This window comes from Clinocottus analis, unplaced genomic scaffold, assembly GCF_023055335.1.
Source record: "Clinocottus analis isolate CAN_PGR_092001 unplaced genomic scaffold, fCliAna1.0.p SCAF_10, whole genome shotgun sequence".
Taxonomy (NCBI): domain Eukaryota; kingdom Metazoa; phylum Chordata; class Actinopteri; order Perciformes; family Cottidae; genus Clinocottus; species Clinocottus analis.
In genome coordinates this window covers 18,918,131-18,979,750 of record NW_027175821.1, presented here as the reverse complement: position 1 = coordinate 18,979,750, position 61,620 = coordinate 18,918,131, and the positions used below count along the sequence as shown (strand labels likewise).

At 42.8% G+C, this 61,620-nt stretch overlaps 2 protein-coding genes across 4 annotated transcripts; one reads left to right on the top strand and one right to left on the bottom strand.

The window, feature by feature from the left end:
- The first annotated feature begins 22,090 nt into the window (after window positions 1-22,090).
- Window positions 22,091-28,733, top strand: pcgf1 (polycomb group ring finger 1). 3 transcript variants are annotated; one of them, XM_068591249.1, is made up of 9 exons: window positions 22,091-22,178; window positions 23,227-23,329; window positions 23,439-23,591; window positions 23,837-23,908; window positions 24,736-24,841; window positions 24,991-25,033; window positions 27,156-27,239; window positions 28,180-28,260; window positions 28,553-28,733. In XM_068591249.1, the coding sequence occupies exons 1-9, from the start codon at window positions 22,092-22,094 to the stop codon at window positions 28,601-28,603; spliced, it is 780 nt and encodes a 259-aa protein (XP_068447350.1). In that variant the 5' UTR covers window position 22,091; the 3' UTR covers window positions 28,604-28,733. The 3 variants fall into 3 exon arrangements, with proteins under 3 accessions (XP_068447350.1, XP_068447340.1, XP_068447333.1); XM_068591239.1 differs by having other exon boundaries at window positions 27,153-27,239; XM_068591232.1 differs by having other exon boundaries at window positions 22,092-22,178; window positions 23,224-23,329; window positions 27,153-27,239.
- A 5,175-nt stretch (window positions 28,734-33,908) lies between these two features.
- lbx2 (ladybird homeobox 2) lies at window positions 33,909-35,484 on the bottom strand. Its single transcript, XM_068593993.1, has 2 exons — window positions 35,120-35,484; window positions 33,909-34,433 (listed from the first exon to the last, which is right to left on the bottom strand). The coding sequence occupies exons 1-2, from the start codon at window positions 35,442-35,444 to the stop codon at window positions 33,967-33,969; spliced, it is 792 nt and encodes a 263-aa protein (XP_068450094.1). The 5' UTR covers window positions 35,445-35,484; the 3' UTR covers window positions 33,909-33,966.
- Window positions 35,485-61,620: the final 26,136 nt, after the last annotated feature.

Here is a 61,620-nt window from a genome sequence, read left to right as displayed (position 1 = left end):
TGACTGCAATTCCCATCCGATATTGTTAAATTGTGAACTTTCAGATTTCTTTTGGTCTCAAAAAGAGTTACTTTTCACATATGATGCAGGCTTCATGCAAAAAAAATAAATGTAATAAGGAATTATACTTTTTATGATATCTTGAAACCCGCAGTTTGTTGTAAAACTGTGAAAAACTGTAAAAAAAAAAAAAAAATTTAAAAAGTGTCAGGATACAATTCCTGGGCGCCGTGCTGGGCTCTGGGATTGACGCCGATCATGTCATTGTAATAAAGTTATACCTTGACTTTCATTTTGTTAAACCATACTAAAAATAGTCGGATCCATAGTTGTAAGTGAGTATAATTCTGAACATTGTTTTCGTCATGTGACGTATCTCACTTCCCACCGAGTGGCGTCCCTCGGCGTTCCCGTCCATGGCGTCGCCTACGGGCCCGCGTGTTCTATGGGAAGCACTTTGCAGGCCTTTCTGTCATCGAGGTAACTGGTTGGATTCCTCGGCACACTGGCAAACAGTAGCTTTTGTGTTCACTGTGCTGGATCACTGAGCAAGGAGAGGGAGGGAGAAAGTGTATTCTCTCCTCTCCCCAGTTCGTCTCTTTAGCCTGTGTGGCATTCTCCTCGCTACCTCATGTATGGAACCTTTTCAGAGACCGGGCTGCCTTTTGCTTTGGGAAAAGACACAGACTTGTTTTGCATATTGCACAGCTTCCACCAGACACACAGGCTTTTCACTGTCTCTTTGTGCTTTTTGCTGTACGGAAAACACACGGAGGGGTTCAGATTTCTAGGAGATTTCCATAAAAACTTTCATCTCAGGTCACTATCGCTATAAAGAAAGACAAGTTGTAATCCTCAAACAAACCTTTGAAGAGGAAGGGGCCAGCTGGAGTATCTTCACTGTGGTTTACACCCAAATCCTTCCTTTCAAAGTAAAACACAGACATGCATGCAGTGCAAAATGTAAACAGTTTGTTAAACTATGGAGTGACTCTGTGTACCAGGTGTTTTTATAACAGTACTGGTTGTATTTATATATTGAGACCAGTGCAGAGCCTCACCTCCAGGGGTTAGGGTGTCTGTTTATCACAGAAAGTAGGGCCGAAACATCTCGATTGCCCCTTAGTGGCTGGATGCAGTATAGGTCATTAGCCCCGCCCCCTCCATATTAGCGGATAGGACAACAAGAAAAAAAATCAAAGTATACGTAAAATCAATTAACTTAAATTCTGATTCTGATTTTTGTATATTTTCTGTTAAATTGTTTTCATCAGTTATGTGGTGCTATAATAGAGGGTTTGTGACGTCATTATTGACAGCTGTGGTGGTCTCACGCGAACAAGCTACGCACACATTCTGGTTGATTCGTGTCTTTTTGTCTCTCTCGTACGTTTCTATATCCTTGTGTCTCCCTGCAGTAAAGTTGTGTCTCTTTGTTGTCATTTTGTTTGTTCTTGTCGTTCTTTTGTCTCTTCTGTAGTCATGTTGTGTCTCTTTGTTTTGTGTTTCTTCGTGGTCATTTTGAGTCTCCTCCTGGTTGGTACTTGTCTCTTTGAGTGATATTTTATAGGTGAATGCCACAGGGTGCCCTGACACTTTTGAACCTCTGGCCTCTGCAAACCTGTTGCGTCATCCATCTATAGCTCTAACGTCAAACGTGCAAGATGGCCGCCTCTGCATCCGGGACATTTTGGCTTCATTTCTGTACAGTGGGAAGTGAAGTGAAGTCTATTTTCCCACAGAATCAAGCCGTGGATGTCAGTTTCACTGCTCCTCAGCATCACTTTGAAGTTGAGTGTGTTTCTGAAATACACTTTAAGCTTTTAGCCAGTATGTAACTTCCATTTTAAGGTGGATGTTTCATTTCTCTGTGTGTCCAGTACAGCTCGGGTCCCCCGAGTGACTCCTCCACTAATCTTGTTGGTCACGGATTAAAACAGGCTTCAGATTCTTGATTCCAGCTTTAGTTCATTTGGTGACCTTATCACTGCATGCTGTTATTCACCGTGTCTCCAAGCAGGGCAGTTCCTGATTAGCTGAGTATGTGTGGAGCCCGGCGGTGAACGCCCTTTCGTCCGCCTCCCTCCTCTGTTTAGATGGAGCATGATCCGATGGCAAAGTGGAGCACATGTGCCGGCCGTCGGCGATGTCTAAATGTGCGTATGTGCAGTGTCACTGTCAAAGAGTCAGGAGCTGTCCAGCACCTCAATGCCTCCGTGCTGCAAAACACACTCGCAGAGGACCAGTTCTTCTTCAAACGGAAAAGGTTTGACGTGTAACCGTTTGTTTCACCGGGAGCGGTTTGCCAGAAAGTTAGTCTTTTTAGGAGTGATATAAATTTACGCCTGACTGATACTGCCTGGAGAAAACTATATAGGTCACACCTTTAAACTTCATCTGGGCAGCCACTGCACTTAAAGCTCGATAATCTACCGCCAGGCATCCCTAAGTTAGTGACGCTTCCCTGCCGATCACATGGTCCAGCTTTTCAAAAAAGAAATGTGGAGGAAGAAATATCTCAAGCGCATGCACCCGTACTTATGTTTCTAAAGGGCCTTTCCCACTGGACAAAGAAACCCACCTACACCCAGTAACATCTGGTTTTTGTCTTCAGTGGGAAAAGTTGCAATCTGTATTCATCCACAGGACAAATGATTCTGCAGAAGTCCACTGTAATTATTGGCTCCATCGCCGATGTGCAGTGTTGAAAACACGTTTGTCCCTTTTCTGGTGCGATGCCATGCGGCAGGGATTTGGGCAATCACACAGTAAATATGCTCTCCTCAAAGTCAAGAGACTCCGCTGACAGAAGCAAGTCTTTTTACTCGCTGATCGTTGTAAAACACGCTGTAGTCCATGCCCAGACAGGAAGTGAAACCCATTGGCGCAGCATCATCTTCAGTTACAGAGCATCTTTCTCTGACACAGTAAAGCCTCCTGCAAATGCAACTTATATAATATCCATGTATTACATTGGAGAAGCACCACCACACACAGGCAGACTGCTGCTCTCTGCAAACCTCCAGCCGCGGTGGTCACTGGCATTATCGTTGAAAGAAGCTTTACATGGCTGTGTTAAAGTCAGTGTAACATGTAGTTTGGTGGATGCTTTAACCCAGAACAGACTAACTTGTGGCTGCATGTTTTAATATGGGTGGCCACAGAGGGAGTTACACTCTTAACCTTGGCAGTGTTCTGCTCCATCTCACTGATTTATATGTGGCACAGAGCTAAAGATAACTTCTTAAGGTGTGCGGATGTACTGTTTAGTTCTTCGACTGGTTATCTGGCGTAAAAATATGTATTCATCCTTCATGGCTACGCCCCAAATAGCATTTATTTTAGGCAACTTGAGGAGCAATACATTTGTTTGTAAAATTCTGTAAACATTAACGTGACTGACCATTTACTCTGCATTAGATAAGCTGTTATAAATACCACCTTACAGTAACAGACAGTACGGCTCACGCACAGAAGAGACGGACTCTCGCAGCCTCTCTTCCCTCCGTCTCCCTGGAGCGCGCTGACCATGATTGATTGTTGGGAAACAGTGGTAATGTTGCGGCGCTGGAATGCCCATTACGGCCCAGATTCTCGCACCCCTACGAAATTCCACCCCGCCGGTGAGTCGAGGCGTCACAGACGGACTTAAAATACGCCTGGAATCTACATCAATTCAGGTTTAAAAGCACAGGGAGGACTCGCCGCTCACTGTTTAGAGAAAGATCTTCCACGAAACCGTAGCATCGGCTTTGCTCCATTTCTCTTCCTTCATTTCTTCGTCTCTCCGCCGCTCTGCTCCGAGTCCATTTAAAGGCAGCAAAGCAAACATTGTCTCTTTCATGTGTAAGCTTTTAGGCCTCTGTTCTGGGCCCGTCCGTCTCATAAAAGGTTGACGACGCTTCACGGGCCGCTGGGTCACATGAGAGAGGAGCCTGCAGTGTAATCAGCTCTGGAGACTGTGGCAGGGGATGCTGGGACGTAGCAGACGCTGAAGTTTACCCACCTTTTTTATTTGATAATTTATACATCCCATGGGGTTTTCTTTCCTCCTAATTTGCACAATCTGTTATTATTCTCTCTTCTAACATCTGCAAATAAACAAAGTAAGCTGCTCAGTGATGGATGGTAATGCCCTGAGCCTTGTCCATGATCCCTCTGTCTGGTGTTAATTAGCACTCAGGGGCTGAGGTTGACCATGACGTGATACTGGCTCTGATGTCATGGAGTCCAGCGACCTCGCAGGTCAGACGCCACATTGCGCAGCGCGGCTTTGATGCTCAGAAACACTGAGTCATTCGTTGCAGGCCTTGGGTGGCATTGGAAATCATCTCCTGGAACGACAATGGGAGACGTTGGACCGTTGGTTTTGGCTTTGCCAGTTTGCAGGAGTGTGATTCCTAAACTGAACTGACTTTTTCCCATCTGAGCGTGGAGAACAACAGGGCGGCTGTAGTCACAACAGAGCTGGGAAACAGTTCTTCATTGTCCTGTAGCGTTTAATTGCGAGACAGAATTTACAATGACATTGTTGGGGCGGTTGCTTAATTTGTATAACACACAAAGCTACACACAGCTGAGAAATAAAAGAATAGTACGTTTGCCCGAATTAACAAATGAAAGACTTAATCACATCCAAAAGGATGCATTTCAAAGGGTTATGCAGAACTCAGTCGCTCGTAAACAATGTTGACATTGTACATTTCTGCAAACGTTGAATGTTTCTGAACCTAAAATCTGTTTCATGACTACGTTTCATATCAGCCTCCTCTCACATTAAAAGAAACGCACATTACCACGAGGTTAACGTTGTGAAACGGTTGGTTTGGTTTTGGCAACAAAACTTGGTTATGGTTGTGTTTTTATAATAACAACGTGATGTGACAACATAACAAGCGTGAAGACGTGCTAACTGCTCGTAGCGGAGTTTCTTACACAATGTTACGCAACGAGTGTGACAACTTTACGTTTACGTTTGGTTTCACACGGGACACGAACAACAGTCACCTGGGGGAAAGTCCTGTGTTTGTTTGACTCGCTCACATGTTACACACATTCCTATACCGCATAACTTTTTATAATTTAACTCCTTTTTTTTTTTACATAATTTGCACAAACCGAAAGCGAAATTGTCAAGATTCAACGTATCCGTGCCAAATCGCACAATGCCAATATGTTTCCTGAATACTGGGTAGGTAGTGTTTAAAAATGCAGCATAATTTATTGTTTTTATCATTTTTGTTCACGAGATCTCCTCAGCTGCTTCCGCATCACCTCGTGCTTGTAATTCCCCGTCCTGCCTTTTGCATCGCACCTTTGGCTCTCCCTCCGTCTCCACGCTCGCTGGATTCAGTTCCCTCTTGTTGAACCACAAAAGCCCCGCGACGGAGCCGACGAGCCAGCACATATCTGCTCGCAAACTATTTGCAACATTTTTTTGAATCAGGTGTCTGCAGTGACAGCACCGCCGTCTCCGCTGGCAAGTCGGCCTCGACGTGTGTCAGGAAACAAGCAGGAGCATGTGCAAAGGCACCCGATCGGCGTGCCAGTCGACTGATGTGTCAGCCGTACAGAAAAAGATGAAAACAATTTGAAAGAACACAAACTGTGGTGTCGGCTTGCCACGTAGGAGCGAGGTTACACGTCGGGTGGAGATGATTGACTGAAACATGGCATATGCATTTGACTATGACAACTCATTTGGACATTTGTATTGTTTGTCTCAGAGACCATTTGTACTGTCAAAAAGCAATGCAGGAACAGAAAACTTGCTGAGAGTTGTCCAACATTTGCCAGGATACGTTTGGTAGCAGCCAGGTATGTTTCACCGAGGAGAGGTGCTTACAAAAACACAGTGACTAACAGGAGTTCAGGGCCTCAGACATACACTATAAATACTTTTGTCTATCTTTTAATCCATTTGTACGTGCCATGAAATAGCGGTGAGATCATAATTATCATTTGTAGTTGTGTTTCTGCATGAAATCCTGGCTGCATATTGGGGTGTGACTTGACTTTTGGTGAGACCTGGTTTGAAAGGTCTGTTTTAGGATGGACAAAAGCTGCAAACTGACAATCAGACAATGAGGATCTCCATCTCCCTTATTATCAACTAGATGTTTTCATGTTGGAGACATGAAAAACATGTTGACGATTTTGTTGCTAACTTTCAAATGCAACCATGTGACGCATATCGAGACTGCTGGGGAGAATGTTACTTCATAATAATATAGTTTAAGTTTTACATGAAGGAAATGATTCATTAAAATGCTCCAAGTTCATCAGGTTTATCTGAATGTGTGCAAAATGAATCATTTATCATAAAACACTAACACTTTGACACTACTTTTTTATATATATATTTTTTTATCCATACTATACTGGACTGCAGATGTATAGATGAAAACCTGAATAAAATAAAAACAATTAAACTGGGATTTGATTTTGAAAGTCGTTGTTTCCCTGTATGCAAAATATGATCTAATGTAAGAACTATGTAAAATGCATGAGCATGGTGCCAAACTATGCTGCGTAATTACATAAAAATACCACGTAGGCATTAACACATCAACAGTATTCAAATGCAACTGCAGAGTTGATAGGGAATGGGTTGTTTCATTATTACCAGCTGTAGCATGTAGCTGATAATGATTGTTTTTTTAAGTCTGGATGTGAGTCACCAGAGCAAAAACTACCACAGGAGCAGTTTTGGGTAGTTTGCCAGGTGTTTATATACCTGTCTGTCTGTCTGTGGACGGATCGTGTCGACCAGTCACAAACCGTACAGGTGTGTGGTTGAGATCTAAATGAAAGGCCAGTTTGAGGATGGGTGTGGTCCTGGCGGGGGCGGTGGAAGTAGGGGTTGCAGGAAGTGGAGTCGGCGCTTGGCCCCATTTGGCGACGCGACTGGTGTGATCTCATAGCGAGCTGGTCTCCAGTAACCCCTGCTGTCAAACCTCATTTACACACAGAATTATACATGTAAGTCATCTGATGGTGGCTAGCATGCCAGCTAGTTAGCTCTTAGTTTGGGATGATTAACTCCAGGGAGTCTTCTCAAGCTCCAACTCGGGTGTTTCGGAGTGGAGAGTGGAGCTAAAGTTGAGAGTTTACTGTGCGTATCACCTGCCAGTTGCTGGTTTAATTCATGCAGCGTGCAGTCCCTTCATGTAACAGCTCAACTGACCAAAGGGTTGTCAAAATCCGCGTCTGCCTTTTGTAACGCTCGACAGATCATTTCTGTGTGGACAGCTTCTCCGACATGTTTTGTCCTTCAGGTACAGTTCAGGTATGGGCTGCATTAGCTGTCTCCACACGCTAACACAATCCTTGGACATCAAAGAGCGCCGCGAGGACACCAGCTTCAACGTCATCCAAACAAGCCCAGAGTTTCTATTTTCCCCTGATGAGCGTGGCAGCCAGCGCGAGATCACTACGGAAATATGTTAATATTTTCTTTAGCAAAGGTCAAATATTTAATCCGTCCCCACCCATTTTTCGATATGACAGTTGAGGTTTTGGTGTCAAGTTTACACAGTGAAGATAAATGAAAGCATGCGGTGTTTGACAGAAATAGATCCAACAATGTAAAAGCCTGTCACAGGACAGTCTTGATACAATGACGCTGTAAGAGACGAACAATGAGGCAGTAATGAGGAGGGCAAAAATATTTTTGAATGTCAAAGCTGTTTTATCAGCGCTTGATGGTGGGTTGCTGCAATGAATCATTCAGAATGATGAGTAAGAGATGAGGCGAATTTGTTGTGGTGGAGAAGAAAAGGAACCAGCTGAAGATCAGGGGAAGAAAGAAGAAGAGTAAAAGAACGAGAAGAACGACACGAGGTGGACAGTTATCAGGTTGAGACACTTCCCTTCTTCAGGCAGACTTTTCTGCTCCCACGCCCCATTGCATCAGTTGCTACTACATCGTCGAGGTATTGATCCATCACCTGCTTCCCGACCGAAAAACACTGCACACGTGGTGGAGTCGGGGATGTTCTGTTCAAATATGGCCCCTCATTCAGTTCAATACAATCGGCTTCTGCGTTTCTGGTCATAGAGCATGTGCAGTACAGTCCTTCTCTGCACCCTGGTGGCCTGAATCACAAAGTCTCCCAGTTTGATTCCTGCAAGGCACCATCGGATGTCGTTCTCTATCCCCCCTCTCTCTCTCTCCCTCTTTAGTCTTTTCCTGTTATCATCTATCTTCGGCTTCTGGCCTCTGGAGTTTTCCTTTCTCACACATGATTGACGCGTTCTCACCTATTGGAAATACTCTGTTAGGTTCAGACGGGGAGCGGCGCCTCGGAGCGTGCAGAGGCATGACGCAACACCGCGGCCACGTAGCCCGTTCATAATTTGATCATTAGCAACGAGTCTCTTGCCGCTACTTCAATTTCCTTTGACGATTTTTAGGGTTGACGTTGACCGACAGGTGTCCCTGAGTTTCATCGTCTCTCCAGTTTGACAGTTTTCGTCGGCGTCTTCGTGCAAATGACCGACGACAACGTTATCAACACACCCGCTCCCTCACTGTATTCGCACATGGGTTCGGTTGGACATTACACAGACCTTGTACTCTGGAGCTGGCAGGGTAACGTCCGTTTAATATCCGGTTTAACTGATTTAGACGTTAACATTCTCACATTTAGCTCCTCGGGGGAATCTATGAATACCTTCAGGGCCGTAGCGCATGTGTGAAAGGGGCTTTAGAAAGGCACAGCATGTCATGAAAATATAAATAGAGGCATTTCATTTTGTTCTGTTGCATTGATGGTGTATGGAAAAGCATTGGTCACCATGACCGAAAAGCTTCGCTGCCCTGTGGTGCACCTGAACGCTTGGTTAGACGGTGAGACTGAGCCGGATGTGTACGGATCCTGTGTGAAAGATTAGTCATCCTTTTTGAGGACGCAAAGAAACCTGCCAGACTGGCTTTTTGCCTTAATACTCTGGTTGGATGAAAACTGATCATTTGTATTGTTGTGTGAAGAAGTGTTTTGTTTTCCTTGCAGTTTTTTTTTTTGCCTGCCTTGTTGGTTTTCTTGCCAGCTTAAAAAATTACAGGGGTGGAGTTTGCAAAGCAAAACTGGTTGTTTATGACCAGCCAAACAATTCTATCCATTGCTTGAGACTTGTTTTGTTTTTATTATTTTAAAGTTTACTCCCTGAATCCGTGTGCACCATCACTACCATAGAGTCAGAATACATAACACATATTATTTGGAGTTGCACATTTGCAGGCTTTGGGTGCATGTTCAAGCCGTGACAATATAATTGTCTTTCCTTCCATCTAAAAAAAATGTTTTGAAGCGGCATAATTCAAGAGAATATTACCTCTAAGAATGTAACTTCAAATGAAGTTAAAATACCAGGAAAACACACAGATGAAAGAGCAAACCCGGGCACTCTGTCAAATAGATATAAAACGGAGAAATTGAAACAAATCATAACGTAATCTCTCGCTACCGCCTCTCCCTTTTGAAGCAACAGGTGATACAACTGCTGATTTAAACCCCCTGACTGTTGCGGCACCAATTAGTTTGGTGTACATTTACATGTGTCCGGGGCTCACGGACACTCGTAGATCACGCTGACTCAAGTGGGAGCTGTTTGGCCTGCAGCAGCACGGATGAATTATCACACTTTCCAGCTCTTGCTGGGAGGGCCCCGTGTTCTTTGTGCTGAATCAAGGTCCTGCATCGCCAAACTGTCCATCTTAGCAAATCACCTCGTAGTCAGCTCTAATATCATGTTTGTTCTGCAAACAAGACAAGGGTGCATTGACCCTCGCTCATTCATTTTGTTTGAGCGCAGCAAAAACAAAGTGATCATCATCATTTAAAGCAGACAACACTGATGAATATTCTAATTAGACGCTCCAAATGTAAGTGATTTTGTGATTGCTCTGCTAATGCCTCCATAAGTAGGCATCACATTCAAACTTTTAGCTAATTACAGCGCAAGAATACAACTTACGGGATCACCAAATATGTAAAATGGTCATCAAATGTCCTGACAATCAGTCCAATGGTTGTAACCCAACACTCAAAATCACCAGCAAGGTACCAATCCACCCGATAAATCCTGAGATATTTCATTGGATAAGTGAAAACTTGTTGGTGGCGCTGAAGCTAAAGGGAAGCGGATCACTGAAGTCATTGGGTTTCATCCTCTGGGCACCATGAATGTCTCTACGATATGTGACAGCAATCACACGGTTGTTATTTCAGTCTGGACAAAGCGCTGGACCCGTTCATAAAGCCTCGCTGCTAGCGCGGCTAAAAGATAATAAACACACGATACCGTAGCTGTCCTGTATCTGACCTCGGTGGTGCCAGGTGCATACTGTCTTTTAAAAGGGTCTGCCTCTGTGATTGTGTTTGTCTTTGTGTGTGAGCGTGGTAAGGAGAAACATGAGCCTCCTAATTGGATGCTTTCGTGGCACGTTTTCAGAGTTGTAGCAGTACGAGTTAACGTTTCCAAAAGTGCCTCATTCTTCAAGGAAAGAAAGAAAGACCCCAAAAATAGCTAACAGCCTCAATGCACTGCTTTAAAAGCTTGACTCTCATGTCTGCAAATGGATTCCTAATGGTGGGTGTTCTTTAAAATGGCATAAATCTTTTTTTTTTTGTTTTGTTTTGTTTGAATCGGTCGATGCATTTGTCAAAAGCTCAAACCGGCTTCTTGTGAGGGACGTGGCACCGTGACCCCTCACTTCACTCCGAGCGGCCTCGCCGTCAGACTCCCAGCACATGATGCAGAACCCCCTTAATCAGACGGCGATGAGGAGCCTCGAGACATGATGCGAGATAGAAAAACGCTCTCTGAACTAAACATCCTGCTTCTCTCAAACCAACTGGTCTTTGTCCCGTTTTTTTCTTTTCTCCTTTTTTTTTTCTCCTCCACACTATTTGCTAATGAGGGCTTGGGGTCAGTGTAATTGTTGCAGGAAACACCGCGCTGATCAGAGGTGCAATTTGAGGGAAAATTAGGTTCTGTCGGATGACCTCATCCCTTTGGTCGGGCAGGCCGAGCCCCGCGGCTTTTCTGATTCGTCTTCTTGGGTCAGCACCACCACTTATGGGGTTGTGTGTGTGTGTGTGTGTGTGTGTGTGTGTCTCGCAGACTCAAGTGAAGTCACCACGGGGTCGGGCAGGGGGGGATGCCAGTGAAGATGAGTCCGGGTGAGGATCTGAGATGATTAGACCACCTACAGATGATTCAGCGCTCGGTCCGTTCCCAGCGGACCCGGAGAGACGATTAGTGAGCTGTGATTGGACAGGAATGCAACATGATTTAAAGTTCAGTTGATAAAGGATGAGTTAATGCATCGTCCTTGTTGTCTGTAAAGACCAGTAATTGAGAATACGACCAACTCCTATACCCCGAGCTATAAATCAGAGACAAACGACACCTAATCACAAGGCAGGAAACCAGGGCACGATGACTTATACCTGCGCCGTCATCAGAAGGTAACTGAGGGAACTCTTTCTCCAAAAGCAGCTCATTTAAGTGAGCGGTTTGCGGGATCACGCGGTGCCCTGCTCACTTTTTAAGAAGCAGAACAGATGTTATGGAGGATGTGTCAATGTTTTCTGATAACATGATAGTCATGTGCACAGCATTTCAGGTAAAGTGGTGGCAAGTCTTATTTATTCCGTTTTCCTCATTTCTTTTTGATTTACGATTTTAAAAAAAGTTCTTTTATGATGCTGGTGGCTTGAAAACAGAGTAAAGTAATTTTTGTGATGTGTTTTATTCTCGCTTTATTATTGACAACAGAAAAGGATTAAGTATATAAAAACTAGAAAGAATGAAGTTAATGAAATGACTAAAATCATTGAGAAAAGCACCGTTTGTCATAAAATCCCTTGTTCCAATATGACCCCGTCCTCAAAGAGGGTGAGTACATACAACAAAACATGTAGGAGGCTCCTGAAAGAACCCTTTGTCCACTTATTCCACATGGCACAGCGTGCTTTAGTTCTCCTTTAATCATATCATATCTTTGATCCACCCACCTTTCAGAAAATTAAAGGCTCTCACTCACAAATTCTCCATTAGCTGGGAAATGTGTGCAGTGGACTGGTTGTCCTCGCCAAACCTCCACCGTTACCAGCTGTGACCAAGCCTCCCAGCGAGGAACACGACCAGACGATAGGTAAACACAGTCTGACTCCAGGTCAGACGCTCGGGTTCAAATCTGCCTCCTTTTGATCTCTTTTACGGACATGCTTTTATATCAAGCAAAGGACAGAGTTTATTTGAGCATTCAAACTGACGCGGATGACATGCATGGAGGATCAGAGGTAGGATCCCAACGCAGGACGCATTTAAAGCAATGTGTTGTGTTTGAGATCCGTGTTGTTGACTTCCTGCCCGGTAGGCAGATAAAATGAATGACTTGTGATAAAGATCCAAATCCCTCCGGGCTTTCAGACTCCTCAACAAGGTAAAGGTAAAAGGTGAGTGTCACTTCTATGAAAGCACACGTTCAACCACCAGGTGAGCTTGCCACCTGACATCTCAGTTACAAAGACACAGTGTGAGAGGGAAGGGACACAGCTGGAGGCCTGTGCAGGATGTGTTCTCCTGTGACGCTGCTCTGGTGAAGGTTTGGTTCGGATCCGGCACTAAAACAACTTGGTGTGGTTTTTAAAAAGTTCATGGTTTCGGGTTTAAATGTAATTCATTACAAAATTAGAGTGAACCATGGTCTTGTGAGACGTAGCCCTGAGGTTTTGTATCAAACGATGACACAGGACTACCTCCCCATGCTTCAGTGGACCAGCTGGCACTTTAACGTCACGCTACTTCCTTCTTCGCTCCAGGCGGACAAGAAGTCTTCGTCACCTGAACGAGAGGTCGCTAATTTGTTCTGTTGCTTTTCCTTTTCTCTGAATTCATGCATCCCAAACTATACAGCAGCAAAATAGAAGCTTTATATCATGGGGCTAAATCAAAGTATTTCAGTAAAATGTGCACAAATCCCAATTTTACTCATATTACAAACAGCGTAAGGCTAACGTCCCAATCAGTGACTCCTCTTTGCACCGAATGGAGGTCGAGCCGTCGGTCCCGCAGCCGGCTGACAGACAGGAACATGTCAGTTTCCACGTCTCAACACTGAACAAACATACAAAACCTGAGAGCCGCCAAAACTCAATCCCCCTTAATCTCTCAGCCTACATCAGAGACCAGGAAGCAGCCAGACAACCCCCGACCCAAAGCCAAGGGCAAGCAAGGGAGCACACCTTCGACTGCGAAGAGCAAACAGGGGAGAGGGGAGATCTATATTTCACAAAGCCGGCCCCGGCACTCAGGCCTCGGCAAAAGTAAACAACAGCACTAGCAGGCCCGTAATTGATGGCACCGTTCTTTTTTATACAGTAAATAGATGTCAAACAGTGGTGGAGCGCAGCGACCACGTTACAAAAGATTTGCAACACCCCAGGATTACAGAAGAATGCCTTCCTTTGATCTTACACCACTTAGCCTCTGATTCCCTGTAATTACTCCAAGCAGCCGCTTTCTTAAGGCACGGCCTGGAAATTGATGTATGGCCCTCTAACAATTTCTTTTAATTTCAGGAGGAATTAGTGACTGGGCTGGTTTGTGCAAATGATGGTGAGCAACAAATAAGGTAAACGATGAGTCCACGCTGGATGCTTTTTAAAAAAGTTAGAAATTACATTTAAAACTATGCAATTAATGAGAATAATATATATGTATTGAATTTGTGGAAATACAGATGTTTTTTTATGTTAAATTCAAATTGTGTGTTGACAATGTGTCCACTTTTTAAAGGTGAATCTGACCCTCGTCTTTTCTTAGCCATGTTAGCAGCACGGCTCAGGAGATGGCTGTCAATCAAATAGTCGATTCATCACTTTAGTCCAGACTGAAATATCTTAATTACATTTGACAGATTGCCAATACATTTTACTTTTTTGCAACTGCATCAAAGCCAGTCTTTAATTAGAAAATATAATATTATTGAAAATAATATGAATGAGTTAATATTGTGTTCGTACTGCTCATATCGACTTCATACAGTTTATAATTTATCATTTCTAATACCAGCAAACTTATGAACATGACTCTGCATTTAGCCAGAAGTACAAAAGCTGTAACCTGCACATCGGTGTCTGAGCATTCTCTCTGTGCAAAGACTTCATTATACTCTTAAACTTCAGCCACGGTGGCTTCACATTTTAGATGCCCAGTAGACTTGCATTGCAAAAGCGGCGCCATGTTATTAAACGTCATCTACATGTGCAGCAACTGCTGTAAGTACCGATGAATCACACATACGTACTCGTCAGCTCCCGCCCCGGTGACGTGTGCAGATAGCTCCGCCTCCTCCGAGAGGTGGCGGCGCGGGCCGCCGGTCTCGGCAGTTGCACGCTACGAAGGAAGATGGCAGAGACAGATGAAAGACTGCCTGCATGTGAGGCTGGAAGAAAAGAAGATGAGAAGTCTCCAAAACAATTCCATTACTGACACAGTAAGTGCAGGCAATAAGGGTCTTCTCTTCTGGGTCCTCATCAAAGTTCTTTACAGGAGGCCAAAAGGGAAACAATGCGCCAGAAAGCTGGAACCAAATCATGCTCAGGCATCAAAGGATTGCCATTATCTCACGCAAACACACACACACACACACACACACACACACACACACACACACACACACACACACACAGGCATCTTGGAGCACCGTCACTCTTTGATGTGCATTTCTCTGGATGTTGCAAACTGGTGTTACAAGGCCGCCATGTTTTAAGCAGTTCAGCGAGTTGCAGGTGGTTGATATCGATCTTTATGGAGACAAAGGAACAACCTTGTGCACAGCATGTCAACGCACAGCATTTTCACAGACTTGGCATGTGGTAGCAGCGATGGTATTGTTTTGCCATTTCACTATTTTTGTATTAAAGCTTCGTTTTGGCCCATGTCCTGGTGGCATCCATGTAAATGCAACGAGAGGGTTTAGGTCCAGTTGGGGACATTTGTTGTATGTCATCTCCGCTTCCCTGAGCTCGTCTCCTGTTCACTCTACACGTCTCCTAAAAGCAACTGTGTCAAATGAAATACTACAGGTTTGAAATATTACAGGTTTGTATTTTTAATCACTTAACCCAATTTAAAATGCCAATCTCACAAATATACAGGGACTTTATTTTTAAAGTTTCTGGAACATTGTGAGACAATGAGTGTCTCCACTCGAACTAGAACTGATGAAACGAGCCGATCTGCATGACCCTGTTGCGGTTTTTGAACAAAAAAAAATGTTTTGAACCATTTGCAAAGTAGTTTTTTAAATATCAAAACAACGTTTTGATGGTCTTATTTTTCCCCTGGCTTTTGCTAGACCATGCTTATGTTTCCATCGCCAACGATGAGTGGGATAGTATTGAACGTGTCACCTACCGGCACAAAACATTGCTCCACAGCACCTCCGGTGGTCAAAAACATAACGGGAACCTTTAAATTATACAGGTTTTTAAACGCTTTTTAGACAAAAAAAACAACATAAAGTTATAGAATACAATATAACTATATAATGTATTGTGATCAAGACAGAATAGTAATAGAACTTTAAAACTTGCAAATACTGTTTGTTGAGGTCCAAAACTGACAAAAAGCTCACAGAGCCTGCATCCTTCAATGGGATTCGGTGACGCTTCCTCTCTGCTGAGTTTGTTCTCCCTTTTACCCGTATTCTCTTAAATGGCCATGAAGATAAGATGGCTGCGTGATAAGTGAGCGTGCACCTCCCTGAAGATACAGCGGATTAAAAGACGAACAAGTGTGCCTTTCCTCTCCGTGTGTCTTAAATATCAAAGAGAGATCAGTATGGGCAGCTCGCATGGCTGGCCCGTAACAATCTGGTCACATCACGTGAGAGATGAGCGATCTCCAAAGTCCGAATTAGATTGCTTATTGTAATTTGTATCCTCACGAAAGCTACTGAAATTCTCCGTTATGCAACATACCCTGATCCATAAATTACATGATGTGCTTCTTGTTATGAGTGGGTGGATTATGAGCACATGCAACAAATCACCTTATCATAGCATGACTCGATCTGTGTGTGTGTGTGTGTGTGTGTGTGTGTGTGTGTGTGTGTGAGAGAGAGAGAGAGAGAGAGAGAGAGAGAGAGAGAGAGAGAGAGAGAGAGAGAGAGAGAGAGAGAGAGAGAGAGAGAGAGAGAGAGAGAGTCTACAACCACCATTTTTAGGGAGGCAGAGAGAATTACTCAATTCAGAGAAATACTGAACTCGTAGATCCCGTGCCTTGCTCAAGGGCCTGTAAGAGTCCACATGCTTTATGGGGAGAACTTATTCGTTTAAACCACTGAAATGTTACCTGTTTGGTCGCAGGATTCACTTAACAATTCCACAAACTCCTAAAATGTGTTTTTTCTTTCTTCTTTTTTCATTATTTCATAATTAAAAGGCTCATGTTTCATGAAACTTGTGGAGAAAAGTCAAAGTCCTTTGATAATCCTGAGATAACCGAGACGCTTGAAAGTTATCACGGATCACTGCATCTTTGTGAGTGCATGTGTGTGTGTGCACTTGACACACACACTGGCCCGAGCACACAGATACACTCTCCACAAAAGCTGCACACGCGCACGTGATTAATGAAAATTCAATATATGACAGACAAAGCTCTATTGTGCCACATTAATAAGATTTAATACGGAGCTTTCTTTTCCCCCCGACACTGGCAGGCCAACTTGTTCTTGCTGGCAAACTCGTCTTATCGCAGCATCTTCCAATAGTGTCATTCATTATTTGGCCTCTAGCTCATCTGAACTGAGGGCTGCTCTGTTCAAGGCATTCTGACTCCCACAGGAAGAGAAATGTGACCTTTGTAGTAAAATGTGATGCATTCGCTTTGCAAGAGGATTCATTGCAACAACACAAAAGAGAGTGGTTGTCAAAGCAGCAGATCTCTGTGTGCTTGAACTGTATTTGCATGTTTACTTCAGTGCAAAAGAGGCATGCCACAACTGCTGATTTCAAAGGTGTGATAGTGATTCAATGTACCTCTGAAGACACAAACAGAAAAAGATTAAAACATGTATATAGACCAACTGAATAGAGCGCCGCAAGGATACAGGGACGCATCCTCACCTGGTTCTCGCGTCAGACAATGGATTATAGATTATTACAGTTAATAAGATCAAACAAACACCAACAATACTTTCACAATTTGTTCAGCAAGATAATGTCTGAAGCCTAAATGCAATCAGCAGAAGTTTATCCCACCAACGTTAGCTTTTTAGCTAACGTTGGTGTGATAAACGTGGTGTGATAAACGCGACATGACTTCACTTCATCACCAAAAAGAAGAAGTCGGACGAATATACGGCGGGATGATGTTTCGTCTCAGTTAGCCACTTGTTAGCGACCGCTTTTTTGGGGTGAAATATTTACTCAATTGTAACTAAAAATATCGGATTAAAAAAAACATTGACTTTGACGAAAAATGCTACAACTAATACACACATTTTGGCAGTGGCGGGCAGTGGATTATCTACATATCATATCACTGTCTGAGTCATAGTCTTATCAGCTGTTAAACGCCGCTCCATACACACACTGGCTAACAGCGAGCGCTAGTTAGCTGCCGAGCTAACAGCGAGCGAGCACAGACCTGCTTTCCATCGCGAGTGGCAAAGCAGGGTGAGATGTTGCTTCTTCTTCTTCTTCTTCTTAAAGAAATGGTGGCTCGCAACCAACTTGACCAGGTACCTGCTGTACCGGAGAAGTCCTGCTGCTGAGGGTCCTTGTCTCTGTGAGGAATCAGACGTACAGAACCCTGCTAGCAGACTTTGCCATGTGGTTCAAGCCGCTGTCTGTTTCATAGAGAAACAGATGTGAATAGGGAAAAATAATTATAATACATGTAGTGTATTTGTGAAAAACAAATGTAATATGTTTTCTTTGTGCTGCTTTGTCACACACCATGTGCGATGTGTCATGCTGATCTGTGGTCATTGTTTCTGTCAAGTAAACTGGCAAATGATAAGAAATGAATAATGATCCAGTTTGCACTCTGTATGGAGTTAATGTGATAACCATTTGCACAGACGCACACCATTATATAGAATGCAGTGTGTGTGTATTTTGTTGATTTACACTATATTTGACTCCTTTATTCTTTGTGCTGTGTGTGTGTCAGTGCATGCTATGCAATTATGTGACTCATCAGTAAATCCTGGCACTATTTTCTCATGGAGACAAATCCCTGTGCATGTGTTTGGTCCAGCATTCGCAGTGCTTCAGGTTGCGATATTGGACGTTTGGGGTTCTTGTGCCAGGCGGAGGCCTAAGGGCTTGCCCTACATCATTCATTATGCCCTCGCCCATCAAGCAGCGCAAGCTGTACTGCTCTCTGGAGTCATTCCAAGAGGGCTCTCGTCATTAGCTTGCCACTTGGCGGCCAATTGGTGGAGCAAAAGAGACAAAAGCTGCAGTCCACCTCTGCATGCTCTGATTGCTCCGAGAGGGAGAGAGAGAGAGGTGGGGGGGAGAAAGAGAGAGAGGGAAGGGGATGTAGGGGCCTCCTTTTTGGCATGGCGGGCCTCATGTTCTTGTAGCAGGGTGGTTGTGTACTTGTTTTGGCACAGGATGTCCAGGACAGAGGTAAATGGGGTCTCTGTCGCCTCAGAGTTTTCAGTGGAATCGAACCCTCGTGGTTTGAAGGACTTTCCTCATGCGTGATTTCATTACGAGGAGTAACAGTCAACATCCAACCGAAGGGCAGACGCAGAGAGGAAGTCTAGAAACCGCCCTCGCATTTTTTTTTACTTCTGTCATTTCCATAATAAAAACATAAACCTCAAATTATTAATAATAGCACCGCCTTTGTAGTCCTGGCAGGTGTTCGATCCAGCAGATAAACGAATCATTCCCAAATAAAAGTGAACGCCGGGAGAAATAACTGGCAGATTTGCAGGCACTTCAAGAAAAAGGGGTTGTATTGTCCATGATTTTGACGTGAAGTAATGACAACAAATGAAAAGCTTGGATCTGTCTTGATCCTCTGCCTTCGCGTCGGCTCTTTTGCTTCTTCCCTCACTCTCTCAATTCTTCTCCCGGCCGTTGGATTTTGCCACGCTGTGATCCTCCCGCGCCTCCAGGCCCTCAGGTTATTTGGATATCGCGTGGAGTCAAAGCCCTGTCAGTCAGATAAGCAGTGACCTCGCGGGCCCAGCAGATAAGACGTTACATGGCAAGAGGAAACGGCAGACAGCAGGGGACAAAAGGCCCGACTATGAAGGTTCACTGAAGCGAGACTGATCACAACGGCTCTTCAAACTAAAAGAAAATGCTGCCAAGAATGAAAATATATTGTGCCTTTTGTTTTGTTTTTCAATTTAGATTGACTGAATCTGATTTGGACTTCATTGGCAAGTGCTTGTCTTATTCATCTGGAGATAGAAAAAAAGAAAATCAAAAGGTGTTCCAAGTTTTCTCTCAAAAAAGGATGAACGCAAAAAGGGAAGTTTTTTTTAAAAATGTGAGCAGTGGTTAAAGTTCGTACCATTTTAAATATTTATCCAAAATGTAAATCTCCGAAGAAAACAACATCAATTATGAGTCTTAGTTATCACGGACAGACACCAATAAACAAACAGTCATGCCAGATTTAACAGTCTCAATAAATGGCTTGCACACTGACCCAGTTCAGCTGCTGCAGACTCACTGAGGTGGTTAGAATAAGACAAACTGGGAAATTACAAAAGGATGAATGAAGGGCGAGTCTTTGTTAGGGACGGCAGCTTTTTGGGTGGTCCACAGGTTGGAAGCCCTCTGGGAGGGATCAGGGAGACCTCCACATAATACCAATACGTCGACCTGTTCAAACAGGGTACAGGCGCTGACTCCCAACTCAGCCACAACCAAGAATACATTTTCTTCCCCATTTGCAGATTAATTTTTCTGCAAAGCTATACTTTTCCTTCTTCTCATGATTAAATAATTAGAAGTAAATTGTGTTGGGGAAAATAAACTGGTCTCAGTAAAAACCTCAGATTACTTTTATATAAGCATGAAGACATCTCACTGCCGCAGAAATAAAAACAAAGAAACCCAGCGCAACACAATACAAACTGTTGATTTAAATAATATTGTCCCAATCACACAAGCCACGTGATTATGTAGGAAAATGTTAGTGGAGCCCACACACTCTTTCATTTCAACACCCTACTTCATATTCACACATATTTAAACGTGAGTCTGGGAAACCGCAGGCCTCCACTGCCGGCCACCGAGCCAATGGTTCAGTTCTTTTTCTCAAGAGCCCCTCGATGGTTGTTGTTCAGGGAGGGAGAGAAGTACTCATTCAACCCCCAAACACTTCAGTCACAAGCTCTCTCCTAAGTGAAAGAGTTACCGCTGCAAAGATTAGATACATATAACCAATTAAACTCAGTTTAGCTTTTGGGGTTTTATGAAGGCAACAAATACATGTTTAACCTAATTTAGCTCATTTGCATTGTGTTTAATACATATGTATATTTACACGTTTTTGTTTTTGGTACATTCTGAAAAACGTACTATATACCTTTTGATTTTTCTTTCGATGCTACATTGCTGATTAGCTTTTTGTGTCATCGGCATCAAGGTGTGTGACGTAACTTAGCAGAGTTAATGGGATTGCGTGCCGTGGTGAAAGCAGGCCACCCTCCATGATGCCTGAGTACCGTACTCAATATGTCAGAGGATTCAGGTTACAAGACCCACCATGTTGTTGCAGGGGATTGTGGTTGAACAGTGTTTTTCCCACATTTTCATCTTTTATCCTGGAACACCTACAGGTATAGAGGCACTATTAGCGCTCATCCTTTTGTGTCATGCGGTTTGAATAACAGCAGTACTACATCATTGTCAACATGATTTCAATCCGGGCCAGCGGCAAAAACGCCTGTGCCTCTTTTTAGCAGGCTTGGATTTGCACCGGTAACAAAAAACTAAAATCAAGTAGGAATATAATGCCATAGTCTATCTACACTGGTTTAAGACTTGGAGGCTTTGTGTGCACATACTCTGTTAAGACAACGTGAAGGCCTGGCCCGCTGAGCAGGCATCTTTTTTCATGAACTAATTCAACCCCTTTAGTGCACAGATGACTGTATGACACTGCTCGACTCGATGATGCCACAGAAGTATCAGCACGAAGTAAAGGCTGCGGCCCAATGGTTGAAGTGTGTGCCTGCAGTGCCCTCTATTGCCAAGAGAGCAGACTAACACGCATACGAGTGAAGCCTGAGTGTATTTACATCCATCCATTATTTTAAATAATGTCTTTTTCATAATATCTTTTTAATAATATCTCCGGACAGGTTGCCAGACTATCACAGGGCTAACACATCAAGCCGGCCCTCCAGCCCATCTATTCACCATATTTAACCAAAGTTAAACTGAGAATACCATGTTTTCCTAATAAAAGCCTGAAAAATCAAAAGACAGATTTCTTCATAAATCTTTTAGTGTAACTAACAAAGCGCCAGTGTGAGCATGTCATATAACTGTATATAGAAGAGTGCATGTTTCAGTGATTCTTTTAAACATAAAGCTGAATAATCAGCCTATAATGTATATACTATCCATAACACTTTGGGGTGACACATTCAATTTGACTAAATAATTAAAGTAACAGGGATTTTCACCCCTTTAAAATACTTTAAAATATGCAGATAATCCATTGAAATCCCCTTATGGTAAGTTTGGCTCATATTAAAAAATGTTTTTGGTGGATTTATATTAAAAGGGTAGGGTATAACTCCCTTTCTTTATTTTGCAATCCCTTGGTGCATTAAATAAATGTGGATCATTTAAGTTGCAATTTGTTTTTTAAAACATAAAGTGAAGGTAATGTGCCTGCATGCAGTGAGCGTGCCACTACATATTTGAGACGTTGTGTTTTGTTTTTTTTCCGGTTTGGTAAAGTGGCTTTTTACTCCACTTTTTTTTATTTTTTTCTCGCATTGATTTCGCAGTTACCCGCCTCCTCCAGATTGTACAAAAGGACACTTCCGGTTTACCCGGAACTACGCATAATTCCCAAAGATGGCGGAGCAAGGTCCGATGGCCATAGCGATGCGGCTACGAAATCAGCTACAGTCCGTCTACAAACTGGACCCGCTGAGGAACGAGGTGAGCGGCCATGTTATTGGAGCGCGTCCGCTGCGGGGAAGGGACGTGCGGGGAGCCGAGCCGCGGGGGAGACCCGCTAAACGCGCGCATTTAGCGGGAGATCGTTGTCGTCTCCGCGGCGCTGATGGAGAGGAGAGGAGAGCGACGCTCAAAGCGCTCGTGCGGGGGGAGCTCCGTGTGAGCATGCGTGGACGCCCGGAGTCCACCGAGTGTTGTTCTGCCTCAGCGGAGCAGCGGCGTGCGGTGAAACCCCCGCCAAGAAACCGTCTGTTTCACACGTTAAGCCGTGCTCGTAAGTTCAGTTTGGGACTTTACTTGTGTTTCGAGCGGCGTGTGTTCGTGTCGGGCCGGTAATGGTCGCCGCTCTCCGCGAGTTCGTTCATCTTTGTAAAAAAAAAACAACAACAAAAAAAACGAAGTAACCGCGGATTGTTTTCTTGCTGCCGCTGGGTTTCGTTGTTTTTTTTTCTTCTTCTTTTAAACGCGTGAGTTTTTGCGCGTGACTTTCGTCTGCATCCGTCGACGAAACTAACGCCTGTTTAGAAACCCCCACGTCCCTTCACATTTGACGTGTGTGCACGTTTCTCACGTGGTACGTCGTTTGTCTGACGCGAAGGTCAAAGGTCAGGGTCCGCCGTTTTGTCCACTCTGGCTGGACAGGACTACGACCTGAGTCACGACCCCCGACTACATGCTGGTTCTGCGTGGAAGTCATTGGAGGGTTAAACGTCATGACGTCATGTGGTGGCGGAGTCCTGTACGCAGTTTTGCAGCGGAGAGGACACTACTTTATTCTCACCTTCTTATGCCATGAAAAAGATGAATGCTGCTTGTCCAGTTTGCATTAAACGTAGCTCCAAAATGTTTAAAAAGCAACCATTAACTCAACATAATTCAAATACTTGCAAAGTTACTGTTTATGGTTCCATTGTATATATTTTCTGTTGAGTTCAAGGCTTGTGTGTGCGCTCCTTCAGCTTTGTTTTGAAGAATACAAAAACATTCAAAAGCAAGTAAAAATAACACCCAAATGCCATCTTGACAGGAGGAAGTGAAGCTGAAGATCAAGGACCTGAACGAACACATCGTCTGCTACCTGTGTGCGGGCTACTTCATCGACGCTACGACAATTACAGAGTGTTTGCACACCTGTGAGTATTTAACAGAGCTGAGACGTAAACGCCTTTTACACGTCATTTAACTCGACGTGGAGACAACGGAGTGAGAATGAAACGTCTCTGCTTTCTTTCTGCTCCACAGTCTGTAAAAGTTGTATCGTGAAATACCTGCAGACAAGCAAGTATTGTCCAATGTGCAACATCAAAATCCATGAAACGCAGCCTTTACTCAACCTCAAACTGGACCGAGTGATGCAGGACATTGTCTTCAAACTGGTGCCTGGACTACAAGAAAGTACGTATGAAAGAGCAACCGCACTACTGTCTGTATCAGCTGTGATCTAAATGATCCGTTCTAGTGAGGGCTAATATTTACAGCTAAGGATAAAACGGTTTTCTCTAAATAAATGTTAAATTACAACTGAACTCATCATTGACAGTGTCAAATATTGTAAACACCTTCTCTTTTGCATATTTGGAAATGAGCATTGTGTCCATGTCTGTCGTGTTTGTCTAATATCAATGTTTGTGTTTTAACAGACGAAGACAAGAGAATAAAGGAGTTTTATCAGTCACGTGGGTTGGAGAGAGTCATCCAGCCAACTGGAGACGGTAAGTCTTCCACTTAGTAACGTCTCAGTCTGCGATTACGTTTGTGTGTTTTTGGATTCAAGAGATCAGTGTGTTTGTTTTTTTTTCTCTCTTTTTTTTTTCTTTTCGCATTTGTGTGACGTATTTGGTGTTCCTGTGATTGCTGTGGTGTTTGTTTCTGAATGGAACTTAAGCAAAGTGGATGTACTGTGACATCATTCATCTTCTACTTATAACAAAAAAAGGCCAAATAAGCTCAAAATGGTCATTTTGCAAAACTTTTTTTTTTTAATGAAGCCCATCTCTTTGACAACATCAGTTTGTTAAAAGGTCTTCAACTTTTTCAGCTCTTCATTTTCTCTCTGAGTAATTTCAGTCATTTTTTGTGTGTGTAATTTAACAACAGTTCAAACACGGCTCAGCTGATCACGGGAGCTGGACACTTAAAAATGCAATAAAACATGCTTTTAAAACACAACACATCCTGTACATCTCACAGCTTTAATCAAGAAACGTAAAAGTTGTTATGAAGTAGCTGCAGGTGGAATAACTTCTGGTTTCACAGAGTTTTAAACTGCTATTTGTATGCATTGGTTTCCCGTAGCTGATGAATGAAACTAACTTGTGCAACGACGGCTATTTAAGACGGACTGAAGTTCTTTAAATTTTTCTGTTACCGGGCAGATATTAGTCTTTGCGTAGAGTAGTACATTGATATTACTGAACAGTTATAACACATCATTTGTATGGTGTTGTGTGCAAGGAGTTGCTCCTCGGTTGCCCAGTCATGCTGATTAATGTGTAATTTGATTTTATGTTTTTTTGTGTGTTTTTTTCCTTCTCACCAGACGCTATACCCGATGCCACAGGTTTACCGTACACAAGCTTTGACCATTCGAAAGCTCACTTTTACAGATACGATGAGCAGGTGTCGCTGTGTTTAGAACGGCTAAGGTGAGCTTTTGTCTTTGGTTGTGTTTCTTCACGTCATGCAGTGAATCACTAACGAGATTCGTCAATAAAATATGCTGCCGAGCGTGTCCGACTTTCAACTGGTCTGATATTTGCGTTTTAAATCCATGGGCTCTGTTTTGTCTTCACAGTTCATCGCTTGCTGGGAAAGACAAGACGAAACTCACTCTTCAGGTAAGTCACATTTTTTCACACACTCAGATTTATACAGCTTATAGCGCTGTATTTCACTGCAGTCTGTGTACTTAGTAAAATTGCCACGCTGGTTATGGATGCTTTCAAAAATGACTCGGCTCTCCGGTTTGCACAACCGTGCAAAAACACGTCTCCAGGGGCACACTTTTGAAGCCCGAGCGAGTAATTTTCTACCCTTAACTGCTAAGCAAATACATGGCACAATGACATCTGCAGCAACGGCAGAATTCAGCACTCGGAGCGGGTAACTCCGGCTGCCTTTAGAGTCGGAGATAAGTGGGACAAGTACACCGGCGAGGCGTATAATCATTCTTTGTTTCCCCTCCAAACTGCGAGTTTCTCAGTAACTGGACATGTTGTAATTGTTTGAGAGGGTTTGTTTGTTTTTGTTGAGGCCCGATGACCGAGATGTCGACTCAGTGTTTACGGTGATTTAGTGCTGACTTGGAGGACTTAAGATTTGTATCAATACAACTTTCACGTTTGTTTTATTTGTATTAACTCGTGTGTCAGAATATCAGACCAGTGTCCTAAAAGAACAACAAAAGCAGGTTTAAAATGTTGACTACAATAAAAACTATATATATATATATATATATATATATATATATATATATATATATATATATATATATATATATATATATATATATATATATATATATATATATATATATATATATATATATATATTTAAGTATCTTTCGACACAATATGAGATTCCAATTATGACATTGGTTCCCGATGTTCATAACAAACGGTGTATATAAGAATGAACGTTCTTAGTTTCCTGATGCCTTTTCGCACAAATCACATCGTGCTACTTGAAATGCAGCTCGTTAAGCAATTGCCAACCCACTAAAGTGAAAAAAGTGCTTACCTTGTCAGGGGTTTCCCTGTGCGGCTGGATGCTCCTGACAGGCCCATTTGTGTGTGTGTGTGTGTGTGTGTGTGTGTGTGTGAGTGTGACAAGGCATTGCAAGTATTATTGTATAATGCTCAGATTGTAGTGAATAAAGACTTGATCAAAGATCAAGGGGGCATCAATTTAACTAAAACACAAATGTGTCAAATTCCAAGGAGCTCATTTATTCCCGCTGCTCTGCAAACATCGTTCCTCGCGCTGCGGAGGCGTTATTTGGCCAGCAGAGGGCACTGCTGCTCCAACATGTACCACTGTGTAGTAACATGGATCAAGAGCTCGTCTTAGTACATGTGTACGTGTTTACTCTCCATCGTACCTTAAAGATTCTTTCATCTTGAATGCTGTGATGTCCAATATTCAAACAGACCTGCATCTTGTTGTTTGGGGTTTTAATCATATTTTAAAGTAGGGCAATATTATCTGGCAGTTGTTTCCCTCTGACCTCCGTATGACCCTTTATAAATAGGATCAACATATTTGAATTGCATTTGACTCAACCTTCTTGTGACACGTTGTCCTCTCTCCCTGCACGTCCATTCATAATCCAATGTTTTTTTACCCGAGGTGGAAATTTAGTTCAAAAAATTTGCGTGTAAAGAAATACTGTCTTTCACTGCATTCAGGCGGAAAAAGGGAAGTGAAGTTCCCCGCCTGAGTGTAATAAGTCATTTGGGAGCGGAAAATGTCCAGCAGTGAGCTGTTTTTTCTTCACTGTAAATCTCAGTGTAACGGGAGAGTTTTCTTTTGGAAAGGTGCTCCGTCACCTTTTTGTTACAGTTTGTGATGGTAAACTTTTGGACAGACGTTATAAAAACTTAAGATATTTGATATCTAGAACGGAAAAACGGCAGCCTGTACTTCTGCTGTTGCAAGTAAAACTAAAGAGACGTTTATAACTGACGCGCTTTTTACAATATGTGTACGACAACCAAAAAACCGTCAGTCTGCAACCAGTGATGCTGTGAAGCACATCCTATCGGACAGTGAGGGATGTTTCCACGGTACAGCTACGTGCTAAATATCAGGGTAAATCAAGCTGGCTTTATAAAGAACCCCCGCCAACTTGCTCCATAGTTGCACGTTCAGCTGGTGTGCACTACTTGTTGGGTTTGCCTCCTTGGTTCTCATATTGTTCCCTTCAGGTTTGTTCATTGTTCGTCTTTGTCTCCGCAGCAGAAGTTCGTTCGCTGTTCGGTCCGAGCGGAGGTGAGACACCTACGGAAAGTGCTCTGTCATCGGCTGAACGTGGAAAAGCACCAGGTCAGTCCCGACTCCTCCTGGTCCCAGTTTAAGAGAAGACATTATGGGTCACGCCGCGTTAATGAGCAATATATGCAGGTGAGGACAAACGTGTCCAATAGCTTCTTTGTTGCCTCACTCTCACTTCTAAAGACGAACGATGTCTGCAGAGTTTAAAAAAACAACATTTTTGATTATAACACTTCACACGTGAACGTCGGCCGTTGCTGAATCAGCGGTTGTCTCGGTTGTTGTCGTCAGTTTGTGAAACATCCAACTGAGGTACCGGCGACATTCAAAGCTCCCTCGTCATTAATTACATATTTTTTGAAGAATTTCCAAGTTCATACGTGAAGGGAGAGTAGGAGTGACTCACACGGTCTGTTTGTAAAACAGGTTTTGATTGGCTAGCAGAAGTTTGGTAAACATGTTTTATGTCTATAATGTCTATAAAGACGGGTAACCTGACAACATGCAAACCATAACTCCTTGTGTGTTTTTTAGATTTTAAATCCTCGTTGTTTAATTAAACAATCACGGCCGTGCAGAAGCAGGAATGCACTCAAACCTGCCGGCTCGTGATCCTCGAGGACTCGTTTGAGCCGTTCCTTGTCTAGATTTCTTCGGCCAATAAAGTTGCCGTGTTTCCCTGGTCACTCGGCTCTGTAGGGATGAATGGGTTTCCTGTGACTTCCTGTCACTGCCGAGGCTCCGCCAAGGCGGTTCTGGGTTAAATCCTCCCATTAATACAGTGTGTGTGTTTTCATAATTGCTACAAAGCCGCGTCGACCAAAAACCTCCATTAGTTTGTCTTGTTGTCCCTCTGCAAAAAGTATTTGTACTTCCTCGTCGCATGTTTTACGAGCATCAAGCGAGTTTTCTCATGTATCAAAAAAAATAATGGCAGATGTTGCTTTCCGTTTCCTCCCCCTTCACATCTGTTTGTGTGGTCTCCCTCCAGGTCCAAATGCTGTTCAATAACGAGTCTCTGCCCGATCACATGACCATGAAGCGGTTATGGCTCTCGCACTGGTTTGGCAAGGTACGGGACACCGGCGGCCGCTGCCAGCAACACATTCCTTCAGTTTGTTCCGTCGAAAGTTTGAGAAGTCGGGATGACGTTAATTTAAATTGAAAAACTATTTTAATCATTGTGTGGCACAACTTAAGATTTTCAAATTTAAAGTAAACGTCTTCAGTCGAGTGGAAGTGGGAAGTGTTGAATTTGACACTTAATAAAAAATATGAAGAAAGTAACTTTTAGTTTGCAGATGTTAATAGTTTCGTGAAGTGTTTCCATCCCACGTACAATGTGAAATCTTTTCTCCCCACAGGCCCAACCGCTAGTTCTTCACTACACCATCAAGGACAAACGGAGCAGATAGGACCTGTTTTCACTCCTGATGACCAGCTGTACATATTTTGGACAATACATATTCTATTTTAATAGTGTTTGTGTACATATGCTTATTTTCCTTGTTTTGTATTTTTGAAAATAAATTTTGAAATGGTAAACCAATGGTGTATATTACTGTTACAGCAGCGTGTTTTCTATATATTAACACAATGTCATGCTGCATGCTTTGACTTGCTGCACCTATTTAATTTCCTGAGTACGTTGTTGTACTTTGGATGTCTTGCACAAGCTTCACAGTAAGTCAAGCCGGCCTGCAGTCCTCCTGGAGAACCTGTTGTGTTGTACGTTGTCGAGGGAAAATGAGTATGAAGCACCAGTGTGTTGCAGTGAAATGGATACGATCACGCCGCTGCTGTAGTTGGGTCACATATTCAACATGCAGTAAAGATAAGTCAACTTACCCTTGCATGTTTTTTTTTTGTTTTTTTTTACCAGCTATGCTTCAACATTTACGTATAATTTTTCAGCAGCTACTCGTAGTGTGCAGGGACTCTGTTCATGTTTTATTGTTTCACAACTTCTCAGCAGACGTTATTCTATTGGTCGCCGCCCGTCACCGGGGGAGGAGCCAGCAGAGGTCCCAGCAGCCCTCAGCGGGGGCTCACGTCGTGTCGGGTCGCCGCAGTCTGGCTCGTGGTCGCCTTGAATCCGTTCATGTGCAGCTTTTGTTTTGAGGCCACTGCCTTTAGCTCGAGAATACATTTCCTCTCAAGTTGCGGTTCTTCCTGCAGACTGCAGCAGGTGTTTGCGTTGCCCGGCCTCCGTTGCAGAGACGTCGCTGCTCCGTGATCCCTGAGTGTGTGTGAGTGTGTGTGAGTGTCTGGTGAACACGCGGCGGAGTGATACGATGACGCAAAGCTGTCACTTTGTGTCAGTCTCCGCCCTCTGGCCGACGCACTCGCTGCGTCGTGAGTCAGGGCCGTAAAGCTGCAGCGGGTGAAGCAGTAGTTTTCTGTCATCTCCCGGGTGTCACGCGCAGATCTCCGTCCCTCGGCCTGCTCTTACATTTACAGCCGCGCTCGCTCCATGTTCATAATTGACTTCACTGATATCTGAGCGATGTTATCGTGTCCCTCCGCCCCGATCCGTGGTTTTCAGGACATGTGTGACGGATCTGTTTATGATTTTATATGTAGGTGCATTTTTTTGTTGGGGGTTATTACATATTTACTTATTTAAACGTATTGTGTAACTTCTAAGAGGTGTGATTTAAAAACTAGTCAAAGGGTGTTTTCTTAACTCAAAACACTGATGTAATAATTGAAGAGGAATCTTTGTTATATATGCTCCTGTATGTCGTTCATACGGTGCCTGGAAACAAATGTCCTAGCTGCTTGTAAAACACTTCTAATATATACTCGTAATATTTATTAAAATTAGAATATCATGTATGGACATATTTTGATTTGAAAAAAAGCATTATTACACCCGTTGTGGTGTCTTAAAGGAGATCTTCAACGTGTCTCTGCGTGTACGTAACGTTGTGGGAATGGTTCAAAGTGATGCAGCAGAGATATCCTGACTCCTCATCGCTGGCTCCCAAACTGCTGAACTCTTTTTCCATCAATGCAGCTCAACAGCATCACTCATCATGACGTCTTTCAAACTCCACACCCCCAATTTAACAGGCAGTTTCTTTCTTGTTCGACATTGTGCTCTGATATGACTCTTTTTTGTTGACTTCAGAAACTTCCCTCCACACTTCAACACAGACAAAATCAGCAGAGTGAGTGCTCCCTTTTTAAGCAGCATGTGGCACAATTTAAAAGCAGCTGAAGTCCCACCATGGTGTTTAAATGTTTATGTGATATATTTACTGTACACTAGGTGGCGCACATGCTGCTCCTTAGACTTCAGGCCAGAAACAGGCTTTAAAGTGTGTGTGTGAGTGTGTGTGTGTGTGTGTTCTCTCTTGTCCAAAGCGAAGGAAGGCCTCTGATAACCTGACACGGGTCTGATGCTACAGACGAGCTCTGTGTCTTCTTGAGCCTCGACTCTAAAGACACACAACATTTCAGCAACGTGTGGCACCGCTGATCCTTTGGAGAAATTGCTCTGGACATTATTGTGTAGGTGAAACCGTACTTTCGTGTCCACCGTACAGTGTCTGTGCTCAGTGTTTAAGTGGCTTAAAGGTCAAAGGTTGAATGCAGTTTAGATTTCATACACAAGAAGCCCGTGTGTTCATCGAGGGCACAGCAGTGCTTTTCCATTTGACTGTAGAGGTCAATAATATGGAAAGATGTCTGTTCTTCTGTCTGCTGACATTTTGAAAGGCCTTTTATCAAGTGTGGAGATATTTTTACATTTTCCCAATCACCTTCAGTTAAATTAAACCTTTAGCTGCTCCGTGTTTTTAAATGACGGGTATAATGAACTCACTGTAAACCTGCACACCCGTCAGAAGCAAGACACACACACACACACACACACACTATGGGGTTCCCTTGTCTAATAAAGCCTCAGCAAGTCCCGCTGTATGTTGAAAAAACAACAATCCCCTAAAGCTGTGACCTTTAGCCCAAAATGGAGAATGTCAGGTTCTTGTTGGCTCCGTCTCTGTTGGTTCCTTTTGGACTTTAATGTTTCTGATCATAACCCCCAAAGAAAGGTAGTATTGTTTTAAAGAGTTCATTTGCATCATTTCACCTGAGATTTAATGACATTTTAAGGAAAACAGTCACGCAAAGAGGAATATATGTGAAGGTTAAATATTAAAGCAGTCAATTGTGATGATAAAAATAGTTAATAACCATGTTTTATATTGTAACCTTCAGTTTTAAATGTCCTATAATGTAAGTATAGAAAACTCCTGAAAACTATAGGAATGCCACTGAGATAAATTAATATGATCCATTTAGAATTAATTGTTATATATTTGTGTGTATATGTATATGTATATATATGTATATGTATATATGTATTTGTATATATATAATATTATTAATCATATTATTTATAATTCATATTATAAATAAGATAGTTGCTAGTTGGATGAGGACTCCCGTGTGTCCCCTGACTTTAAGGTCCTCATGTTGTCCTCGTGCAGTGGCTCATAATAAAAGGCCTACTTGACTTTTCAACCTCCGTGATTCCAGCCGATTACTTCTATTGTGCTCGCCAGCTTGCTGTTCTACCAAAAGAAGAAGGAGAAACATTCTGTCCTAACGAGCCCTGGAGCTCCTCGTAGTCAGAGTCTGTCTGGATTTATTTGTTTATTGTTATTTACCAGCATATGGGTGGCAGTGAGAGGGCCTGCTGCTATTTGATTCCTTTGTATGTATATGTGTATATATATATATATATATATATATATATATATATATATATATATATATATATATATGATTTAAAATACAGGTTTGAGCAGCCTTCTATTTTGGAAATGTATTTAGTCTGAGTTTTATTTTAGAAATGATGGAAATGAGAGAGACTAAGAGATTATATTTTTTTTTTTTAAAAAGTAAAATACATTGCAACGTTATTTGTTTCCCTCTCTCTTGAATATCCACAACAGCTTCACACTAAACAGCCTCCAATACAAACTCCCAGTGAGTCTCCACAAGAAGAATCCGATGACCTCGAAGGCAACATGACGCCTGACTAACCGGCTCACACTGCACACTACGCATGCATATTGTTTTCATACAGCATCTCGTCAAATAACTACGACAACACCTCTCTCCACTCCTGCACACACACACACACACACACACACACACACACACACACACACACACACACACACACACACACACACACACACACACAACTGTTACAAATGGTCGGCCAACAACAACAGCAGCAGCAGCACGCCACATTTCCACTGCCTCCCATTGAGGCTTATTCATTAGGATCCTCACACCAAACCATTTGCTATTCATGGGACACCTCTCTCTCTCTCTCCCTCCCTCCCTCTCCCTCTCTCCCTCTCCCTCTCCCTCTCTCTCTCTCTCTCTCTCTCTCTCTCTCTCTCTCAGAGTGGCAGATGCGTGCCCATTATTGCCCGCGGCCCGCTGGAAGCTGTGTTATGTGAGGCAGAGGCGGGTTAACCTAATCAATCATGTCGACTAGTTGTGTAGAAGACGATGCATCGAGGAGGAAGAAAACATATGGCGCGGGGGCGGGACAAGCCGCGGCCAGACCGGGACCTTCTTGTGACAAGAGGCATTCAAAGCCGGACGAAAGAATGGGAATAAAGGCAGTTGCTTTTTGCTAATTGAAGTCACGGCACTTCCAGGCTGAAAGCAGGGGTCAGCTATTCAACAGGGCAGTTTTTTACCAAGCAGAGCTGTTTTTTTTTACTTTTTTGTGAGGGTTGTTATGTATTTGCTTAATTTCTCAGGACAAATCCTCGTGTTATTATAATCTTATGAAAGTCATAAAGGAAATTAGCGTGACTTTATCTCATGGCATTCCTATAAACGACACAGGCCATATTAAACCGATATATTATTTATATTTATGGATTTAGATGTATATGATGTTACCTTCTGACGTCCCCTTTAAGTCGGTGTAATACTAGTATTCCGTCCAATGTGTCACCCTTCAAATCTTTCATTTTGGGATGTTATGTCAAAACTTTATGCACAATCACACACGCAATCGCGCCGGTAGCTCCTTTGAAATATCATATAACCTTTATTTACATAGATGCTGATTAAATAGAATGTTACAATAAAATTATCGCATATGGAGGTTTGATCTTTGTACAGAACTCAGAGCGTGTCAAAGTGTGAGAAGTGACGCGAACAGGCCTGCGTGATGGAGACACACTTCGCTCAGGAAAGAAAAGAAGGAAAAAGACTAATTGTACACGTGAGGAGGGACGGAGTGACACATCGACTCCGCGCTGTGCAGTCACACAAAACAAAGGAGGATCTCAATATTTGGCAGATCCGGTTTCTGTAACTGAAGAATGAGAATAAAATGGCAAGCAACAATAATTGCACAACTTTCCACCTCCCTCCCTCCCTCCCTCGTAAAAACGGAGCAGAAAAAAAAATCACACAATTTTTCAGTCTTACTGTACCATAACAGTTTGGGTTGTCTGAAACCGGATATTCCTCACACACGGTGCAGAAAGCTAAACCACAGACCTGGAAGGCTTTACAAGTCCGATTAATAAATTAAATAGAGGAAGAAGAAGAAAAAAAAGAGGAAGGGGAGGGGGGATAAAAAAAAAAATCTTGAAATGTTTTTAAATGTATATATTCTCCTTTTTTTTTGTTAACATCCGTGCAAAAAAAGTTTGGGAAGAAAAAAAAGTCCCCTTTTTGTGTAATATTCTTTTTAGTTGTTGCTTATGAAAACCACAGGCCGCCTTCACTGTCAATCGTCCACCTCGATCTCCTCGTCGTCCTCCGAGAACTCATCCGTGGTTTGGTCTCTGGAGGAGGAGGGGGACTGCGGGAAGGCCCGGTGTCCTTGGGAGGTCGGGGACACGCTGGGCGACCTGGCCTCGGGCCCCTCGCCCTCTCGGGACTCCTCGATGCTCTCCATGCTCACGAGCTTCTGCAGGGTCTGCGGGTTGATCTTCTTTAGCGACTCCACGTCCGCCTTCATCTCCTCCAGGTCCCGCTTGAGTTTGGCCCTGCGGTTCTGGAACCAGGTGATGACCTGCGCGTTGGAGAGCCCCAGCTGCTGCGCGATCTGGTCCCGGTCGGCCGGAGAGAGGTACTTCTGGTACAGGAACCGCTTCTCCAGCTCGTAAATCTGGTGGTTCGTGAAGGCTGTCCGCGACTTTCTCCTCTTCTTCGACGTCTGCCTCTGTCCGAACGCGTTGACGTGCTCGCGACCTTGGAGGAAGGAAACATACGAGACGAATGAAACAACTGCGAGGGTCACTCACTCAATCCTCCCAACAAAAAACAAAAAAACACACACACACACAGCAGCAAGGCCTCGGTTTACACGCTGTTTTAAAAATATATATATTTTTTCCTTAAAGCAAAATAAATATATTTTCCTTGATTTCCGTGATTTGATAAACGTAGCTGAACGTCACTGAGCTGGCCTTTTTAAAAAAACAAATGCTGTCAACATTGTCACAAATAAAGAAAATATCACAGAAAAATAAATGAAATAATGTATAAAAATATATTTAAAAAATGTTGGGCCAAACAAATAATTGTACACCCGAATACAATTTTTAGGTGAATGTGTGTGCAGTATAACAGATCAGTCTGTCCATTTTCATCCACATAGCTGTACACAGGCCACAGTGTCAGCGTGTATCGTACATATAATATTCAACAGATCATATGCACATTCATAAACGTGCATGTGCCATTCCCCATGTACGCATTCCCACACAGCTGTCCGAGCCTTTCCACATGCAAAGTCTAAACAAACTCAGCCATGTCAGCTGTGAGTCAGCTGTGATCGTGGCGCTCGCTTCTCTTAAAAAAAACAAACACGTTTTTCCATCCATCAGAAAATGTGCAGCTTGCATTATTAAACATAAAAGCCCGCACGTGTTTACCTTCGGCCGCCTGGATAACGCTGACTTCCAGCCCCTTGAACGTTTTGCTGGCGAGCTCCTCCAGCGCGCACAGCGGCGACGAGGGAGTGCTGATCCCGTTCCGCGCGGAGTTGGAGCCCGAGACCTTCTCCAGCACTCTGGGCGGACAAATACTGGCCACCGACTTCTTTACCGAGGGCTTGTTCAGGATATCCTCAATGCTGAACGGCGTCAGAGGCTTGTTGGAGTTGGCCGGCGGCGGCAGCTGGTCCAGGGGAGCCCGTCTCCTCTCCTCGCCGCTGGACTGCAACACTGAACCCGCCTTCATGTCTTTACTGGAGGTCATCGCAGTCCCGAAGAATCGCTGCTTCCAGAAAAGTTGATTATTTCATTCAAATGGCAGTTTTAACACGTGTGTTTCCTCTGCGTTGCTTTTCTCCCGTAGACCCCAACAACCTCTACAAGCTGACACTCAAAGCCGCAAGTTAGCTCGCCTGAGAGCTTTCCTCCAACATAACCATGCTCCTCCGGGCGTGTTGGAAAGGCAGCCGGACTGTATTCCCCTCAGAGAGCCGCAGTTCCTCTGCCGAGCTCCATGTAGATCTTTAGGAAGTAACAGACTGGAGGGGTGAAGCCCTGCACGGGTAAAAAAAAAAAAAGAAGCTGTCTCGAGCAAGAAAAAGAAAGCGACTGCTAACGAGTTATTGTTGATTGGGCGAAGTTCAATTAGAGTAACACTACACTACTTGCTGACCCGCTGCTGCGTCTTAAAGGGCCGGGCCATAATAACTAATTGGACGTGGGGGATAGGAGGAGTCTGTGGCTGCCGAGCAGCGAGATGCCCTGAATGTTTATGCATCTGTTTCCCTCTGCTGGTGTGTCCTGCAGGGAGAGGGAGAGCTTATGGCCACCAGCATCTTTGCATTATGGAAAAGTTTGGAGGAAACAGCGAATCCAACAGCGGTGTCTCCAGTCGTGCTATTCATTTGGCCATTTTCGTGCGTAAATACGCACGGAGCGCTATGCGTAAAGTGCGCATTAGGGATTCTTGGCTTAAAATAGCCACAATGAGCACATCCACGGACCTGACTGTGAAGTCTATTAAAGTGATTTGCCTACAAGTAAACAGAAGCTGCTCAGGTTTAACCCGTTGTTCAACACGACGGTGATGGACTTTTCTCCTTCTTCTGTATGACAGCATGTTGGTGATGCGTGCTTTTTATCTGAAGCCCAACATGTATGTATGTTTAAAATATGGCTCATATTTATTTCCTGTATCACTCTAATACTCACACACATTATAAAGGTTTCATTTCTGAGACTGAAGCCAAACAATATTAATATGAATTTAAAAAATCAGGGTTACATTTTGTATTTCCATTTTCTTCATGCTGTTTATTTGTGTTGTATTATTTATGTTATATTATTTATCTTATATTATGTGTCTTGTATTATGTGTGTATATTATTATTTACACACATATTATTTGTTATATTATTTGTCTTATATTATGTGTGTTATATTATGTGTGTTATATTATGTGTGTTATAGTATTTGTCTTATATTTTGTGTGTTATATTAGTTATGTTATATGATGTATGGCTGTATCAGCCGCGCCGCTGTGACCCTGCAGGTACAACCCACAGTTACACTTCTGTAATGTAATGCGCAGTGAACACGCGGTAATAAAGGTGACGCCGTGCTGTGGCTCACTTTCTGGGGACAGAAAATGTAATTTTGGTATTTTTTTGTTTCGCTGATGAAGCTTTTAGGATGTGACCAGAGAAACGGAGACGAGCCGGACGCCGAGGAGGAGCAGGTAAGTGTGTAGAGGAAGCACAGCGCGGGTATTTATTTCAACTCTTTCAGCAGTTGTCTCCACGTGGGTCCTTCATTCGTTTCAGTGCATTTTTATATAATGCACACAAGATGTCGGCGGAACGAAATATACATTTATCAAATAATGCAAAGGAGGTAAACTCACATTGTGTGCGTGAAATGGAACAAAAGCTTCTTAACAGAGCAGTACCATGACGTAATTGATCATATATCTTAGCTTCTGAATTAGATTCTATATGTGCCGACTTCTGATACAAAATGCTCAATAAAACTGGGGAATTACTCGGTTTTTTGTGTTTAATACGATGAAATGCTCGTGGCCCGTTTGGAGGGAGCGGCGCGCAGGAGGCGCGCGGCGCGTCCTGTGCCAACAGGAGCATATGGTGACATTGGTTTAGGGACAGAGTTATAAAACAGCAGGACATTCTATTAGCTACCTTGGAGGTCCACCCTTTGTGGCTGCTTTGAATATATATTCCTCCATAACAAGCAGGAGTGTGCGGGGTAAATTACATTTAGGGAATCGGACGGAAACATCATGCATCGGTTTGATAAAACGAGCAGGAAGCTGATCTGAGATCAGGTTTACTACCGGGACACGAGAGGGACGGGTGGTTTTGGGGTGGGGGGATAATGGGGATGGTAGTACAAATTATATATATATATATATATATATATATATATATATATATATATATATATATATATATATATATATATATATATATATATATATATTATTTAAAGGAAATAAAATAAATAAGACTTATATTTGCCAGAATTGACAGGTGTTTTTCTTCGTTTTACTGGATATTTGACATGATAGAGGATAAAATGAAAACATAGAGAATAAAATAGTATAATGGAGAATAACATGATATAAAAGAGGACAACATAAATGAGGATAACATGCATGTTATCCTCATTTATACCATAATATAGAGGATAACATAGTATAATAGAGGATAACATAATAGAAGATAACATGATAGAGGATAATATAATAATACAATACTAATAGAAAATAAAATGATAAGAAAATGTTTTTTCCCGTTATCCCTGCAGGCCTCTGTCGTCATCCACTGGGCTCGTGGTTATGAGAGAGAGATGAAAACCCGCTGATTTCGTTGTACTGCCAATTCCAGATTGCATGTCCAGAACGAGGAAAGTGCACGTGACCCCACGCTGCTGTGGATTATTAACCTCAGGTGTAGTTTCGGTGTGGACGGGCCAACCCCCCCCCCCCCCACCACCCCCTCTCACACACACACACACACGCCCCGCACAGCGCTCCACTGGGCTGGAAGGTGTGGAGGCTTCTTCTCTTCTTCCTTTGGCTTCATTTAAACGTTAATTAGAAGCAGAGGAGCTGACATCATCAATCATCAGCTCTTGAGGGATTTAATTGGATGACTCGCTCCTCTCAGTGTCGGGCTCCTCATACTCCTTGTACAAAAAGTAGTGCGTGACATTATTATTATTGTTATTATTAGCTCTGGTGTGTTCTCTGTGTGAGGAGACGCGTCTCTAAGCATCCGGCCTCCTGCCTCTAAAGCGCTGGTCGTGTTCGTGATGAGCAGGTTGGTGTTTCCTCCTTTTGGGCTCCAAGGAATCAAAGTGGGAAAAGTCCCACCCGGGAAAAGGTCACTGAGCTCTCCGCCATTAATCACCACATTCAGAGTGAGCGAATATCACGGAAAGTATCGGGTTCCGGTTGGTGGAAGGTGGCGACACAATGCAACAACTGCAATAATAATAACGCTGAACATTTCATTTGTTACAGCGCTGTTATGATTATTAATGCTGAACAGCTGCGAGGCTCCACTGCAGGTGGCTTTGCACATCACTGAACAGGAGTTTGGTTCAGGAGATCCTTTAAATTCATTCTCAGATTTTAGATATTTGAAAAGCGTTTTTTTTATTTTTAAAAAGCACAAATATTTAAAGGCTGTACACAATAAAAAAAAATACCAAAAGGGTTCATTATTATTTAACACGTGCATTCCTTTTTCTCATTGGTAATAATTATCTAATATATACATGTATATTAAAGAATCATTATCAATGAAATAATATAAATATATTAATTTAATTCAGGTTATAAAATGCTTTTAATAAAATCAACCTTAAAGGCATATTAAAAAATATGTTACACCATATTATACTGGGTAATAAAGCAATACAATATCGTCCAAGGTCACTATGAGTCCCATAAATAAATCTCCATAGCAATATTTTAAACATAACAAGTTCCACTGGAGACAGAAATAACAGTTTGATAAGGTCACAATAAAATCACCACCGATACCTTAAATTCTCTGCGTCCGTTTTAGACGCTCTTATGGGGACATCTCTTGGAAAATGTCCTTTAATCGTGCCCCTAAAATACAAGTCATTTATTTTTAGGTTTATTGAGATCTAGTGTGTGTGCATATGCCGTGATGGCGGCGTTGTGTTGTGTGTTGTGTGTGTGTGTGTGTGTGTGTGTGTGTGTGTGTGTGTGTGTGTGTGTGTGTGTCTGTGTTGTAGAGCAGCAGCTCCGCCGCGCAGCGGGTCTCCTGTACTGCGGAGAAACAGCTGTAAACGCCTCTCCGAGAACACGATACAGAGAGGACTGCCCGGGGCGCTGCGGGCGTGTGTGTGTGTGTGTGTGTGTGTGTGTGTGTGTGTGTGTGTGTGTGTGTGTGTGTGTGTGTGTGTGTGTGTGTGTGTGTGTGTGTGCGTGTGTGTGTGTGTGTGTGTGTGTTTCCATCTCAACCGGCTGCTTTCCTCTGCGGCTGCGGGATTAAAGGGCGCCACGGAAAGTCTGTTAAATTACTACTTGAAAAATAAATATTTATAATTTACAGAAATTAGCTTCTAGTCAACACGTTAAAAAAATTTGAGTCAATAATGTTAACAATAATGTCAAAATAGTGTCATGTATCAATTGACAGGCAGGTTTAAAGCCAAATGCTAATAAATAAATAAATAAAACGACGAAAAATAAATATGGGGATACATTTTGGAGATTATATATTTGAGTAAAACAATAGAACAATAACACAATGCTGCGTTTGTGCATCCATACGTCCATCATCGAGCCAATATCAAATCATATCAGTCCAGTTTATTCTTTCCAAGGTGTCCTCGAACGCACCTTTGCAGCTTCGACAGCACGTGACGCTCAGGTGTTCATCTTCACAGCAGGTGACGTCATCGGTCCTCATTGGCTGCCGCAGCCCGTCCGTCACTCACCTCAGAGTCGCTTTGTTTCCGCTCTTCACTTGTTTCCGCCGTTAATTGTATTTCTGAGGAGAAAGTGAGGAGCAACTGCTGATGGACCGGAAGTGACGGTGGTCAGACACGCAGCCCGTCAAACTCACAGCCAGAGAGGATGTTGGTGCTGAGGATTCACATTACATCATCTTCTTCTTTGTTTTATAGCACTTGATCTTCATTATAACAATGAATTATACAATACAATCAATTTGGACTTCTGCAATTGTATTACCATGATTATCAATTTATCTACAGATTATTTTCTTATTTCGTATTTTCTTATTTCTTATTATTCATACTGTCTCTAAAATTTCAGAAAACCCGAAGGCCGGAAGATGTTTATTTAACCATCAAACAGGAAGGAAAGAAGACGCTGGAATGCCTGAAACTATTCATCAAGAATCAACATTGTTGTGAAATGTATTTCATATTAAATGACTGATGATTATCTGGCTGATGGCTTTGTCTGTAAATAACACCCTCAACCCTTAACCCTTAACCTCTCCCCTCACATATCATGAGTTATTTTAATATGTTGTGAACACGTTGAATATAACAAAGTGAAGAGCGTTTTAAAATAGTAGCCCGTCTTCCAAAATCACTTGATTTGTAAAAGTCTTGTCCCTGAATGCAACACAAGTCAAACATGCGGAAGCTGCAGTCAATACAAATATTAAAACAAATCTTGATAACCTCAAAAATGTTGTTGTCGACAGATGTAAGAATTATTATTAAAAATAAACTGGATTTTGAGTCAAATCTTAGATTTAAAGTACTTACTTTTAAATCAGACGTGCACAGCTGGACTGACTTCAGCCGGCACATAACCTTTATGCTATTGGGTTATGGGAACTATTTTCCTCCCTGTAACTGCCAACATCAGTGTAAATGTGCATGTGTGTATATTTCAGTGTTACTCATGGAGGTGGAAGACCTGCGGTGATGCTGATGGCTGATGCAGACATCGTAACACACATCTGCTCTCGTCGCATGCACACGAGTAAACAGTGCCCGGATTCTCCTGCGTTGTTCCACCGCCACTCATCTCCACTGAGCCATTTGGAGTCCCATCAAAGGCTGCGGAGATCCACAAATAAATAAACACGCTTCCAAGGCGCTCCACACCCCCCAGCACAAAGCTACTGTAGACCTCTGTGGCTTCATTGACACACACACACACACACACACACGCGTCTCCAGGGAGAGGACCGGCTTGTCCTCGCTGCTGTAATGACCCTCCGGGGCCCATTTAAGGCCCTAAAGAAGGAAACGCGCGGCTGTAAGCGTCGCAGCACTGAATGCGTCTCCTGTTGGAGTCTTGATTAGCTTCATTACTGCGTCATTAGCCCGGTGACTGTGGAATCTGATACCAGACGCTACATTCATATTCTGTGTGTGTGTGTGTGTGTGTGTTGCGCTTGTTGCCTAAAGACATCTTGTCCAAGTGGAGGGACTGAAATGGCCGTAGACTAATATTGTTCTAATTATATCTCACAGCTGCATCGCCGTGAGAGAACATTCATTCTGTTGGGACGCGATGACAGAGTTATTTTTATTCTTTATTAGTTAATAATGACCTTAAAGGTAAACCTGCATACGTAAGGTGAAGATGTAAAAGCTGTATTATGTGTGTTTCTCATGTAATCACAGGCCAATATAACAATATAATAGTACACATTTTACAGAATAAGACTTTATTGTTGAGATTTTTCCTTCTTGAATTGAGTTTTAGATTACTATTGTATATATTTTTGGCGGGAGTTATTTGCAAACATCAGAATCGCAGCATCGGTCATTTTACTTTTAAGACGTGAAGACGACGTTCATCTTCTTTTGAGATGAACGTCACCGACCGGCCTCGAAGTCAGCACATTACCTCTGTCTCTGATTGATGGATTAGTTTGAGCGTCCTGCACCATTTGGGCTCCCAAGACGCTTGACGACAACGGCAAACAGGGAGGTAACATACAGTTACACAAGTGAAAGAAAATTAAGACGTCAGGACATTAAAGGGAACAAAAACTATTATTATTATGATGGACACAGTGCCATCCTAGTTTCTATGCATGTTCTATACATTCATACATCCATACATAGATAGATGTATGGATGGTTCTTCCAAAAATTACCATATTATGGCAATAACATATAGAAAAGTTCAACTCCAGGTGCAACCAATACAATTTATTGTGCGGACTGCTGCAGATGAATCAAGGCTTAGTCTCTCTTTCTCTTCTATGAGTCGCTGCAGACTTGCATTTATGTGTTGCAATTATACAGCGAAGTACAGCTCTGACATTTCCCTTGCTTCTGTGCCGCAAAACAAAATGTATGTCGTAGCATCGTGCCGCTCATTACTCGTCCATTCGTTCCACGGTTTTAGCCGTTAAATGAACCGAGAAAAATGGGAGTTGCTGTTGTTGTTTTACTGAACGATGAGACAACGAGCGAGCAGCAATCCCCACCAGCTTATGAACAGGATGTTTGAGCGCAGCCCGAACTGAGACTACGAAGAAAAGAAAAGCCACGGCCTCCCCTCAAGGCTCCTCGAGCCCGTCTCCTCACGTCGCTGCACGTCTTGGCAAATGAAGACAAATGCTTGTGAGAGCACGCCACGTTCCAGGGGAGCGTTCACACAAATGAATCACTTGCAATTCTGCCCTTGTCCACTTGGGCGCCCCAGCGGGCCCCCCGACGCGGGGCCCCCTGACGCAGGGCCCCTGACGCAGGGCCCCTGACGCAGGGCCCGATGGCAGGCGATACGTGATGAGGGGCCTCGTCGCCGCGAGCTCCTCCAAACAAGCGAGGAGCATAAATGAACGAGTGAAGCCACCTCTCCGGAGGGGCGTCGGCTTCTTGAGATGGCGCGGCGCCCCGCCCTCCAAGATTAGCCCTCCTCGCCCTTCGAGCCAGTCTTCCTCTCCCTCCTCGCCCTCCTCGCCCTTCGAGCGTGGTCTTCCTCTCCCTCTCACATCAGGATTTCATTAAGTGGTGAGCAGAAGAGGAGAAACCCTCGCCCCCTCCTCTCCGCTCCACTCCATCACCACCACCCTCCTCCCCCTCCTCCCCATTTGCTCTCTCCCGCTCCACTTTGCTCCCAAACCAAAATGAGGAAATAGCTCGTCTGGTCGCTGACAGACTTCGGGTTTGGCCGTGAAGATAAATGACCCAAAGCATTAAAGTTTAACACGTTGACAAAACCCAGCTGATCTGTGGGATTAATGCAACACAAATATCCATCTCTGGAAAAAAAAAAAGTGGGTGGAGGGTGATACGGAGTCACAGGAGAGTACAAGGTCATCGTGAAGGTCGGAGAATATTTAGGATAAGTACACATCCGGAGCCGGGCGGCTGGTGCTTCATGTGCTGCTCGGGTCACATGGTGAACTCCAGGAGGCGTTCGCTGGAACACACATTTAAACATTACGACCACAACAAAGTGCGTTGTGCCGAAACCTGAATAAGCCAGCGGAAAATATGAGTATTATGACTCGTTGGCATATCTCATTGCGTTTATTTCCCGCCGTTAATAAATATTGTTTCTGTGTATTTTAGGTGTTTAAAAAGTCATTTTATCAACACATATTATACTTTTATTCTGACAAACTCCACGTCTGAATGCTGTTTCAATGCGTTTCTCCCACAAAAAAAATGAATTGCCTTCAGGAAATGTTGTGTATCTCATGTATAGATATATTTATAGATAATGTGGGCCCAACACATTGCCCACAGGAAGCTACATGTCAGTAAAGATGCACAGCGCTCACTCTGGTTGTGTGCTGGTGGACTTGTTAGCAGGTTTCTGGCTTTACGAGCAGGAAGATGTACGAGTCCAATGTAAATATGCATCTCATCTTAATGAGGTCATCTCATTACATCATAGATGTGGTGTTGCGTCATCCTTTTGTCCTTCATTATCACAGAACGATCCCCACGGGGACGACGGTGACGGAGTTGCTGTTATCTTCGATTTAAAGTGGAGCTGGAAGGTGATGGCTCAGTCTATACTGTTACCTGGTAACAGTCACGTGACGCGGCAGCGGGGGGAACACGCTACACGGGTCATGGGGAGTGTTCATCCCTGTCTGCTCGTGGGAATGTGGATCTTTTTGTTTTTTTGTGCATTTTTTTTAACAAAACCCAGCGGGATCTGTGGATAATGTGCAGCTCAGTATCAGGAGACGATTGATTGGAAATCAGATCAAAATCATAATTCTCAGTCCAGCAGGTGTATTGAGGTCTTGTGTTGTACGATAACACTCCACTTTTGTACAATGATGTTTTTTTTGTGGGCAAAACAAACAACACAACGCTGTCCCTGCTTCATCCCCTCAGCTCTGCCTTCCCCGCTCACACAAACTAAATAATGACACATGATGAGAATAAATACTAATATTTGAACACATACATGTAGATAACAGGGGCAAAGGACGTAACAGCTATTTTTATGAATGCAATGCTATTAATTGACTTGTGTCTCTTTGTATATAAAGACAATGATTCAGACACTCTCTGTGTGATGATGTCATAGCTCTTGTACCTCCATCATGTTGCATTAAAAAAGAAAACACACTTTTATTAATCCCCTTGGGGAATTACATGTCTTACATTGTGTAATGAAAGGTTTCACATTATTACATTATTTCAATCATTTTATTTTAAGTTTATACAAGTTACACATCACCTCAAACTGACAACAACAAACAACAACAAATACATGAATACAAAATAATACATAACAGCATAACAATCAACTACACAAAGAATCAGACAGAAAAACATGGACATAAATCATCATAAATTATCAACCACCATAATGAAATATATCACATAGCTTTCCATACCCAGAGGTTTTGAAGTAATTTAAGACGTATATATATGTATATATATATATATATATATATATATATATATATATATATATATATATATATATATATATATATATATATATACAAGTTACAATGCCTTTTCACGTGCAGTATGACCCTCTCTGTCTTGCGAGCAGTGAAAGAGTCATGATGACTGAGGGCATGAAGTGATTGCATGTTTCAAAAGTTTTCATTTTTGCAAGTTGCAACATGGTGCATTTCTTATTTGTGCTGTGTGACATTGTCAGGCCTGTGTGATGTTCACTCTGTCAGCTGACTCGACCCTGAGTTGATCAGTAAAGGTGTGGATCATTATTCATTCCAGACTGACGATTTGCTCGCCTCAGATTGGACGTCCAGCAGAGAGCAACAGGTGTACAAATGATTAGCTGTAATTGCCGGTGTTTGTTTTGCCGACGTGGGCGACCAGATGGATGGAGGTGCTCGCACAGGACCGGCATGACTGCCAGCAGTTTTAATCATTTTGAAAGTAAATGCAATATCCTTTTGTGTGATTGAGACCTAATGTGAAATCTTGAATTCTCATGATGCAGAAAGCAGCTCTCACCTCAGCAGGAGAAAACAAACACTGGGATCTGTTGGCCCAATTACGGAGCGCTTCATGGAATACTGAGCGCGTCCACACGGGTGGATATAAGCTATTAAAGTGTATCACAGCAGAGCTGCAGCGCTGACTGGAACATGTTTGGATGCTTCATGCCAGCTGTTAAATCATTAATCTCTGCTTTTTACTATCCACAATTCAAATTGAATTTGCTCCTTATTTCCTTTGGATTTTTTTTCCAATTGTGATAAACCGTACAAGGAAGAGCAAAAGTAAAATAAATATCCAGAAAATGTCTCTCCGAGGTCTCGCAACAAATCACATTTTAAACAGTAAAATATGCAACAAACCTTTGCACAGTCACTGATGCACTTACCGCTGAAAAGCAATGATATTCAATGATTTATTAACCTTCTCCTGACACTTTTTTTTATTCGACAAAGCTCACATACGCCTGCTTTCCCTTGGCTTCCTTCATTTCTCAGATTGCGATATTTTAATGGGGAGAAAAACAGGAAACGTAGCAATAGGGGAAAAAAAAAAAGTCAGGGAAGCATAAATATTAAGGGAGTGAAAATACAAAGCGAGTTCTTGGCCCGATCCGTGTCCATAACTTACTCTGTTCGCTGTAGTTCATAAATATTAAGAATAGGATCACACTCCATGGAGAAAAACTCTAAACCTTTTACGTGTTTTATTTAGATTTTCCAAGTCCAGCATGAAGGCAGAGTCTGACTCCAGAATTAACAACCAAACCAGTTTCTGTTGCATGTGAGGAACTGATAGTTTACATCCACAGCATAATGAATCCTTTTTTCTGGAGTGTCAGTTTCTGTATTTTAGACTTGCTGGCTGTACTATGAACTGACGGCTTCTTTCTTTCACAGTAACTCTCCGAAGCCGCCTCCTTGTTCTATTTAACAGTGTCTGCCTGCATGAATACAGTCAGACATGCATGTGTTCACCTTCCCACTCCCACCCAGCCACTTCCTGAATGATTGTATTTCCTGCAGCACAGCCCTTTTAATAAATCTTCCTCCGTTTCCTCCGTCTCAATCCATGTATATGTTGTTTTATTCTTACCATATTTTCCATGCAGTTGCTGTCATCACTTAACTGCAGTCGTGGAATTGCTGGTTGTGTTGTTTTTTGCTGGTAGTTTATTTGGTTGGGCTAATAAGTGGTTTTGGATCATTTTTGTTTCTTTATAATCTTGTGAACCTTCCTGTAGGAGTCTTATTGGTCGGGTGAGACATACATACAAAGCCAAAGAACTTCAGTTTTTATATTCGACTGAATCCAAGTGGAAGAGAAAGGGGAGAGAGGAGGAAACGACATTGATGCTATGAGTCCTAACGGCCTTGTTAAAACGGAAAAAGGCAGATTTTCGGCCTGTAGCGCGTCTTAAATGTTAAAACTCAGTCGATGACTTCCTATAAGCAGTCTACGTTGAAGATGCAATAATTCTGATGATTTGAAATATAGTATTTTATGTGTATGTAATATTACAACATAACTTGTGACTTCAACTATTTTCCTCCATGATTTCCATCTAGAGTCACTGTGATGTTCATACAGCGCTGCAACGCGTACAGATGTGGAGACTCAGATCGCACCATCATCCTTTTTTTATTCGCTTTATTGAGGGAACATGCAAAAAGATGGCAACCAATATTTTAAGATACATTCAGTGTGAACGTTGTAAACCCGATACGTAAGAAAATACATTTTCTGTGATTTGTGTTTCACATCTTTCTGTTTTGTGGTCCCCGTTGCTTAAAACATCGAGCAAAATACATTCAGTGTTTGCCCACTATGTGCACTAAGGGAGTGTTTGTATCCTCCATCCTCCTCTATGTATTTCTGGCTATTAAAATCTGTCTTCAGGGCCTGTTCACTTGCAATCTGATCGCCTCTGAGTCCGCCGTGAACAAGGCCTCGGAAATGTTTGCAGAGGCATTTTCCACAAAATACCACTGACTTTAAAAACAATAAAGAACAAAGAAGAAAAAGAAAGAAACTTGAACACATCAGTCAACTTTGTGTCCCATTTATTCCTCCAGAGGATCGACAGTCTGTGTGCAGCGGCCATGGCACACCCCTCCGTGACCACATCCGCCGTAAGCAGCCGGAGATGAAACGATATGGAGATTATCGGGACGAAAAGCCTCCCAGCTTGTCACGGGATGCAGAGCGTATTGTACATCCACATGTATTGAACACAAAGCTGTCACCGTCTGTGACAGCCCCATTCATCACACACAAAGCCAATCCTGTCAGCGGCACAATGCGCTCTATCGGTCCCTCCTCTCTCCCCCCACCCACTCTAAGTGACAGCGTTGAAATGAGCATTAGGACACCCGGGTATGTATTCAAATGATTAGTTTTTTTTACCGCCTCCCACTGAAGCCAATTTCCAGAGGCTAATAAACCTGGGAATTATTTCATCTCGTAGAAGGGAATGGGCTCAGTGAAACATCAAACGGTCCCGTGGGTGGTTGCTGTGGAAGTTGGTGAATCTGTCACCAGAAATCCAGAAGATTATCACCAAAGAAAGTGAGAATCTTTTCGTGAACACACAATAAAAAACACAGCAGCTGGTGCTGCATTAGCAACCAGCAGTTAGCTCAAACAACTGGAATACTTTGGATCTACGGGAGCAAAAATGCACCTTTTTCTTACATTATCTTTCACGAGGATTGTGTCATCATCTTAAACAGCAATCATCAGAAACATCAGCCTTTGTTGGCGTGCTGACTCTGAGAGGGCCGAGGGTGCTGAAAGCCAAAGAAGAGCTTGAGTTGCTTCAACGCCGTCTGTTGTTGAGTAATAAATACTTTTTGCTCCAAAGACTTTTTGTGGTTTAACTCCACCAACATGAAGAACTCCAGAGCAGCCTTGCAAAGCTTCTTGGTGTCAGAGTGAAGTCTCCTGCATGCCCATGTGTCTGTGTTCCTGTGTGAGCTGTTTGCATGTGTGTGAGGTTCATGTGGGTTTGTGTGTGTGTGTGTGTGTGTGTGTGTCCTGAGTCAGCACAGTCCCAGTAATTACCCATAGATCCAGAGGCAGAGGGGCTTTGCAGCGCTGACAGGGAGAGCATCATTTCCCGAGTGTTCCCAGGGAGCGCAGACTGCAATAACACCACTCAACAGGCCTATCAAGTTGATCCACATCACATTTCCACACAACCGCAAACACCTAACCCGTTTATGCTGCAAACAACGGCAGCGAGCTCATAAGGAAACTCATTGCTGTTTGGGGATGTAATCCGATGAAGTGCCTTCTTAAATAACGTCTCTTTTACTGTGCGCAACATCGGGTAAAGAAACGTTGGTCCCAATATGTGTTTGATGAACATAATGAGACTTTTTCAATAACACATTCATAAAGAATGTATGAATTCCTGGCAGAACTGGAGCCATCGCGGTCGACGAGTTCTGCCAAAATGCTCCGTTCACTTTGCGTCACCGTCCCGGGAAGATGAACGCGTCCAAAGTGTCTCAACACCGGCGTTATCGATGGCGACTCACAAACCTCATCACACGGGTTGATCTGACGTCTTATTGACGTTTAAGCATCAGCCGCTGTTTGTCTTGAGGCTGTCACTCCGTAGACACCGAAGGTCTCCAGGCTGAATGGCGTTTCATTGGATAACCTCGGGCGGTGTTATTGCTTGTGTTTTGAAGTTATTTTATTGAGTAGATATTTGGATAATCTTGTTTTCATCCTCCGTGCAGAACATTGGAGTTCATAATGTGAGCACCACTCACAGAAACCCATCAAATACGACAGTAAACACTGTAATACTGTAGTTTATATATTATGCTGGACACACGTTTTCTTAAAGGGCCGGTGCGCAGCATTTTGGGTGATCGATTAGCAGAAATGCAATATAATATTCATATGTTTTTCTCAGTTTGCAATAAATTGAAAGTAATTATTCTTGTGTTTTTGTTATTTTAATGATGTTAAAAATGCTTATACAGAGCTACCAACTCTCACGGTTTTGCCGTGTGACACACGCTTTTGCATGTTTTCACACGCACTCACGCCAGACAACCAATTTCTCACGGTAAAAAAAAAATTCTGAGGCGCGTTTGTTCCTTTTCAAAATCTCTTTTCAAGGTTTTTTGAAAAGTTGGCAGCTCTGTTTATCTACGTGTATAGGAAGCAGTCCTCTTCAAGGAGTCCGTCATGTTTCACTGGCATGTTTCTACCGTAGCCCAGAACGGACAAACCAAACAGTGGCTCAGAGCTTATTGCATTTTTACGTTACCCGAAGGCCTGTAGCTCTCTGACTTGTTTGAAAACTACAGTAACGTGAGCCGGCGAGTGTAAACTGCTCTACCGTCAGGTGCCGTCTCCTCTAAAAGTACAATGGTCCTTTTAAAAATGTTTTATTTCAAGACAAAAGACCAAAAAAATGTTTGCACTCAGCAGCACAAGTTAGCACAGTCTCAGGACGCGTGAGCACAAGGTGTTCAGTCGAGTTGAAATCTGCAACCTCACCAGTGGATGCTACTGAATCCTGCACACAAGTAAGTAAAACCAAAGAATACTGCATCACTTTTTGTGAGGCCATGTTTCTGTGATTGTGCTTTAATTATCTTGCATGCTAGTCAGCCTGACAAATTGTTAGCATGCTAGTTAGCCCAAGGTGATGTTGTAGATAGGAGTGTGGGCTTTGCTCTTTGTTTGCTAAAATGAGCTAGCTGAGGATTATTTCCTGGCTGTTGTGTGTTTAGCAGCGTGCTTTCAGTTGGTGAAATTGTAGTCCAATGTTAATATAACACAGTAACCCGAGTAAAGCCTCTGATCATTGAGAGGGGCCCAAGTGATGGCCCTGTAGATGGAGATGGGCAGTATTTATATTACTTGTATTTAAAATATGTATTTCAATTACTTTTGAGTACTTTGTCATTTGTATTTGATAGGGTGTAATTTGTAACAAATTACTTTTGAGTAGAGTCATTTTTTATTTAAGTTGTTCAGTCTTCAGATCGTCAAATTCAACTGTCAAATATTTTTCCTGAGTGTGATGTATGTAAACTAGCTTGATGTATAATTTATGTCTGGATCTGGCTACATAGCTTACTGTAGCTAGCTAGCGACTCAAGCTAATAGTCAAGCTACAGTAATTCGTGTATGCTCTTTACCTGTGTACAACTGGTTTTAAATTCTATATTTCGCTCAGAGTAGGCCTTCATCACATATGAATAGCATCACCCATTATCATGTGTGATGCTACTTATATGTGATGAATATTTTCTAGTTGATATCAAGCCAAACTTTCTGGGCTGTGAAGTCTGTAGCAGAGAGAGGAAACGGTTGAATCACAGGACCAACCCTTTCCCTCCCTGATTGGAAAAATGGGTGGAGCCAAAAACCAATAAAAGAGAGCACCTGTGAGCCACAGGAAAGAGGGAGAGAAGAAAAAAACATCAAGCAAGAAACAACCTGGAGGAACAGCAGAGAGAAGTGAGACGAGGTGGAGGCGACGTGAGACTCTGTTCTCATATACGTTAAGTAACGCTCAAACTAGTTGCACTAGGAGACAACAGGAGGCTAGCGCAATGAAACCGGCTGAATCCTCTGATGCCCGGGACAACCAAAGAGAAGCCTGAGGCTACTGGAAGCAAGCTGCTTCCAAGACCGGAGCCAAGACTGAGGACCTCCTGTCCGACCGGTGGACCCTGCAGATAAGTCCTAAAAAAAACCTACGCCTTGAGCTCCCCATCTCTGTTCCCTCAAAAACAATCACACACACACACACACACACACACACACACACACACACACACACACACACACACACACACAAGTAGCTGTTCACTGGCATTTTCTTTATTCAATTAACTGTTGAAGAAACTTTGACGTGGTATCTCCAGACATCTCCGGACATGAGGCCCAAGGCCATAAGCAACATGTCCCAGGGTTTTTATTAATTTGACCAGTGATGATAAATCCTGAAAAAGTAAACGATGAATAAATAAAACACAATATACAAAACAAAATAGGTGTTCATTCACTGTTTACTTTTACAAAAAGTGTCTTTTGCAGCAGAGGGGTCAGCAGGGGCGAGTCAGGAAGAACAAGTTTCACCAAAAAATGACAGGTTAGAGTTGAGGCTACATACGCTCTCTGCTGTCTGGAGCCCGGAGCCTTTACCCGTAACAGTGTAAGGGAGGTCCTACGCTACAAGTCCAGTTAATAAACAAATCTATATAACCAGTCAAGTTTTGTCTTTTCATAGCTTTGCTTAGTTACACTGACATATGATTTTGTATCAGAATACGTTTTGATATTTTTTTTTATTTGTATAATCTCACACATATTTAATGCCTTATATCTATATATATCTATATATATATATATATATATATATATATATATATATATATATATATATATATCTATATATATAGATATATATAGATTAGATATAATTCAAGACAAAGTCTCTCAAAGTGCAGTGACACAGTGATGATTGAAGGACAGGACAGTGAGCCTGATGACGCTGCTCCTGAGTCACGCTGCTAAGTGTCGGCTCTTTGCTCTCATGAGGACGGATGTAAGCGCTTTAAAGGTGCACTTTACGTCAGAGAATGCCGTGATTTGTTTCTGATATAATGAAGAACCATTTGTAAGACTCGCGGCGCTACATAAGTCGGGATGACGGCTGGATCAGTGAGCGCGCTGCCGCATTAAGAAAATACTTCCCATCAATCCAGCGGGACACGGCCACGAGAGTTCAGCCTAAGCAGAGACAAAGTAGAGACAAGGCCGGGTCAAGCTGCCGAGTGCTCCGCTCGGGTGAGAGAAAGAGTTAAAGGCAGCTCAAAGGCAAGCGAGAGAACGACGTTCTGTCACGGCGCCCGGTAGATTTATGACGCCGCGGCCCGATAGCCACTGCAGGGCCCAGTTACAGGTGAACACATTATTTAACATGAATACTGGGCTTAACGTTTGGCACAGGTCCAGTTCCTTAACAGTTCAGGGTTTTAAACATGATTGTTTCATGTGTCTTCTCCTATCATTCCCATCTGTTATTCATAACTAGTAAGAACCGGGGCTTACCTGGTTAATGTTTTTTTTGTTCCATGAAGAAAAAGCCGCCTTTTATATTTCATTGACTGAGAAGGTTTCCACTAAGCTGTTGGACGGAGCTCATTTGGAAGTTGGTGCAGTTTTCCCTGGTGAGTACACCCCCTGCCCTTCCCCCTTGCGCTTTTATTTTTAATTAACCTCTCAAAGATACTCTGTTGTTGCTTCCTGTGTCTGTGCCAGCGAGGTTAATGATTTCACCAGTCCAGGGAGACGCTGCACAGGACAGATCAATGCACCTCAATTCCCTGCGCCTCATGTTCAGTCTCACTCGCCGGACCACAGTGAAAAGGAGCAGGGGGCCGATACTGATTGTGTAGCACCTTCCCTCTGACACGTGTGCAGGCACTCTGCATGTCAACAAATGGACACGCACACTAACACGCACACATGGCTAATCCAGGGCGTGGAAGACGCACACTGAGAGCATATTAAGTAGCTGCAGGAGCCACAGGGACGGAAACACCAGGATGTCTGTGACGTTAAGGAACAATTAAAAGTCTTAAACTAACATGATACATTTTGCTAAGATTACAACATGGGGAAAGTAAAAAAGAAAGTAAATGTCTGATAAGACTTGAATTCAGGATTTAAGACCAAATTGAAAGAATCTCTTTATCCAGATATCGAATTTAAAAGCCAACAATAAATCGCTCTAAATTCATCCTAAAATGTGAGTGTAACATTTTCAGGCTGGTAGAGAAATATGACAGTGAAGATTTAACAACATGCTGTTAATTTGATCGGTTATTGCCGATTATTTGGCATTTTCGAGAAATTAAAAAGGGGATTTTAAACTCAACACTTTACAAAGGTCACCTCTCAACTAACCACTACACAACTATTGTATTATACTTTATGTAGACTGTATAATTGGATGCAAACTGACCACTTGTTCACCAAAGATGGTGAACATAAAGGTACGATGAATTACGATATCACTCCAAATAAACACCGCTTTAAATCCGTTTATGAGGACAACAGAAAACATGCTCTAATTAATTGCAAATCTGTAGATACGGAGTTGAAAAGCGTGAGGTTGTGTTTACTCATTTACTCTTTCAGTGACGGATCATTGACTTTTTTGTCAACGTAGATGTTTATATTTCAATATCGATCCCGAGGTAATAATAACCACGTCTGCGGAAACACGTCGTTAAAAAGCCACCAAGACGGAGTGTTGAGATGCTTTTCTTGAACATTTTAGTAAAATATGACAAATCCACGAGAAATAATACCACTGCACATCATAATGTATTTTTGCCCTATATTATTTTTTCCATGCATACCCTAAGTCAGACAAACTTTTCACGTAGCATGTTCCCCAATAGTTTGTACTTTTATTTAAAAACCTTCCTGCAAACCCTCACATGCGTGATGAGAATTGCAAAATGCCACAGGTTCTCAAAATGCGTGCGCTTGAAAACCAACAATTCAAAGCGTAACCGCTGTATCTCCCTTTGGACAGGAACAACCAAACACCGTGCAGCAGCACATGATAGAGCCGTTAAAGCACCAGAACTAAAGTTGGCCTGCTGACAAGAGGACAGGGGCTTCCCGTTGAGTTCATCTCAGCACGTCTCCACGACTATCTGCCTAACACTCACTCTTCCACTCACAATAGCCCCTTTTCCATCTCTCCACTCCCTCCCTCCTTCCCTTCGGCCTTGATATGTAACAGAACTCAGAGGAAAGATGGAGGAGACGTACATAATCAGAGCCGGGCCTTTCCCCCCACTCCGTCCCCCCCCATTGTGTCTCCATCAAAACCACCAGCAGCCGTGACCATCTCCGCTATCCTCTGCTCGTGAACACCTTTGAAACATCAAAACTGGCCGTCCGTAGGGAGCCAGGACGTTAAAAACAGTACATTCACAGTGCTGCAGGTATGCGGCGCGTTGGCCCGAGCTCTGAACCGACCCCACGCTGGGCTCCGTTCACATTTGGATGTCTCTATCTGTGGAAAAATTCATCCCTTCCCCGCCTCGACCTCCTATCCCGACTCCCCCGCCTCCCGCTAGCTCAGAGCTGGCAGCCAGGATGCATCAATCACTGCACGCCAGGGGGATGACATCATGGCACATTGGCAGGGCTATCTAAGCGGGGACAGGGAGTTTTTCGGAGGGCTAACAGAGATAAATAGAACGGCTCTTGGTTCCATCTTTCTCCGTGAGAACCTTATTTTTTTTTTGGTTTTTCATCAAGAATCGAGGACGACGAGGGTCCGACGAGCAGCCCGGCGTCAGGAACTAACGTCTGGCCTGCAGCTCATGTTTGTGTCACAAGTCTGAGTAAAGTTTAATGACGCGAGAGTGCAGCTGATTTCTGCAACGTGCAACACGATCCCCGAAGACCCACCAAGATGATCAATACAATCCTTCTTTAAAACAGTTGGCAAATGTTACCCATCGTCAACACACACTTCTCGTCTAATGGAGAACATTACAGTTGAGATAGATGCTTTAGGATTTATCCAGTTGTCAGACTAGCTGGTGCAGTATTTCCAGCAGTGCGGGGAGCATATGTATCAAGATTTGCCAGTTTGTGTCACAGAACAGCTGGAGTTATGTTAATGTGAACGCGTAAACAGCCCAAGATATCAACTGATGAAGACTTATTGCAGTTAACATGCAGGTTGAAATGTGCAGAACTGTGAAGCAGGTTAAGCAATAACCTTTAGTGTCAACGCAAACTATTTAAATAAAATAAAATTACTGTATTGTGCATGAAGGCTTTAGATGGTCAGGGGTTTAGTAATAGAAGTAATTCTAATCTCGGTAATCTAAAGTTACGATACAACACACCTCTGCTCCCGAGCACTCGCATAAGAGCATGACTGACAGAGGAGAAACTGATATGGGAGAGAAAATCTGGTTTTGCTTTCGCCCCTCGTCTCTCTTTTGGCCTGTGAGAGCCAATAAATCCCATATCCAGAGCTATTAGATTGACAGAGCTGAGCGCCGTTTGATGTTCAGATGTCTGAGAGCGGCCTCTGCACATTCCAGGGGCCAAATGCGGGTTTGGCTGTCATCGGCAGGCCTACTTTTGGACCTCGGTGGCATGCACGTCAATTATCCGTGCCTTTGACAATTATGTGTCCAAGATAATGCTTATCTTTTCACCTTTTCACCTGCACCGAAGCGCTGCAGGGCGGCACCGTCGACATGGTGCAAGATAGCGCTCAGGGTGCCTCTATCTGGCGCTTAGTGGCGTCAATTGTTGGAATGGCAACATTAATCTTTAAAGGTGCTACATTTGACATTCAGATCAGTAACCAACTGTTTTCTATGTAAATATACAGAGGAGAGATTGAAGTTTCTCTTCCTCTCTGGGTTGTAATCTGAGCTTCTCTGTGCTTTGTTTACCTAGCCACTGGCTAGCTAACCGCTACCCCTCTGCACTGCGCTAACCGCCATCCAGTTCCTCTTTTAGATAAACACTGTTAGCTCAGTCAGCACTGTTCCTTTATATTAGCACTGTTCCCTTATGTTAGCACTGTTCCTTTATGTTAGCACTGTTCCCTTATGTTAGCACTGTTCCCTTATGTTAGCACTGTTCCTTTATGTTAGCACTGTTCCTTTTATGTTAGCACTGTTCCCTTATGTTAGCACTGTTCCTTTATGTTAGCACTGGTCCTGTATGTTAGCACTGTTCCCTTATGTTAGCACTGTTCCTTTATGTTAGCACTGGTCCTGTATGTTAGCACTGTTCCCTTATGTTAGCACTGTTCCTTTATGTTAGCACTGTTCCCTTATGTTAGCACTGTTCCTTTATGTTAGCACTGTTCCCTTATGTTAGCACTGTTCCCCTATGTTAGCACTGTTCCTTTATGTTAGCACTGTTCCCTTATGTTAGCACTGTTCCTTTATGTTAGCACTGTTCCTTTTATGTTAGCACTGTTCCCTTATGTTAGCACTGTTCCTTTATGTTAGCACTGGTCCTGTATGTTAGCACTGTTCCCTTATGTTAGCACTGTTCCTTTATGTTAGCACTGGTCCTGTATGTTAGCACTGTTCCCTTATGTTAGCACTGTTCCTTTATGTTAGCACTGTTCCCTTATGTTAGCACTGTTCCTTTATGTTAGCACTGTTCCCTTATGTTAGCACTGTTCCCCTATGTTAGCACTGTTCCTTTATGTTAGCACTGTTCCCTTATGTTAGCACTGTTCCCTTATGTTAGCACTGTTCCTTTATGTTAGCACTGTTCCCTTATGTTAGCACTGTTCCTTTATGTTAGCACTGTTCCCTTATGTTAGCACTGTTCCTTTGTGTTAGCACTGTTCCCTTATGTTAGCACTGTTCCTTTATGTTAGCACTGTTTCCTTATGTCAGCACTGTTGCCTTATGTTAGCATTGTTCCCTTATGTTAGCACTGTTCTTTTATGTTAGCATTTTTCCCTTATGCTAGCATTGTTCCTTTATGTTAGCATTGTTCCTTTATGTTAGCACTGTTCCTTTATGTTAGCACTGTTCCTTTATGTTAGCACTGTTCCTTTGTGTTAGCACTGTTCCTTTATGTTAGCATTATTCCCGTTGTTAGCAGCGTTAGCTTCTGGTCGCCGGCTCAGTTACGTTGCTATTTTTGCCTTAATCAAAGATATGCTCTGAATTTGGAACGTGCCTTTACGATACACAATACTGTGCAGCCTCGACTCACAACCAGGACGAACAGAAGAAGAGATAAGAGAAATTGAACAAATCTTTATGGATGATGCATGTTCTATAAATACACTGTAAAAGTGATACTCTTTGGCAGAAAGCCTGCATGACAAAGAGGTTAAACCAAACCGCAAATAATCCTTTGAATCAAGATAAATACTCAGGAAAAGATAAATTCCTGCAAGATAACTTTTAATAAAGACATTACGTTAATACACTTACCATATAATGTTTGATGGATGAAAACGACGACATTTTATCTTCAATGATTGAACTGCAAGTCGTACATTTAAATAAATGGCTCTTAAATAAATGTTATGTTCCTATATGTCGAGTGAAAAGAGCGAAAACGCATTCGGCCCTCAAAGGTGGGAAGCTTAATTCCCTGCTCCCAACGTCTTGTCCGAGCTGGACAGCACGCGGGATAATAAATTACCCTCTCAAGTACACCGCTGAGGTTTTAAGCACAAGGATGAGGCAAAGGGAAAAAGGGAAAATAGTGTGACCCGGCGACCTCCAAACTCTTAACCCCTGGCCTAAGTCCTGGCCTCCCTGAGAGCTCTCAGAAAAGCCTGGGTCTAACATCACATTTGGACTTTGTCTCTGTGACCTTTACACGCGCTGTCACTCCAGGTGCTCGCTGTTCCCCTTCATTTCAATACATCTGGGGGGGTGACCGAGGTAGAGGGGGGCGGAGGGGCTACTGAGGATGGATAGTCTTGATGATTAAAATGAAACACCACCCCCCCCTAGGAATTTCTTGCTGATTCTCATTATTTCCGCATTATTTACTTTTTTTCCCCTCCCTTCCTTCCTCTCGCCTCTCTTCTGCACACACCAAAGTCGGGGAGAGGTAGTGAACGAGTGAGAGACATGTTGACAAGAGGGTGCTAAGTGGATTTGAGTTATGGGCAGTTGGGCGATGTGTTTGTTTAACCATCTGGTAGCGACTCCCTCTGTTTTGTGATGGAGTGCCTGTGGAGGGAAGGAGTCCAGTCCCAATATGGATGCATGCATACACACATACACTGTTGATGTGACAGGGTCAAGCTAAAGCGAAGCAGGCGGCCTGAGTGATGCTCTTCTGATGAGCTCATTTCCAGAAAACTATACACAATTTTGTTTTAAAATGACACTAACCATTAATTACCGTAAAAAATATCCTCCAAATCAAAGTTGTTCTGCAATAGACTCCCTTAACAGCCACATTTAGTTTATTTAGCCCATTTTTAGAGGACATTTTCTCCATACATTTAAAGTGAAATATGTTATTTTGGGAGACAATTATTAATTCAACATTTTAATGAAAATAAAAGACGTACACATCAACGGAATGAGATCATCCCTGAAGAGAGATGTCAACACGAGGCCCCCTTTTGATAACAGAGGGGCATATAGATAAATGAACACACACAAACACACTGTGGTCTGTACACACACACACACACACACACACAAGCAGGCTATTGTCTCTAACACCGTGTCAAATAACATGCCGGATCCCAGTTATCGTTTTCCCGAGGTTTCCTCCCTGTACCTGGTGCGAGGTGGAGGACTCTGAGCCGTCGGACCTCTCTTTGTGTGCACGGCTTTGTTCATCTCCCCCTATTACCCGTGAGGTGGCAGTAACCAAATTAGGCGCCTCTTATTAAAGCGGTGACATGGAGTTCTGAAGTAATTACACTGCCTTTTAATAACGCGGCCAGCAAATTCACTTTTTAATCTCAGCATCCTGAATTATTAAGCAGCTGTTTCCCCCTTCTTGCTACAACACTTCCTGCCCGGCGCTCGGAGACAAGCACGAGATGTTTTCTGACTTACGCGTCACTCACGTTACATTTAAACCTTCACTTAAGAACAACTTAACTCGACTGTCCATCGTAGAAAATGTTGCTTTAATCGCAAATAAACAATCAAACTGAAAAATGGTTATTTTTTTTCCTTTTAGCTTTACATTTCAACAACGCAGTCAAAGTCAACATGTGTGACCTTCTCAAGAGAAGACTATCAAAAATGTGTTTCTGTCTCTGACATGTGCTGATTGCAGCGTCTCATTGGCTGAAATGGGTTAAATATCAGTGAGTGGAGCTACTACTCTATTTCATCATGTCAACAAAGTGAAACCGATTGGTAATAACCTGGTAACAGTGTGATAATAAAAAGGTAAGAATTAGTAATACCATGTCATTACTATATATATATATATATATATATATATATATATATATATATATATATATATATATATATATATATATATATATATATGTATATAAATGTGATCTTAAATGTATTTCACTCATAATATTGTGGAAACATCAACCCTGAATTGTCTAGTTATTATCTTACTACTATATTACTATTTTGTAATCCAAATATTGCACTCATATATTCATTATATACACATTGTTATTACCAAAGCTTACCTTTTTACTTTTGAATTAACGTGGTATTACATCATTCTTACCTCTGAATTATCAAACATGTTTGTTTAACTATAACCTTAAAAATATAAGCTCTTCCACATTGACAGTTACTGTTTTTTGAGACGGTTTAATAGAATCTTTCAACACGAATCATACAATATCGCATATATAACAGACTTTTAACTCATCTGTAAATAACGGCAGTACATTCATAGGCTGCGCTGGTCCCAACATGTCGCTGTTGCTATCGCTTATCAGGTGTGTTTTGCAAAAACGTTGTGAGAGCACGCGAGCAGAATATATACGTAAATATCGAGGTTTTTCAAAATAAAGTTAATTTGAACTAGATCAGCTGTAGGATAATCAAAGGAGTGAGTGAAAGATGAACTCCTCTCTGACTCCTTCGTCACAGCTTTTCCCAGTGGGGTCCTTTTGGTTTTGCACCCTGATGTTCAACTAGAAAGTTTAAATAATGAAATGATTTTGCCAGCATGTTCTTCTACTGAACTTCCACTGCAGTGATGCCGTAGTCAGACAGTGAAAGGAAAAGCGCCGGCCAATTTAACGTTTACTCCTTTGTTCCAAGGAAAAAGAAAAGCGTGCCAGTGAACAGAAGCTTTTAAATTTCTCCCCTTTCACTTTCCACAAAAGTGACACAAAAGCTAATAAAAACTGTATCAGGTCTACAGAGAGAGAGAAGGAGAGCGAGGGAGAGAGGGGAAGGGAGAGAGAGCAGCAGCAAGTTAGTTAGTGTTGGCAATCACAGAGCATCGACCCTCAGTGAAGTCCAAGAGTTTGGATCGATGAAAGTCATTCTCTAACGGGAGGACGGGGGGCGGGCAGGGGTTGGAAGTTGAAAAATCCTGATTTCTGCTTTAGTGCCTCGTTCTGTTTTTCACCTCCTCCATCTTGGAGAAATGTCAGGAGAACAATAAATGTATGAAAAGGTCAGCGGCGTACTAACAGACCCTTCCAAGCTTTCATTACATTTGCTGCTGGCTATAGCAGGGGGCGCTTGGGCAACGGTGCTGACATTTGGTTTGTTTTTACACCGTGTTGAGTCTCACACAGTTGTAGCTCCTAATAATGTCAGAGGGAAAGATCTCGGGGCAGCTCGCTTGTGTTTATTGCTACCGTGCAGGGACAGGAAAAGTGTTGCGACTCATATATCGCGAAGACCGCCATCGACAATAGAATCGATGCACAAGAGCGTGAGGGAACACCACACTGCTCTCATGCACCATGATTAGTGCACAGGTGTTGGACTATGTGGTGGTTCTGTGCATTGAAAACAAATGGCATTAATTCATGCTGCAGTTTTATTCAAAGATGTATGTATTTCAGCGTCGCAGTGTTTTCGGTGATCTGCTTCCCTTTTGTTTTTTTAAAAGTGTTGGAACAGAACTTACTTGACGCCGCACAACATCCTTCCTTAATCCTTCTTACATCTCGCTATGACAAAGCTGATTGGGAATGATTTGCGCTGGAAGCAGGAAACACGTTTACAAATCACATGCATGCTTTCAAAAGACGACGTCCATGTGGCGCACAGGGGGAAAAAAAGAGGGAGAAAAGCTCTCCTGTAATTTATCGCTCCTACTGTGACCATATGAAGACATCAAACCCTACGGAGGTTGAACGCTCCACAGTGGGTCAGCAGCTATGATGTGAAGCTCAAAAAAGAAAAGACAGCTGAGCACCCCGATGACGGATGAGATGATGTACAGGTCCGTCCCTTTGAGCTTGTCACACTCCATAAATTAAGCTTGTTGTGTTTTCACGCACATTCCCCTCCGGC

What these genes read in the sequence shown, in the direction of transcription:
- pcgf1 (XM_068591232.1), top strand. Translation starts at nt 22,092, where the DNA reads ATGGCGGAGCAAGGTCCGATGGCCATAGCGATGCGGCTACGAAATCAG. An exon ending in TACAGAGTGTTTGCACACCT is followed by an intron (nt 23,330 to 23,438) that starts GTGAGTATTTAA and finishes TCTGCTCCACAG; the next exon opens with TCTGTAAAAGTTGTATCGTG. An exon ending in GGTGCCTGGACTACAAGAAA is followed by an intron (nt 23,592 to 23,836) that starts GTACGTATGAAA and finishes GTGTTTTAACAG; the next exon opens with ACGAAGACAAGAGAATAAAG.
- lbx2 (XM_068593993.1), bottom strand. Translation starts at nt 35,444, where the DNA reads ATGACCTCCAGTAAAGACATGAAGGCGGGTTCAGTGTTGCAGTCCAGC. An exon ending in CGTTATCCAGGCGGCCGAAG is followed by an intron (nt 34,434 to 35,119) that starts GTAAACACGTGC and finishes CCTTCCTCCAAG; the next exon opens with GTCGCGAGCACGTCAACGCG.